General features: G+C 48.9%; 2 protein-coding genes and 3 non-coding genes across 6 annotated transcripts in view; 1 reads left to right on the top strand and 4 right to left on the bottom strand.

Moving 5' to 3' along the window:
• B3GNT7 (UDP-GlcNAc:betaGal beta-1,3-N-acetylglucosaminyltransferase 7) overlaps positions 1-8,337 on the top strand; it is an 8,777-nt gene extending 440 nt beyond the window's left edge. Inside the window, exons 1-2 of one of the 2 annotated variants that reach the window (XM_028137252.2) lie at positions 5,131-5,184; positions 7,143-8,337. In XM_028137252.2, coding sequence (XP_027993053.2) covers positions 5,174-5,184; positions 7,143-8,337 — 1,206 coding nt within the window. In that variant the 5' untranslated portion in view covers positions 5,131-5,173. Of the gene's footprint in view, positions 1-5,130; positions 5,185-7,142 lie in introns of those variants that run through there. The other variant, XM_054723482.1, reaches the window with a different exon arrangement.
• Positions 8,338-35,750: 27,413 nt separating this feature from the next.
• Positions 35,751-47,681, bottom strand: LOC103303196 (nucleolin). The gene is made up of 14 exons (XM_008160210.3): positions 47,520-47,681; positions 46,007-46,120; positions 44,299-44,788; positions 43,718-43,915; positions 43,523-43,609; positions 43,189-43,330; positions 42,459-42,583; positions 40,787-40,910; positions 39,785-39,942; positions 39,232-39,355; positions 38,667-38,800; positions 38,016-38,142; positions 36,323-36,546; positions 35,751-36,222 (listed from the first exon to the last, which is right to left on the bottom strand). The coding sequence occupies exons 1-14, from the start codon at positions 47,535-47,537 to the stop codon at positions 36,146-36,148; spliced, it is 2,142 nt and encodes a 713-aa protein (XP_008158432.2). The 5' UTR covers positions 47,538-47,681; the 3' UTR covers positions 35,751-36,145.
• LOC114229220 (small nucleolar RNA SNORA75) lies at positions 37,829-37,962 on the bottom strand. Its single transcript, XR_003615299.1, has one exon. It is a non-coding gene; the product is annotated as a small nucleolar RNA SNORA75 (small nucleolar RNA).
• Positions 38,472-38,550, bottom strand: LOC114229216 (small nucleolar RNA SNORD20). Its single transcript, XR_003615294.1, has one exon. It is a non-coding gene; the product is annotated as a small nucleolar RNA SNORD20 (small nucleolar RNA).
• LOC114229221 (small nucleolar RNA SNORD82) lies at positions 43,412-43,481 on the bottom strand. The gene has a single exon (XR_003615300.1). It is a non-coding gene; the product is annotated as a small nucleolar RNA SNORD82 (small nucleolar RNA).
• Positions 47,682-70,685: the final 23,004 nt, after the last annotated feature.

Here is a 70,685-nt window from a genome sequence, read left to right as displayed (position 1 = left end):
TTTATTTCCACTGAATAAATATTACTCATTCTCCCATGCAAGTCTCAGGAAATTCTTTTCTTCACAATATTGCAAGAATTACACTTCCACCGATAACACAACCCCAGCAGGAGACACATGACTCAGGCCTGGCCAATCACACTACCCCAATCCCCCTAGACATGATCATTGGCCCAGGTCTGGGCATAAGACTAAAGCAAGACCAATAAGAATCCTTTCCTGGAATTTTATATATGAAGGTTGGGGGGGGGGGGAACCCTCTTTCTTCTGGGGTCCTCAAGATAGAGGCCATCTGCAAGCCTGCCTTTCTCCTAGTCCTCAGGAAGAAGCCTGTGGGTTCAGGAGAGAGGCAAGAGGTAGGTGACCCGCCCTGGGGGGTGTGGCTCAGTTGGTTAGAGCATTGTCCCTGCACCAAAAGGTGGTGGGTTCAACTTCCAGTCAGGGCACACACCCTGGTTTCGGGTTTGATCCCCAGGCAGGGCAACCAATTGATGTTTCTCTCTCACATCCATGCTTCTCTCTCTCTCTCCCTCCCTCCCTTTCTCTCTAAGATCAATTAAAAGAAATGTCCTCGTGTGAGGACTGAAAAAATTTTGTTTTAAAAAAATTTATTCGTTTTAAACCAATAAACAGGTAGGTGAACTGTACAGAGAGGTGGGTGGTGGGGAGAGGACAAGAGAGAGCAAAGGACAGGGGTTTCCCACCATACAAGCCAATAAATTCCTTTGCTTGAGCTACTTGGAGCTGGGTTTCTGTCACTCACACCCAGAGACACCAGGACACCCCTGCCTCAGCCACAGGCCTGGTCTCCGGGATGCACAGGAATGCCCTAACACGTCTGGTTGTCCCACCCTTTCCCACTCTTTACGCACCTAAACCCCTCTGCTTCCTCAACTGCCCCTTGCTTCACTAGGAAAAGTGAATCCCTCAACTCTCCCCCTCTCTGCCTTCAGTTTCCTCCAGAGCCGCCTCCCCATTGCATTGTCCCTCTCCCCAGGCTCACAGGAGGAAGTGTCCCTCTGCTGGCCCTTGCCCATGGCTGACCAAGGGAGCTGGAATTGGAGGGCACAGTGCCAGTCTTTCCCAAACCTGCCTGTACATCAGAATCATCTGGGAAACTGGAAAAACACAATTTCCCAGGTCCCGACAGATTCTCCGCAGGCAGCCCGGTAATTTCGATTTTGAAATATCCTACTGGTTAGGGCAATGTCACCTTCTTGGCTGCTGGGTCAGTCTGGGCTCGATGGGGATTTGCCCGCAGAAGAGCACTTGGCAACAGGGTGTGTCCGTTGTGTTCCTCATATGCAAATCCTGAAAGGAGACGCTTCTAACTCCCCCAGCCTCTCGCCCTTGTGACTGGGGCTTCTCTTTGACCCGATCTGCCCTTGGGTGAGGGCACCTCCCAGACTTCAAACCAGACCATCCAAGCTTTGAAAACCCTTCCTCCCAGCCCCCTGAGCTCTCACCCCCTCCCTCCACCTCTCTGCTAGCTCCTTCTTGGCCCTTTCCTCTTCCTCCCTTGTGTGCTGCTTCTCTTCCCCTCCCCGCCCCCGACACCTTACTCCTTCCCTTCCCCCTCCACTGTGCCTGGGCAGTCCCTCCCAGGGTGCCCTGCAGAAGGGGTCAGGTTCTCTGCAGTGGACATGGGTGGCCTCCAAGGACCAGAGGTAGGTGGAAATGCTAGGCCGCACCCCACACCTCCTTCCCACATGGTATATTACAGTGAAATCAATGCCACCCCACTTAAAGCACCTATCAGCAAGAAGCACAAACAGATCTCCCACCACTGCCCAGGAGCCCTGGGGAGCCCCACTCTCTGTCGAAAAAGCATCTCTCTGGGCGAATTCAAGGACATAATAGTCCAAAGCTGGCTAACCCTCCAATCAGATCATTGCATGGGGTGTCCGGGACCAATTAGGGAGAGTTCTGGGCCCAGGGCACTGCTCTGCTGAGTTGCTGAGGCTCAGGCAGAGGGGCCTATACAGTATTTCTTGCCTGGCACACATCCTCAAGGACATGCTTTTCACTAAAGAGAGGTGGCTTCCGACACTCCCGTGCCAATTGACGGACCCTCCGGTGCAAGTGTAGCCACCCACTTGAAGCACTGGTCATGGCTGCCCTGGAGTGCGGACCTCTGCTCAGGGCAGCTCTCCACCGAGGCCACTGCCCAGCACCACTGAGCACCAGCCTCTGCAGATGGTAATCTCTCTCCAAGGTGCCAGGACTCCTCACACCCAGCTTTCGGGTTCTCCCTCCCCCAAGTCAGCCCCACATTGTCTGGTTAAGGGATGACTGAGAGCAACCTCTGACCCATCAGATGTCTCCCCACACCCAAGGGCAAGGCATGTCCTTGGCCCCAGGTGAGCACCAGTTACATGAGATAGGTGGCATCGCGGCAGGCTGGCTGCTACTAAACCAGCAGGGTCTGGATTATCCCAACTGGTTCTGGAGGATGGGTGGTGGCTGATATAGAGACTGTGAGAACAGGAATGAGGGGGAGGAAGGGAGGGGGAAGGGAGCTGGGAAGGGAAAGTAAAGTGCAAAAGAGGTGTAGGGAAGAGAGGGAGGAGGAGAGGGAGGGGGCAGGGGAGGGAGAGGGAGGAGGAGCTTCTTGGGCTTTTCCAACACCAGGCCTCCCTGAGTTTCCTTGTCGAGGGCAGAATCTCAGCCTGAGGGGATCAGAGGCCCCAGTGACACCTACTCCACCGCCACCACACTCTGGGACTCCTGCCTCCCGCCCAACTAGCTTTCCCATCCCCCAACTCCCTCCTTGGCTACAGACCAGACCACCCCCTACCCCCACCCCACCCCCCACCTCCCAGATCTCCTGGTTCTATAGCTTCCATCTGCCTGGGTTGTGGGGTGGGACAGTTTCCATCTACAGACTGATCTCCCCCTTCCCACTGGCCCTGCTCAACCATCCCAGCTGCGGTTTGAGACAAACAGCAGGGATCTGCTAGGGCTCTGCCCAAAGGGAGGCCCAACAGCCAGCGGGGAGCCTGTCAGACTGACTGAAAGTTGACCCTGTCCCACATCCCCCACCCTCAAACCTCAGTCAGGGGCTGAGTAATTAATTGTCATCCATTCCCCCGAAACAAACAGCAGGGATCTGCTAGGGCTCTGCCCAAAGGGAGGCCCAACAGCCAGCGGGGAGCCTGTCAGACTGACTGAAAGTTGACCCTGTCCCACATCCCCCACCCTCAAACCTCAGTCAGGGGCTGAGTAATTAATTGTCATCCATTCCCCGGTCTGAGTTCCACCTCGGCACAGATGAAACGAACCCACGATGACAAGCTGTTCCTCTCAATGAACCAGATTCCACTGACAAACTCCCAGTTGGCCTTGGGCGACGCCCCCCATCACCACCTCCTTGAGCCCTGGTGGGTTCTTCGGCCTTGTGGGTTGGGTTATTAATAATAATATTAATAGCAGCCAGCCTGCCGGGATGCCACCATGTAGGAGACGCTGATCTGCGTATCTCAGGTAACTGGTGCTCACAGGAAATTGAGTCTCAAGGGGACAGGCCACCAGCCCCTAGTGAGAGCCAGAAAGTACAGAGCTCTCCCCTCTGGGCCCCAAACCTGGGCTCACAACCCCTTCCCAGGGAATAGCTGTGTCTGCCCCTCACCAGGACCTGAGGAGGCCCCACAGCTTCTGGGTGAAAGGTCAGTGCTGAGGGAGGGTGGGCTGTCCCCAGCCAGGCCTGGCCCTAGCCCTCCCTCAAGGTCACACTTCCAGGGTGAAAGGTGAGAACCCAGAAACTGGGCAGTGAAGTGCAGTCCCTGGACAGGTGGTCAATGGGGTTATGAGTGAGAATGCTGGTCCCAGGGTTTTCCTGTGGAATTCTTCCTGGAGGTCCCTTCGCATTCCTTGATTAGAGCTCACGACATCCATGAGAATTCTGTCGCACCTTGGATTTTTCCACCCTCTCTAAAGAGCCCTTGAGCTTTACATCAAAGGCTCATAGGGCTTCAGGGGCCTGGGTCCCAGCTCCCTGTCATTGCTGCCCCTAAGAGAAGGCCCCAGAGCCTGCTTCGGGAGCCAGGCAGGCCTCCTGGATTTGCTTATTAATTATGGAACCTGGCCTACTGAGCTTCCCCCTCCTGGGACCTCCATTTCCTCCTTTGTAAAGTGGGAATAACAACAGTGTATGCTGCTAGGGTTACAGCCTGGGGTTGTGCTTGGCATATTTTAACTGCTTGATGAATGTTAGCTGCTATTTACTGGACTGTGAAATGCTTCCGCTTCATTCTACCGGCATTTTCCAAGGTCCTACCATATGCTCCGTGATGGGGCCTCCACATGGAAAGGACTAGCACAGACATCTGGGAGAGGTCAGGGCAGAGGGAGTTTTTACCTGTTGGAGGATTCTGAAGTCACCTGGAGGGGCACACCCACCATCCCAGGCCCGGCTGAGCCAAGAACGGCCCTCCGAGTCTGTCCAGTGCAGCCCACCCCTGGGAGGAGCGGGTCTGGCACACACACGAGTAGATGCATAAAGGCTTGGGGACAAAAAGGGTGTTGAGTGAGATGCTGGTTGGTGGGTGGAAAAAGAAGGCGGTTGAGCGGGGCAGACAGGCCGTCCCTCGGTGGTGAGGGGGAGCTCCCCGAGGAGGGAGGGGACCAGGCTTGGAGAGGGCTGCTGCTGGGGGCGCGGAGGAGGGTCCCGAACGCTGGGCAGCCTCTGCGTCCCGCCAAGGGGAGTCCGAACGGAGCCGGAGGGAACTGCCGGCCGCCCCTCCTCCCGGCGGCGGGGGCTGGGGATGGGTGGGTGGCGTCCAGGTTCCCACGCACCCAGCTGGGTTGGCGACTCCCGCGCGGCTCCACAGGGGAAACCGCGTACCCGGGGGCGAAGCCCCGACTCAGCCACCCACGTTCGGGCCGAGTGGCCCTGGGCGACTCTGCGCGCTCCGCAGCCTCGGGTTCCGCCTCTGGGCTGGGCGCGCGGCGGGCACCGAGGCCCGGCGGCGCCGAAGGGGTTAACGCACCTGGGCCGCCGCCCCTCCCGGCCCCTCCCGGCCCCTCCTCCGGCCGCGGGAGAAAAGTCCGGGCGGGGGCGCGGCCCTGCCTTGCCCCCGCCCGCCCCGTCCCTGTCCCCGCCTGCCGTCCCCGAGCTGCGAGCCCGGAGCAGCGACCCGCGCTCCACTCCGCTGCCGCCCCGGCCCGGGCCGCCATGTCTCTAGGGTGAGTGGGGACCGGGGGGCCGTCGGGCGGGGGGGCGGGAACGCCGGGCTCCCCCCGTCCCGGAGGCCGAGGGGGAAGGGGAGGACCGAGTCGCCCGGCGGCTCCGGGCCCGGGAGATGCCGCGCTGGGGCTCCGGGGCTGGCAGCACTTTCCCGGGACGGACGCGCTCGCGCGGCGGTGGCCGGAGGTGCCCGAAAGCGTGCGGCGCCCGGACCCGCGGTCGGCGGCCGGGGACTTGGAGCCCGTGCGCTCAGCCCGACCCCCGAGGGCCTCCTGCATCCGGGGCGACCCTCGTCCTCTGCCCCCAATGGCTGTCCTTCCTCCCGGCCCGCGCGCTTCTCCCCTCCCCTTCACTCCCCTCCCCGTCTCTCTTCTCCCCTGAAGGACTTTTTCCTACAAACCGAGTGGGACGGTGCGGGTGAAACCGGCCTGAGGTGGAGGGGCCTTGCCGCATCCCCCTCCCCGGGGGGGACCCTCCTGGGGTAGGGTATGAGGGGCTTCCTTGAAACCCCCTGGGCTGGAGAACCAAGCACTCTGCTCCCCCACCCTCCCAGGGTCCGTCTTAGGTCACACACCCCCAACCCAGCACCTGAGGTGACCCCGTCTTCCTTCCACTCCATGCACAGGAAACCTTGGGACCACATGGGAAAGTGTCACCCCCATGTCTCCACAGGAGAGACCAGGGCAGGGGGCCTGGCCACCCCCAGATTGTGAGCTGAAGAAAGAGGGTCCCGAGTCCAGCATTCCTGGCAACACTCTTAATTTCTGCTTCTGAAATGGGTGGGATAGGGGTTCCTGGGCCAGCAGGGTCCTTGGAAGGCGGGGGTCCGTATGTGTTGCCCTCCCAGGGCCGTAGAGCATCTCTCCCAGTGTGATGTGAAGGGAGGTGGGGGCCAGGCTGGGGGCTTAGGGGGCGGTGGTCATGCTAGATGCCCTGGCCTTTTATTTTTGTTGGGTCAGCTGGATGGGTTGGAGGGAAGAGGGACAGGCTTCTTCCGTCCCAAGTTGGAGCCTGCTCCCCAAAGCCCCCCACACGGTACAGAGCTTTAGGCTGCAGAGCAGGTCCTGTCTCTGCTCCTCCCCCTGGCTCATCGGAACGGTGCACAGGGTCTGCCCAGGAAATGAAAGTGATGGATCGAGGTGCCTTGCTGCGGGCGGGGAACAGGGCAAAGGTCTCCACCAGAGGCCGGCCCTATAGAACTGCTAATCCCTGGCTGCACACACTGCATTGCCCGGCACTTTAGCTAGAACGCCAGTCCATGCTGTCCCCGTTTCAGGGAAGAAGAAATCATGGTTTGGAGAGGTTAAGGGAACCCCTCGAAGTCATTTAGCTCATACCAGGCGGCCTCCAAAGGGCTCTTCTTAGGCTCTAGGCCAGTGGTTCTCCACCTTCCTAATGCCGCGGCCCTTTAATACCGTTCCTCATGTTGTGGTGACCCCCCAACCATAAAATTACTTTCGTTGCTACTTCATAACTGTAATTTTGCTACTGTTATGCATCGTAATGTGAATATCTGTGTTTTCCGATGGTCTTAGGCGACCCCTGTGAAAGGATCGTTCGACCCCCAAAGGGGTCGCGACCCACAGGTCGCTGCTCTAGGCCAGGGGTCCTCAAACTTTTTAAACAGGGAGCCAGTTCACTGTCCCTCAGACCTTTGGAGGGCCGGACTGTAGTTTAAAAAAAAACTATGAACAAATTCCTATGCACACTGCACATATCTTATTTTGAAGTAAAAAAACAAAACGGCAAAAACACCCGCATGTGGCCCGAGGGCCGTAGTTTGAGGACGCCTGCTCTAGCTCCTTGGTCTTGGAGGAGGGAAGTCAGGGTGGGAGAGGAAGCAGAATCCTCCTCCGACCCATACCCAGGACCCATTGCCCCTCTGGGACTATAGTTACACACCGGGGCTTCCGGAAGGATCATGGGATTTATCTTTGTCTATGTTCTCCCCCCCCAGGAAGAGAATTGTCTACAAGAGTGTGTGTCTGTCCCTGGCCCTGCTCGTGGGCATAGCTGTATTCCAGCGTAGTCTGACCCCCAGTCAGTTTCTGCAAGAGCCCCCGCCACCCACTCTAGGGCCACAGAAGGCCCAGAAACCAAGTGGACAGCTGGTGAACCCCAATGACTTCTGGAAGAGATCGAAGGATTTGGTCTCCCCCGTGCTCATGGCCTCGCGGGGCCCTCAGGCCTGGGACGTGACCACCACTAACTGCTCAGCCAATATCAACTTGACCCACCAGTCCTGGTTCCAGGGCCTGGAGCCACACTTCCAGCAGTTTCTGCGCTACCGCCATTGCCGATACTTCCCCATGCTGCTGAACCACCCGGAAAAGTGCAACGGCGACGTCTACCTGCTGGTGGTCGTCAAGTCGGTCATCACGCAGCATGACCGCCGGGAGGCCATCCGCCAGACCTGGGGCCTGGAGCAGGAGTCGGTGGGCCAGGGCCTAGGTGCCAGGCGCACCCTCTTCCTGCTGGGCACAGCCTCCAAGCAGGAGGAGCGCGCCCACTACCAGCAGCTGCTGGCCTACGAGGACCGCCTCTATGGCGACATCCTGCAGTGGGACTTTCTTGACAGCTTCTTCAACCTGACCCTCAAGGAGATCCACTTCCTCAAGTGGCTGGACATCTTCTGCCCCAACGTCCGCTTCATCTTCAAGGGCGATGATGACGTCTTCGTCAACCCCACCAACCTGCTGGAATTCCTGGCTGACCGGCGGCCAGAGGAAGACCTGTTCGTGGGTGACGTCCTGCAGCACGCTCGGCCCATCCGCAAGAAGGACAACAAGTACTACATCCCTGGGGCTCTGTACAGCAAGGCCAGCTACCCTCCCTACGCCGGCGGGGGCGGCTTCCTGATGGCCGGAGGCCTGGCCCGGCGCCTGCACCATGCCTGTGACACCGTGGAGCTTTACCCCATCGATGACGTCTTCCTGGGCATGTGCCTGGAGGTGCTGGGCGTGCAGCCCACGGCCCACAAGGGCTTCAAGACGTTCGGCATCTCGCGGAACCGCAACAGCCGCATGAACAAGGAGCCGTGCTTTTTCCGCTCCATGCTGGTGGTGCACAAGCTGCTGCCCGCGGAGCTGCTGGCCATGTGGGGGCTGGTGCACGGCAACCTCACCTGCTCCCGCAAGCTCCGGGTGCTCTGACCCCGGCCGGGCCACCAGCATCAGCCGGAGCTGCAGTGCCAGGGCGGATGGAGCGTTGGTCCCCTGCAGGGCAGTGGAGGGTCTGGATCTGGGCCTGGTGTGCTCCTGGGTGTGGGGGGCACAGGTAGCCGGGGGGCCTCCCTGTGTGGACGCTCTCCAGAAAGCCGAGCTGAGGCGCAGGAACGTTTGGAACGGCCCAGACTGGAGAAGGTCCTGTGTGGGGCGAGGCTGCTGGCGGCCCTCCTAACTGGGTTCATTGCCTCACTCCCTCCGACCTGGTGGAGGCCCTGGTGGCCTCTGAAGGAACCCTAAGCTCAGGTACCTGGGCGCGGCCAGGCCCTGGATGGCTCCGTGGCTGCCCTCTTTATTCACAGAAGGTTCCTCTCCTGTGATATGCCTCAGTCTCCCTGCGGGCCCAAGCAACCTTTTCAGGAGAAGCTCAACCCTGTGCAGACTCACAGTCCCCCCACACCCACTCCGTGCTCCTTGGCCTCCTGGAGACAGAGCCTCAGAACCCCCTGGGCACACCCTCCCTCCCCCCAGACCTGCCTGGAGGTGGCTGCTCAGCCCCCTCTGCTCCCAGGTGGCTTGAGTCCTGGCTGCGTCCTGTGATGCTCCGACCGGGTCCTGTCTGGAAGAACCTGCCCCTCAGACTACCTCAGCGATCCTCAGAACCTCCGGATGGCAGCAGCCGCCCCCCCCTCCCCGCCCCCGACGCAGGGCTCTGCCCCCGAAGTCACGGTGCTGCCCAACCAACCCCAGCCACGGGCCCTCCTGCGGCCCCACTGAGGTCTGACTCCCTGGCCAGAAACCAGCCGGTTTGACCTGGAAGTGGACATACCTCTATTACTGTGAAGTTCTATTTATGAAGAATTTGGAGGAAGAAGGCGCCAGGCCTCAGGAGATGGCGGTGTTCCTCCCTTCCCTCATTCCAGCAAGACACCTCCTCCCTGCCCCACGCCCAGGGCACCCCGGTGCCTGGCACAGCCCCCTCCAGAACCCTGCTGCTCCAGGGCCCGACAGACCAGCATTTGCTCCTGTGAAGGCGTGGAGTGTCCCTGGTGGGCCGCCCCGCCCAGGGTCAGGGGTCCTTGGGGTGGGTGCAGAAGGATGTCACCTCGTACCTCGGGGTAAAGTCACCTGGGAAAAGAGTGAGGAATTGACTGTTTTCTCAATAAAAGGGGACTGGGTTTTTTCTGCTGTGAAACTTTCTGCTCCCATTCCCATCAGAGGGCCTCTCTGGGGCCAGGTTGCCAGAGATTTCCGAAGACACAGCTTGTTCCTTGTTCTTGGCTGGTGGGTACACAAGGACCCCTTGAAGGGCCTTAGAGGGAGGTGAGTGCCAGGACGAAAGGAGAGGCCACAGGGCCAGAGTCAAGAAAGATGTTCCCTGGACTGTTGGGGGGCGGGGGGCGGAGTGGGGGAGGTTTGAGCTAACAGCACATTCCCCCGGAGGGCAAGGCCAGAGCTGATAGGTTGATGTTACAGGGAGTGGGGTTGGGTGGGGGCATGCAGGGGCATGGGGGGCCAAGGAGGGGGTCTGGTGTTGGGGGAACCGCACGGTGCGGCCTCAGCCACTTACCTCCAGGGTGGGGAGGGCAGCCACCCCAGGAGAAGGGTCCTGGGCCTGTAGTCAGCAAGCAGCATGTCCCTCCCTGCCGGTGCCCAGCTCAGTCACTGCAGGGTGGGCCTGGTGCCCCAAGAGAGTCAGTCAGTCATCCGTGGCTCCCCCCCAGGTGAGCGATAGAAATGGCCGGATCCTAACAGCACATCTTAGAGTGGGGAAGGAGGCCCAAGACTAAACGGACGTCATCCTGGCGGGGCGCCTGGGTCTAAGCCCTTGGAGAAGAAAAGGGAACATTGTTGCAACTACTTCTTCCTCCTCAGCACAGATCCCCACCTTGGTCATCTGGCAACGGCATTTGCAGGGCCCCTGATTTTAAAAAATTAAGAATTTCAAGGTCACTACAGCTGAAACCTAGCCAGTTTGGCTCAATGGATAGAGTGTTGGCCTGCGATCTGAAGGGTCCCGGGTTCGATTCCGGTTAAGGGCACATGCCTGGGTTGCGGGAGGAGGCAACCAATGAATGATTCTCTCTCATCATTGATGTTTCTATCTCTCTCTCCTTCTTCCTTCCTCTCTGAAATCAATAAAAACATATTTTTAAAAAGAGAGAGAGAGATCACTACAGCTAGCTGAGAGTTAAGTCAAGGCAGGCCCTTCCAAGGCGGGGGGCCGGGGGGCAGGGGGCGGGGGGGCCTTCCAAGGCGGGCCCTTGTGACTGCACACACCCCGTTTGTCCATCACTCACCCCCTGAAGCCAGGGCTGCAGAAAGCAGCGTGAGGCTTTGGGGCCTCTCTTCCTGGAGTGGAGTGGAGGCGAGTGAGGGCACCAGCAGGAAGGACAGCCAGGGGACCACGTGGAAGGGCCACCGACTCAGACAGCTCTGGCCTTTCCCAGGTTTATTGTGTCGGGTCTGATCAGGGGGCGCCTTGTGTTCAGCTGCAACCTGAGGAAGAATGCACTAGCTGAAGGGGAGCGAGAGGGGGGGCGGGCGTGAAGGGGATGGGGTGGGTGTCTGGACGGTGCTCCCCAGAGGCTGGGGCTGGATGTGTGCCCTTTCCTCTGGGCTGTTTTCAGCTCGTCCCGTTGATGGGAACTTCCTCAGCCTCTGCCCGTGGGGGGGGGGGGTCTTGCTCCTGACCCCATTTCAGACCTCAGGGGTCCAGGCCTAGGCTGGCAGAGGGGAAAGGGCACCAGCTTAGCACAACCAAAAGGAAGGAAGGAAAGGCAGGAGCCCACAAGGGGGCCAGAGTAACAAGACCCCCAGCACAAGTTGGGGAGCAGGCAGGCTTCACCCCTAGCCATGACAGTGCGCCTGCCTCTTGAAGGAACAGTGGGCATTTGTCTTGTGGAAGAGAATGGAGGGACAGGCCAGGCTGGGGACACGTGACAGCCCAGAAGTAGGAAATAGTGGGGCACAGGAGGGAGCGCCTGCTGTGGACAGTGCTGGAGACGGGAAAGGCTGGACTGGGGCGTCCCTGTGAGAAAGGCTCGCCTTACTAAGAGCTAGGGTGCTTTCTGCAGGCCTTGAGGAGCCATCACAGCTTCCAGGGAAGAAACAAGAACAGATGGGATCCTAGAAACATGTCCACACCCCAGTCCCGCATTGGGAGCCTGGGGAGGCAGCCAGTCCCAAGTCCCAGGAACGTCAGACTGAGAACATAGCACATGGCCCCGAGGCCTGCCCATCACTGTCCCCCAGCTCCTCTGTCTCCTTAACAGGAAGGGGGCGCCACGAAAAAAGAGGCTAGTGACTGAGACGAGACTTGCTGGGCACCGCCCACCCTAACCCTAAACCAGAAGGCCCAGCCGACTGTGGCCTTCAGCCAGCTCCTGGCCCTCCCAGCCCAGCTGACTGGTTTCCTCCGGCCGCCCAGGAGTGCGACCTGGCTGCCTCCAAAGAGAGCCCTGGCCTTCCCAGGTTTATTGTGTTAGGTCTGATCCAATAATTGAATCGGTACTCCCTCTCCTGGGAACTGATCTTTAGCCCACGTCACCAACGGCATTCCCTTTTGCTCACACCACCTTTCACTTGCTAAGACCATTATCCTATCCCTCCGGACCCTCCCAGGATCCAGACCCACCCAGAAAAAGCCCACCTATCGTCCTTTAAAATCTCTGACTCCCCCTCCCTGGGTGCGGGCGCCATTTGGGGGCTCAGCCCACCTGGTTTTCCAGGTGACCTAATAAATGTATAATTTTTTACCACTTCTGGCCTCGTGCGTTCCTCCTTCAGCGACTCTAACATTTTGATGATTATCTTGGGAAACAGACACAAAGGGCATTCTGGAAGTTTCCAGAATCTTCAGTATTTACCATCTTGATTCCCAGTAATAATGATAATTATTGCCATTTTCTGGAGCACATTCAGTAGGCCTGGCACTGTGGTAAGCCCTTAACATGTGTAATCGAAATAACCATAGCTCAGGGTATAAATATTCCTTTATTTCAATCCCTCATGTACCCTTATTGGGTACATTTTATTGATTTCGGAGAGGAAGAGATAGAAACATCAATGATGAGAGAATCATTGATCAGCTGCCTCCCACGCCCCACACTGGGGGGTTGAGCCTGCAACCCAGGCACGTGCCTCCACCAGGAATCCAACCATGAGGACCTCCTGGTTCATAAGTCGACACTCAACCACTGAGCCACGCCCAGTGGGGCCTTGTATTTTTATCTTATTAATCTTTTACTACAGCGATAGAAGTTTCAGCTAAGAACCCAAAAGGGTAGAGATGAAATTCTTTTTCCTCCCTACAAAATCCAAACTCTTCCTCTTGGAGCCCACTCAGTCCCAAATTGTTCTGAATCTCAGAGCTTCCTTAGTCCCGTGGTCTGCAAACTGCGGCTTGCGAGCCACATGCGGCTCTTTGGCCCCTTGAGTATGGCTCTTCCACAAAATACCATGGCCTGGGCGAGTCTATTTTGAAGAAGTGGCGTTAGAAGAACTTTAAGTTTAAAAAATTTGGCTCTCAAAAGAAATTTCAATTGTTGTACTGTTGATATTTGGCTCTGTTGACAAATAAGTTTGCCGACCACTGCCTTAGTCCAAACAGTGTGTTCTCTGGAAGTCTGGGCAGGACTCTTCAGCAGGGTCTCTCTCTCCACACGGTGGCGCTGTGGAGCCCACACAGTCCTGTAGCTTTTTAGGTGTACCTGCCTGGCAGGGCTGCAGCGAACCATGCTTAAGGCACAAGGGATCCTCTTAATCACCCTCACCAACTCAGCCAACCTTTCCCCAAACAGCAGTAGCAAGATAGGGGTGGTTAGGTCCTGCGGCTCACATTCAGCTGTAGAGTCGGCCGGGGAACCCAGAAAACATTCAGGCTGTTCTTGCGAAGAAACTTTCCAGGCCTTTCCTGACAGTAAATGTTAGTCAATCCCCAACCTGAATTTGGGGAGCAGGTTGAGGGGAGATGGGTCTCAAGCTCTTTCCTCTCCCAAGGCCCTGGGCTTTGGATCCAAAACGCTTCCCTTCCTCCCCTGCTGGCTGCCAGCCCCTGCCACCAGCTCTGCATTCCAAGGGGCCTTGAGAAGGGGTACCTTTGTCAGGCCACAAAAGGTTGTTCCACCCCAGGGCAACTGGTGCCCTTTCGCCCACATTTACATAACTGAAGGAGACCACTCAAAGAACCCTACCCTAACAAAGAAAGCCTGATCCCAGGTGGCTGACTCTCCACCTAAGCTGTAGAGCAGGGAGGGAAGCTTCTAGAACCCCATATGCACCATGATCAACTTTAGAAATGGAGGCTCCCCCTCCCCCCAAAAAGGGTCCCACAGTCGTTTGGTGCAGAACTTGAACTCAGGTATGTGCTGCTAACCCCTCCCACTATTCTCCCAAGACTTTTCCCCTCCTCCCTTTTTCCTTGGTGGTAACTTCCATGTATATTTGTGGGTTTTAGTAACGTCCATGTTATGTCTGATGCTTGATTGGAAACAGAATTTTTGTCCCACAGAGCTTCCATTGACTTCTCCTCCTGTGGAAAAACCAGTTCCGCTTCAGTTTGCAATTCAGTTCCTTCCCACCATATAAATGTGTGATTCTGACACCTCCTGTGAGCCCCTTATAGTACCTGCTTGCCCTCTTGAATGAAAGAAATCTTAACCTCTTGTTCATTATGAATTTATCTTCTAAAAGGGGTCTTTTAACACTTGCTTTTATATTAAAACTAGAGGCCCAGTGCACAAAAATTATTGCACTGGTGGGGGGGCAGGGGGGATCCCTCAGCCTGGCCTGCGCCCTCTTGCAGTCTGGGAGCCCTCAGGGGATGTCTGACTGACAGCTTAGGCCCGCTCCCTGCAGGCTGATCATCCTCAGTGCATCCTTAGCACATCCTTAGCGCCGCTGTGCTCCCTGGCTTGTGGCTGAGCGGAGCTCCCCCTGTGGGAGCGCACTGACCACCAGGGGGGCAGCTCCTGCGTTGAGTGTCTGCCCCCTGGTGGTCAGTTCCCGTCATAGCGACCTGTCGTTCCCAGTTGTTCCGTCATTTGCATATTACCCTTATTATATAGGATGAACACACACATTAGGGAGTACAATGCACTTTTTGCATATAATTCTAATACAGAACTCAAATCTTGGAATGAATTTCACACCTTCCAGCTGAACCTAGAGCTCAAGCTTCCCGGAGGGGCTCAGCCCTGCTGCTCGTTTGAAAAGCCCCCAAGGAAGCTTTGAAAAAAATGCTTGCATCCCAGTCCCCACTCCCGGCGATGTCGGGGTGAGCGTGAGCCTAGGTGTTTTAAACAAACAGCTGCCCTAGGTGTTTTAAACAGCGCGCCCCAACAGGGAACTACCCGCCCGGGCGGGCGGGGATTTACTGACCCTGCGCTGCAATTAGGAAGACCTATTAGGAATCTCCTCCCACCGGTGCAGCCGAATCAGCAAGAACGCCGGGAATTCCTGTCCAGCCTGGGGCTTGAAATCGCTGGGCAGAAAAGTTGCTGGAGGGTGCGGGCGCCCGGGGACGGTCAGCCCAGCCCGCGACCCCGTGACCATCGACCATCGCTGAACCCTTGGGCTTAGTAGGGGCAATCGCGCTTTGCCGTCTGGGATGGGGGCGGGGGGGGCGGGGGAGGGGGACGCTGGTAGAATCCACCTGATCTCAGGGGTCTGGGCAGGAGTGCGCGTCGCGGCACCGCGGGGTCCGCAACCCGAAGCGCGACAGAGCCAATGGGCACAGCCAATGGGCACAGCCAACGGAACCTACCTGCAGGCCCCCGCCGCTCGGCCATGGGGGGAGCGGGGCGGATCGCAGACCCCTCTGAACTGCCTCTCGTAGCGGTGGGCCATGGGCACGGCCCCGTGAAAGTCCTGAGCGTCGGGCAGGGCGGGAGGAAGGGAGGAGTCCCTGATGCTGTGCAATCCCAGGAGATGGCATGGAGCGCCCCCAACTGACCACATAGAACAACGTGACAGTAGGACTGGTTATGTGAAATCCGTAACTTGTACCCCGAGTCATCCGCGTTAACTAAGGCATGTATGCCTCAGAAATGCGGGGAAACTGCCAAACCATTTCGCGGGAATTCCTAAGGGTGGGGTTCCAGGGGCTTTACCCTTTCCTTGGGGCTCATCTGTATAAGGAAAGCAGGTATCACTGAGTTGAGGGTTAAAGTTTAGGAGATGGAAGTGTACCAAGATCCGGACAGCCGTGGTGGCTTTGGAGGTTGTGAGGTAACTTTGACCTTAGGGGGCGCGGCGGGGGGCTCATTCAGAGGAAGGAGGAATGATTCTCTTTTTTACCCACCAAGGGGCGGAGTGCCGCCCTTCTGATTGACAGAATCACTGTGGCCAGCCCAGCCTCCTGGGCCTTCTGAGGTCAGAATGAAGGCCTTAATATCTGGAAATAGTTGCTGTCTTAATTGTTTAGTATCTGAGCTCTCGTTGACAAATGAAATAATAACCCATTTTTAAAATAAAAGCTAATATATAGCCAACATTGGTTAGGATATGTTTGGTTGCAAGTGACGTAAAATTCAGCTCAAACTTTAAAGGGGGTTTGCCAGCTGGCATGAGTGAAAGGCCACGGGCTGCCCCTTCAGGGTTGGCCTGATCTAGCTGCTCATCCAGGATAGAGACGTCGAACAGATGCAGATGCAGACTTGCTGGAGCCGCCTGGTTGTAAGTGATGGGTTGAGGTCTGAGCTCAGGCAGCCAGGCTGCAAAAGCTGCACATTAACCACCACTCCGAACCATGCACACAGTCTGGAAGGTTTGAGGCGGGTCTAGAAATAGCTGACCATCCTCCACCGTAGCTGCCTGCAGTTAGCTAAAACCAGCTGCTTGCTGAAAGGCCAGACTCAGATCAAATCAGCCCAGATCATCCAGACCTAGTCAAACATTTCTTGCTAGATATGTTTTATGTAATTTGAAGCTGTGTTGTTTGGGACTTTAAAAATAGAGTAACTGAGCCCTGGGCCGTGTGGCTCAGTTGGTTGGGAATTGCCTGGGCACCAAAAGGTTTGCACTTCAATTCCCCATCAGGGCACATGCCCCCAGTTGTGGTTTGGGGGCTCTATCTCCAGTAGGGGGTGTGCAGAAGGCAGCCATTGTTGTTTCCCTCTCTCTCTCTCTCTCTCTCTCTCTCTCTAAAAGTCAACAAAAATCAATTAAAATATTTTTTAAAATAGAGTAACTGATAAATGTGTCTTTTATAATGAAAACGTACGGCCATTATGCATCGCAGCACACCTAGAGCTGTCCTGCCTGCTCCCTAGAACCTGCGCATGTGATGAGATATCACTCCTATGGCACAGGTGACCTTAAAACAGGAAGATTACCTGGGTGGGCCTGATCTAATCCCACAAGCCTTCTAAAGTGGAGCTTTCAGCCGAAACCGGTTTGGCTCAGTGGATAGAGTGTCGGCCTGCGGACTCAAGGGTCCCAGGTTCGATTCCCGGTCAAGGGCATGTACCTTGGTTGCGGGCACATCCCCAGTAGGGGTTGTGCAAGAGGCAGCTGATCGATGTTTCTCTCTCATCGATGTTTCTGGCTCTCTATCCCTCTCTCTTCCTCTCTGTAAAAAGTCAATAAAATATATTTTAAAAAATTAATAAAGTGGAGCTTTCTCCGGCTAGTGACAGAAGCAGAAGGAGTCCCTGTGCCGTGGGTAACTTGAAGATGGAGGGGACCAAGTGACCAGAATGAGGGCAGCTTCTAGAAGCTGAGAGTAGCTCCTGCTGGCAGCCAGCAAGGAAATGTGAATGAACTTCAGTCCTACATCTGAAGCAACTGAATGCTGCCAGTAATAAAAAACGAGCTCGGGCCCGGCTGGTTGGCTCCGTGGCTGAGCATCTACCTATGAACCAGGAGATCACGATTTGATTCCTGGTCAGGGCACATGCCCAGGTGGTGTGCTCGATCCCCAGTAGGGAATGTGCAGGAGGCAGCAGATCAATGATTCTCTTTCATCATTGATGTTCCTATCTCTCTCTTTCTCCTTTCCTCTCTGAAATCAATAAAATGATTTTATAAATTAAAAGTTAAAAAACGAGCTAGGAAGAGGAACCCAAGTTCCAGATGCAAATGCAGCCAACCGACACCTTGACTGCCACTGAGCAGGGGACCGGCTACAGAACAGAGAATCCGTCCACCCAGCACCAGCACAGCCAAGCACTAGACACCAAGAACTGCAATGGAGAAATACTGACTGCCTTATTATGAAGGACGCCACCCAGGAGATGCTCAAAAGCCTGAACTTCCCGATGGCAAGCAAGTGACAGATTCTCTAGGACAAAACCACAAGACATTGTGGGTTACGGTTTTCGTGGCCTTGGGAGCTGATTGTCAGAGGTGAGGTAAGGATGATGAGCCATTTCTTCAGGTCTGAGGACAGCTCTGAGGTCTGCTCCCCGGTCCCTCTGTCTGGTCTCATGGGAAAGTAGCCAGAGGGCTCAGGAGATGAAATATAACTATCACCTTTACCTGCAGAGGTCCGGACCCTGTGACCATTAGTCAAGTCCAGGCTACTGTCTTCTGCTGCCTTGGGGTTTACTGATTATCAGGGGAAAGGCTGGGTCTCTGAGGAGTATAGACAAGGAGAGAGAGGAAGAGGGAGAGAGAGAGGGGGAGAGAGAGAGTTGATTTCTAGAACTAGGATTAAAAACTAAATTTAATCAAAGTCATAAGGAGCCTTGGTTTCAGACCCAGCCATGCTGTGCTGGCCTACATGTTGCCAGAAAGACAAAAGTAGAGAGAGCCCTTAGCATATTATGTAATCAACCTAGAATAGATTAAACTGACAAAAATTAAAGACATCAAAGACCCAACAATATCTATATAATAAAAGGCTAATATGCAAATCAACCAAACAGCGAAACTACCGGTTGCTATGACGCGCACTGACCACCAGGGGAAGACGCTCAACGCAGGAGCTGCCCCCTGGTGGTCAGTGAACTCCCACAGGGGGAGCACCACTCAGCCAGAAGCCAGGCTCACAACTTGCGAGCGTGGCAGTGCTAAGGAGGTCCAACTGACAGCTTAGGCCGGCTTCCCACGGGAAACAGGCCTAAGCCGTCAGTGGGACATCCCCTGAGGGCTCCCAGACTGCAAGAGGGCACAGGCCGGGCTGAGGGACCCCCCTGAGTGCACGAATTTTGTGGACCGGGCCTCTAGTTATGAATAAGACTGAACCAAAGCTCCACATCAAACTCTGTACTATACACAGCTTGTGACTTCTTTTTACACAGGAAGTTTTTACCACATATGTCTATTATAAAGAAAGAAAATGTCAAGAATCTCCCAAAGCAGAAACTGGACAGGCTGAACTCTATGTCCATAATACAATAAACTAGAAATTACCCACAAAAGAAAACCAAACAAGAACAATGACAATAAGCCTAGCCTTTTCCTTAAAAAACTGTTGAATCAAAGAAAATAAAAAGTATAATGGTACATTGTATTGAAATCAGGAATACCACATTTATGGGGGTAACGCCAATTTATGTCACTATGACTTCAAGGGTGTTACATGTTAAGCCTTGGCTCTAAAGCAGTGGCTGTTGACCATTGTGAAATTTTAACAACTTTATTTATTTATTTTTAATATATTTTATTGATTTTTTACGGAGAGGAAGGGAGAGGAAAAGAGCGTTAGAAACATCAATGAGAGAGAAACACCGATCAGCTGCCTCTTGCACACCCCCTTACTGGGGATGTGCCCGCAACAAAGTTACATGCCCTTGACCGGAATCGAACCTGGGACCCCTCAGTCTGCAGGCTGACGCTCTATCCATTGAGCCAAACCGGTTAGGGCATCAACTTTAAATGCTTTAATTATTTTAAGGAAAAAATACAAATAACTGAATTAATACCTCCATGCAAAATTTCAGGAAGAGAACTTTAAAAGACTAAAGCAAAGCCAGAAAAAAAGAAATAATACAGACCTAGTAAAGATGAAAGTTGAATTTAATGAATTTGAAAGCAGTCGAATTGGTAAATAAATTCAAAAGTAGATTCTTTTTAAGTATTTTTATTGATTTAAGAGAGGAAAGGAGAGGGAGAGAAAGATAGAAACATCAATGATGACAGACAATCATTGATCGGCTGCCTTCTGCACACCCACATTGGGGATCGAGCCCACAACCTGGGCATGTGCCCTGACTGGGAATCGAACTCTGACCTCCTGGTTCATAGGTCGACACTCAACCACTAAGCCACACCAGCCAGGCAAAAGTAGATTCTTTAGCAACAACAAAAACACATTGAGATAGCTGGATCTATGGCAAATTTAATCAAAGCAGAGAAAAGCTAAATGGGGTCAATGCAGGAGGAGGGGGACATATGTAATACTATCAACAATAAAGCGATAAATAATACATACATACATACATACATACATACATACATACAGCCCGACACTTTCTTAAAGTCTCTGGAGACCATTTGGGCAGTAAATTCTTTCAGACTCCCAAGAAACGACCCATTCCAGTGTATGTAACCCATTTCTGACACGAAATACTCATTTTATGAAGTTAGTATAACCCAGGTCCCAAACCCAGCAAACAGAGCCCAGTGAGTTCCCCTGACTCCCCGAACTGCATACAGCCAGTACACCTTTCCACCTCCTGTCTCATAGCTCCCAGGTACTTGGTTTCCCATTTGTCCCTAAATCCTACTACTGTACTCAGTGGTCCCCCTTGTCAAAAGCAGAGCAAGCCTTCTCTTTTTAGAATTATCTCTGGGACCCTCCAAGGGCTTGTCTCCTGCATAATTCTCACCACAGCTGGACTTTGCTCACTGCCCTCCTCGTCACTCTCATGGACTTTCCTCCTGGATAACTGGCCCTCATCCACCACCCTGTGCCCACACTGCACCTTCAGGACCACTTGCATAGCCCATGGGCATTGCTGAACAACCATGGACTAGAAGGTCCCCTTGGGAACCTGTTGCACATTAGGGCTGACTCCGCTAGGCTTTGGGGACAGAGAGTGGACACGGCAGTCAGTCCATCCTTCCTCTTATGGAGATTGGAGCCGCTCCCCACCTCCTCATCTCCCTCCCCCAGCTTTCTCACCAGCGCTTCTGAATCTGCACCTAACTGAGATGCATCTCCCCTTCTCCTATCTTACTAGGGAGACAGATCCCACAGTAGGGTTGCTTGGGTCCCTGGGGGAATGTGGGGGGTTTTTTTGTGGTGTGTGTGTGTGTGTGTTTCAGTTTTGCCACAAACTATTGCTTATTCAGGTTGCAGTCACTCGTACTTGATAGAAACCCAACTCCAAACTAGCTCAAAACAAAACAAAACAAAAAAAACCTTCTAGTGGGTGTAACACATCTCTAGGTTTCAGGTGTGGCTGGGTCTGGGTGCTTAAATAATTGTTCTTTATCTGTTGCTCTTCTTTTCTTTGAATTGACTTGATCTCCAAAGGGAGGAAAAGATGGTCCCAGGCAGCTTCACACTCCTCTCCCTCCCAAGAAAATAATGGGTGTCTTTTCTGATATTTCTGGCAAAACTTAAAGTGTGAACCAATGTTCACAGTAAGAAGAATAGAATCCTCTATCAGGACATCACCGAGGCCAGGGGCAGGGTTAGCGCCACATGGCCTGAGCAGGATTATAATAGAAGGGGCACTGAGGGAAGGACGGGTTCCCCAAAGAAAGGGGTTATGAGGCAACAAAAATAATAGACTCAGCCCATAGAACCTGAGTTTGAAGTTGACCCTCATGCTCTGCTCAAGATCTGATGCTTCCCATCCTTGGGCCCCCAGGTAAGTTTGTGCCCTCCACCATTCCCCTCCTTACAAGATTGTGTTTCTATTGGGTACTATTGATCCTTCTTGCAATCTAGCTTCCATTCCCTACCCACCCAAGTCCATAGGATTGTTCATTTGTGGTCACCCCCAATTTAAATTTATTTTTTTGTTAACTGATTTTTTAGAGAGAGGAAGGGAGAGAGAGAGAGAGAGAGAGAGAGAGAGAGAGAGAGAGAGAGAGATTTGTTGTTCCACTTATTTATGCATTTATTGGTTGATTCTTGTAAGTGCCCTGACCGGGGATCAAACCTGAAACTTTGGTGTATCGGGACGACATTCTAACCAACTGAGCTACCCAGCCAGGGCCTTAAAATTTCAGTTTCTGATTATTTGTTGGTAGTATGTAGCAATACAACCATAAAAAATTATTAATAGGAATGCTTTAATAATAAATATGAAATGTGAATGAAGAAATATAAAAACTTTTTCTTAGTGATATAAAACAATTGAAAAATATGTTCCTATTAATGTTTAACATTTAACAATTCTATACAAAATTATTTTTTCCTTTTTTTTTTTTTTTGGTAGAATTTGACAAAGCTCTTTTATTTATTTTTTATATTTTATTTTATTTTTTAATAATAAATCTTTATTGTTCAGGTTATTACAGGTGTTCCTCTTCCCCCTGCCCCATAGCTCCCCTCCACCTGATTCCCCACCCCACCCCATGCCCTTACCCCCCGCCACTGTCTTCATCCATAGGTGTAAGATTTTTGTCCAATCTCTTCCTGCACCTCTCAGACCCCCTTCCCCCTGAGAATTGTCCATCCCCTCCCTTTCTATGTCCCTAATTCTATTATATTCACCAGTCCATTCTGTTCTTCAGATTTCTTATTCACTTGATTTTTGGATTCACTTGTTGGTAGATATGTATTTGATGTCTTTTTGTTGTTCATAATTTTTTTTAATATATTTTATTGATTTTCTACAGAGACGAAGAGAGAGGGATAGAGAGCCAGAAACATCTATGAGAGAGAAACATCGATCAGCTGCCTCCTGCACATCCCCCACTGGGGATGCTCCTGCAACCAAGGTACATGCCCTTGACTGGAATCAAACCTGGGACCCTTGAGTCCGCAGGCCGACGCTCTATCCACTGAGCCAAACCGGTTTCAGCTATTGTTCATAATTTTTACCTTTACCTTTTTTTTTCCTTCGTCTTCTTAAATAATACCCTTCAGCATTTCATGTAATCCTGGTTTGGTGGTGATGAACTCCTTTAGCTTTTTCTTGTCTGTGAAGCTCTTTGTCTGAACTTCAATTCTGAATGATAGCTTTGCTGGGTAGAGTAATCTTGGTTGTAGGTTCTTGCTGTTCATCACTTTGAATATTTCTTGCCACTCCCGTCTGGCCTGCATAGTTTCTGTTGAGAAATCAGCTTGACAGTCGTATGAGTACTCCCTTGTAGGTAACTAACTGTTTTTCTCTTGATGCTTATAAGATTCTCTCTTTGTCTTTTGCCCTTGGCATTTTAATTATGATGTGTCTTGGTGTGGTCCTCTTTGGATTCCTTTGGTTTGGGGTTCTGTGTGCTTCCTGGACTTGTAAGTCTATTTCTTTCACCAGGTGGGGGAAATTTTCTGTCATTATTTCTTCAAATAGGTTTTCAGTATCTTGCTCTCTTCTTCTGGCACCCCAAAAATTCGGATGTTGGTACGCTTAAAGCCGTCCCAGAGGCTCCTTACGCTATCCTCACACTTTTGGATTCTTCTTTCTTTCCGCCTCTCTGGTTGGATGTTTTTTGCTTCCTCATATTCCAGATCTTTGGTTTGACTCTTGGGGTACGGTGATCTACAGTTGAGTTTCTGTATATTCTTTATTTCAGTGTATGCTTAATTTCTGACTGGTCCTTTTCCATTTTTTTGGTATTCTCATTAAGGTCCTTGAAGGTCTCTTCAAGTTTCTCAGCGGTTTTTAGAAGATTCTTGAGTAACCTTATAAATGTGGTTCTGAACACTGTGTAGTCCAGTAGTTTACTTTCCTCCATCTCTCCTATTCGTGACATGCTTCAGTGTCTCCACATTTTGGCTGCCTCCCTGTGTTGATGGAGTGGTTTTGTGTGGTCAGTGACCTATAGGGGCCGGTAGCTCAGCTTCCCCAATCACCCTAGGTGGTCACTCTTGGTACACCCCTTTGTGGGCTGAGTGCAAAGTCTTGGTGTAGTTAAGCCTTGATTGCTGTTGGTGCACTGGGAGGAATTGACCTCCAGGCCAATTGGCTGTGAGGACCCGCTGTGTCTATAATGGAAGCACTGCTGCACTGGAGACACACTTATGGTACAGGGCTTGTTTCAGTGGGGCTTTGGTGCTCATTGAGTCCGCCTCCCGAATGTGTCACTTATGGATGTGAGGAGTTGAAATCTGGTGTCTCACACTGACCACTAGGTATACTGGCTTCCAATGGGGTGCAGTTCAGCTGCTGTCTGAGGCCACCCTGCAGGAGCTACAGCAAGAACTGCCGTCCTCTCCTCCCTGCTTGGAGCTTGGAGGCTTTGGAGCTGTCTGTACAGGGTTGCAAGTTCACTAGTTTAAACTGCAATAGAGAAGGCCATTCATATGCAAAAGCCGCTGCTAGGAGCTTGGGTGTGTTTGTAGATTGTGCGGGGCGGAGTCTTAGGGCGTCACTAGGCTAGGGCGTGGCAACCAGCGATGGCTGGCAATGAGCCGCCTCCAAGCACGTCCCCGCATCTCGCCCCAGTGCAGCCAGCAATTCTACCTCCACGCAGCTCTGCTAGTAAGCCACCCTCACTCTCCGACCCAATGGCAGACAGTCCAGTCTCTCCCCAGAAACTGGATTTCAGAGAGATTGGGGGCTTGTCTCTCTTTGGATTGAAGAAAGCAATGCCCGCCTCCAGCTGGGATCCGCCGCCAGCTCATATTGCGCGCGCGCGCTCCCCTGTACCTCAGTTTTTCAGTGTTTGTGCCCTGATTGCTCCCGTCTCTTTCGGTCTAGTTGTAGAGGTTCCGCTCAGCCAGCTTTCCCGTGGTTCTGGGTGATAGACGTTCCGTCTTTTAGTTGTAGTTTTGGAAATTGTTGTGGACAGCAGCAGCCCAGATGTTTATCTACGCCACCATCTTCCCAGCCTTGCCTTGACAAAGCTCTTTTAAAAGCCATCTGAAAGAAGAAACAATCAAAATAATTAAGAATATTTGAAAATAAAAGAAACTAGCTTTACCAGATTAAAAACACATTACAAATTAACTACTACGGTAGTTAAATTAATATTGTCTGGTGCAATACATGGTCAGATTAATGATGCTTAATAGATCAGAAACTGACTCTGGGATAATTAGGACTATCTCATATAACAAAGCAGAAATTGAAAATTAGTGGGGCCATAGCTGGTTTGGCTCAGTGGATAGTGTCGGCCTTCGGACTGAAGGTTCAATTCCAGCCTAAGACACATTCCCTGGGTTGTAGGCTCGATCCCCAGTAGGGGGCGTGCAGGAGGCAGTCAATCAATGATTCTCATCATTGATGTTTCTGTCTCTCTCTGCCTCTCCCATCTTCTCTGAAATCAATAAAAATCTATTTTTAAAATTGCCCTAGCTGGTTAGGATCAGTGGATAGAGCATCAGCCTGCGGACTGAAGGCCCAGGTTCGATTCCAGTCAAGGGCACATGCCCAGGTTTCAGGCTCAATCCCTAGTTTGGGGCTTGCAAGAGGCAGCTGATCAATGATTCTCTCTCATCATTGATGTTTCTATCTCTCTCTCCCTCTCCTTTCCTCTCTGAAATCAATTAAAAAATATATATATCTTAAAAAAATAAAAAAATATATATTTTTAATTAAAAATAAAGAAAGAAAATTAGTGGGCAAGAGACTGTTCATTCAAGACATGATTCTAGGACACGTGATTGTTTGGAAAATAACAAAAGTAACATATAGTAACATAACAAAATCCAAATCCAAAGAAATTAAAGGGCAAAAGGTAAAAAATAAAAACAGTGGGAACCATACATGAAAATGTTATTGTTCTCTACATAAAGCAATGGATGATGTCACAAAGAAAAAGATACTAGATTTAAGTATATTCACATTTCTACCATTTGTGCTTCAAAAGCCTCTGGGTCCTGGACGGATAGGTGATGTGCAGTCAGGGCTACCTGGGGAGGGACCAGGAAGTCTGAGGAACTAGAGGCCAAAGGTGGGGTGAGGAGCCCTCCTCCCCCAGGCCTGTGGGGTCAGGCCCTTCCTCCTGACAACAGGTTGGAGACTCTGAGTCCTTCCAGCTGAGTAGGGGAGGCCAGGTGTCTCTGCAACCTCAGGATCCTTGGCCGAGGTAAGCAACTCAATCAGATGCTCAGAAATTAAGAGAGTTGAAAATAGGAACGGGCATACAAGATTTAATGAACAAGGAAGATGAAAAAGTGAAATAACTAATAAAATAACTGGAAAACCAGTGAAAGATAAGCCAACTAAAAAGAAAAATTTCAGAATGATAACATGTGCTAGACAGAACAAGGTATGACTAAAACTGAGATCTCAAAAGCATTTCCACTTTTTGGGATCAAGTTCAAGGCTGGAAAATGTCTTATTTTATGGACTCTGTGTGCCACGCTCAGAGAGGAACTGGGCACTGCGTGAAGCTGAGGGAGTTGCCCAGGTGAATCCCTCTGCCTGAGCTCCAACCATGATCCTCAGCATTGTACACGTTTCTTGCCTGCCCCCGGCACCCTCCCCCCTCCTGGTTCTGGTGGGGAAGTCTGAACCTCCAGACCTACTGTTCCCTACAGAGCCATTGGTGACCTGGCTGGAGACACTGAATGCAAGTCAACATCAATCAGTCCAGAGACCTGGTGGTAAGGCTGGAGTAGTCCATTCATATCGACCTAAAGTGCTCAGAATAAAGCAAAGGTGGTATGCGTTTAAAAAAATTCAAGGTGGTATATGTGGGATTGTTGTTTTTTAATATAAAAAAAGATTTTTAAAATTGATTTTTAGCCCTAACCGGTTTGGCTCAGTGGATAGAGCATTGGCCTGCAGACTGAAAGGTCACAGGTTCGATTCTGGTCAAGGGCATGTACCTTGGTTGCGGGCACATCCCCAGTAGGAGGTGTGCAGGAGGCAGCTGGTCAATGTTTCTCTCTCATCAATGTTTCTAACTCTAGATCCCTCTCCCTTCCTCTCTGTAAAAAATCAAGAAAAATATATTTTTAAAAAATTGATTTTTAGAGAGAGAAACATTGATGTGAGCACATAACATCGACTAGTTGCCTCCTGCACACCCCCTACCAGGGATCAAGCCCTCACAACCCAGGCATGCGCCCTGACCGGGAATCAAACCAGCAATCCCTAGGTGCACAGGACTACACCCAGCCAACTGAGCCACCCCGGCCAGGGATTTTTTTGTTATTTTTTTTTTTTAAGAAATAGGCAAAAAGTATGAGCTCCTAAAGGGATACCTGAAACCAACAGCCTACAGAAACCCCAAATTTCAGACCTGCAGCTTGTCCTTGCTTCAGACAGAGCTCCCTGGTTTCTTGGCCTTGCTCCCCGACGCAGGGGCTGGGCTGGCAGATGCTGATGTCCAGGTAGACAGGGCCTGCTTTGTCTCTGGGCCCAGGCTCTGTCCGCAAGACCTGTTCCGTCTTCTTCAGATTCCCTAGGCCTCCCCTTTAGCCACCAGTGCAGCTGACAGTCACTGAGCCACATGGCTGTGCAGAGGAGGCCCAGGAAATCTGTGGGCTTCAGCCAGGGCTGGGTGCTTCCAGGCTTCCCCTCGACCTTTGGAAGAAGTTTATTTCTCTATTTGGTCATTTGGTTTTTTAATTATTTTACTTACATTTTGAATATGTATATGCTCATGGCACAAAAATGACAGAAGAGAATATAATGAGGAAAAGTTCCTCTCCCTCCTGTGCCCATTACTACTTTCCGGTCCCCCGAGGCCACCACTGCCACCTGTCTCTGTGGATGTTTCCTGAGAGTCAACGTGCAAGTACAGATAGAGCTGTCGCCCTTTTTATCTTTTGTGTGTGTGTTTTTTTAATATGTTTTCATTGATTTTAGAGAGAAGAAGGGGAAGGGAGAGAGAGAGAAACATCGGTTGGTTGCCTCCTGTTCGGGGACTGAACCCACAACCCAGGCTTGTGCCCTGACCAGGAATCAAACTGGTGACCTTGGTGCACAGGACAATGCTCAACCAACTAAGCCACACCAGCCAGGACTCACCCTTTCTATCTTTTACACAAATTGGGGCAAAAGACTTGCTACTTAAACGTGAATCTGAAAGATCGTCCCACCTCAGTCTGTGTGGAGTTAGCCTAATGTTCCACCGGAAGCTGCCTGGTGTTGCATTCTGTGGATGAGCCCTGATGTCTACAACCAGCCCCTAGATCAGCGGTTCTCAACCTGTGGTTCGCGACCCCTTTGGGGGTCGAACGACCCTTTCACAGGGGTCGCCTAAGACCATCGGAAAACACAGATATTCACATTACGATTCATAACAGTAGCAAAATTAGTTATGAAGTAGCAACGAAAATAACTTTATGGTTGGGGGTCACCACAACATGAGGAACTATATTAAAGAGTCGTGGCATTAGGAAGGTTGAGAACCACTTCCCTAGAGCAACCCTCTTGCCAAAAGTATGTTAGCAAACATGGTGATCTTTGCCAATCTAACAGATAAGAAAAGGTGAATACTGTTGTTTTAATTTGTATTTCTATTACCCCAAGTAAGATCACATTGTTTCATGTGTTTATGAGTCATTTGTATTTCCTTTTATGAGAAAGGTTTGTTCAAAACCTTTGTCTGTTTTTCTATTGCCTTATTTGTCTATTTAAATTATTTGTAGGGCTTCATCAGATGTTTATTTCATATGCTGTGAAAATATTTTTCCGTTTGTCACTTCCCATATTTTCTTCTAGTATTTTACTTTTTTCTAGTATTTTATATTTCACTTTTCATATCAATACCTTTGATCCACCTGAAATTCATTTTAATATAAGGCACAAGGTACTAACACAATGTTTCTCCAGACAGGTGGTTATCCAGTTGTTCTCACACCAGTCTGTCTATCCTCCACCAATCCAAAGTGCCAAGATTATATACTGAACTAGAGCCATGGTCAGCAAACTGCGGCTCGCGAGCCACATGTGGCTCTTTGGCCCCTTGAGTGTGGCTCTTCCACAAAATACCACGGCCTGGGCGAGTCTATTTTGAAGAAGCGGTGTTAGAAGAAGTTTAAAAAATTTGGCTCTCAAAAGAAATTTCAATCGTCCTGTTGATATTTGGCTCTGTTGACTAATGAGTTTGCCGACCACTGAACTAGAGGCCTGATGCACGAAATTCGTGTAAGAGTAGGCCTTCCTTCCCCCGGTTGGAGGGCAGCATATTTTACTTCCCATCCATAATCCAGACCCCCTTGCCACTTCCCAAGCAATGCCTAAATTAGTGTTTGATGGAAGAACTGGGGACTGTAGCCTAGTCAGGTTGAAACATTCAAAAGACCATCACAGCCCGGACAATGTTGCTCAGTGATTGAACATCAACCCATGCACCAAGAGGTCGCTGGTTCAATTCCTAGTCAGGACACAGGCCCGGGTTGAGGCTCAACCTCCATTAGGGGGAGTGCAGGGGGCAGCCAATCAATGTTTCTCTCTCATCGATGGTTCCATCTCTCTTCCCTTTCTCTCTCAAATCAATAATAAAAAAAAAAGCATTTAAAAAATGACTATTATCCAGTTTCACTTTTTTCTATCTTATTGATTTTTAAAAAAATATATTTTATTGATTTTTTTACAGAGAGGAAGAGAGAGTTAGAAACATCGATCAGCTGCCTCCTTGCACACTCCCCACTGGGGATGTGCCCGCAACCAAGGTACATGCCCTTGACCGGGACCGAACCCGGGACCCTCCAGTCCGCAGGCTGACACTCTATCCACTGAGCCAAACCGGTTTCGGCATTGTTGTTGTTTTTTAAAATATATGTTTATTGATTTAGAAAGAGGGAGAGGGTAGAGAAACATCCACCGGATACCTCCTGCAGGCCCCTACTGGGGATGGAGCCCACAACCCAGGCATTTGCCCTGACTGGGAATCAAACTAGTGACCTCCTCATTTATGGGTTGACTTTCAAACACTGAGCCACAACAGCCCGGCCAGTTTCACTTTGGGAATAATGAATACGACAGGACACAAAAGCCAGGGATTTTTGTGCTGAAATTTTTTTGTGAATGGAAGAATGAAACCAGCAAAACAGGGCATGATATGTCCTAAAAATGCATAGAGATGAAGGGGGGTTTTATGTAAGAAAAGCTCAATTCAAAAAACCTGGAATACTTCCAACACTTGGATTGGCTACTTCACAAGAAGCTTTTATGAAAGCATCCTCTAAGATTGCTTACCAGAAGGCCAAAGAAAATCTCCCACACTCTTAGGGAGGCATGTCAGAGTGTGGGGACATGCGCACAGAAATTATTGAGCTACTTTCTGGATTGAGTCAAAAGAAAACATTGGAAGCAGTTCCCCCATCAAATGATGTAACGTGTAGGAGAATAGATGACATTTATTTTAACATTTTAAAGTAGGTCTTTCAGGAAACAGCAGCCTCACTATTCCCCAAGGAGGCCTTTTGCTCATGCTTTTGCTCACTATGAGCATACTGACGCTACTGAGGAATTCTTACTTTGTAAATCGCCTTTGCAAACTACAAAGGCTGTCAACATTTTGGAAGTGGTAAAAAGGTTTTTTGCCAAATAAAACTTCGCCTGAATAGAAAAGGTTCATTCTCTGAGCAGATGGGCCTCCTGCAAAACTGATTTTGCAAATTTAGCGATAAAGCTCTCCTTGTCGTCATTTTACATAGACGTGCATGGGCAACAAAGACTTTTCCAACATCCTGAAAGATGTTTTGTCAACATTTCTAAAAGTCGTCGACTTTATCAGAAGCAGGTCTCTTAATCATTGCATTTGAAAAAAAGTTTATCAGCCCTAACCGGTTTGGCTCAGTGGATAGAGCGTCGGCCTGCAGACTCAAGGGTCCCAGGTTCGATCCTGGTCAAGGGCATGTACCTATGTTGTGGGTACATACCCAGTAGGGAGTGTGAAGGAGGCAGCTGATCGATGCTTCTCTCTCATTGTTGTTTCTAGCTCTCTATCCCTCTCCCTTCCTCTCTGTAAAAAAATCAATAAAATATATATTTTTTTTTAAAGAAAAAAGTTTATCAGGAAATGGGAAAACAGTCATTTGAAGCGCTTCTTAGTAACTTTTGAAGGACAAGTTCTAAAGCATTAGCTCAGAATGACAGCAGAAATCTTTCTCTGAGAGGGAGAAAGCCCACTTCTGGAAAGACTTTGAAGAAAAAAATTGTATTCTTAACGTTACCTTATTTGGTGGACACTTATCACCATCTAAATGAGATGTCTTCGCATTCAAGGTTTTGAAACAACCATTTTGATCTAGGAAATTTACAAGCTTTCTTGGTAGTGCTTTCCACATAGAATAAAGCCAAGAACGGCCTTGCAAAGTTCAAGTGCTGAGGAGCACTTTACCCAGAGAGCAGGCACAAAACACTGTCAATTTCTTTGCAAAGAGAAATTGGACAACACCTGAAAACACTACAACCACAGGCTAAGCAAGAATCTCACCTAGTGTCCTTATCTTATTTCAATGATAGTGTCTGCTTCAGTTTCTGGTATTGTTTGTCCTTCAACACCTCCAAAAGTTGGTATTTTACATTTGTCCAGTTCATAATTATCAGCATAAGGGTTAGTCTGTTAGAAGCCAGTCCACCATTATCAGAACCAACTCTCTAACAGTATTTTAAATGTCAATACATTTTATCTAATGCATCAATACATATGATTCTATCACAAAAGCTGTTCTTAAAATATTTTAGTAACTATTCTAATAGTTTCCCCTTGTAATTAAAAAAAAAAATGATTTTGAGACCTGGCTGGGTGGCTCAGTTGGTTGGAGCATCATCCCATACAGCAAAAGGTTCCAGCTTCAATCATTGATCAGGGGACATATCTACATTGTGGGTTTGACCCCTGGTTGGGGCAGCACAGAGGCAACCATCCGCTCTCACTTGATGTCGCTCTCTCTTTCTCCCTTCCTCTCAGAAAACTCAGTAAGAACCTGTCCTTTATGAAAATTAAAAATAATTTTGAAGACATTTATTCTAATAGGGGTTCAAAGGCTTTACCAGACTCCCAAAAAATTCCCAACACAAAAAAGGTAAGAACTTTATACTTAGGAACTCCTGGCCATAAGATCCTCTCCCACTGCCACCATAGGGTTCCCTGCAGTCAAGGGAAGGAGTTTCTCCAGGGTTCCTTCATCGCTGAGTACCTGGTATGTCAGGTACTGTTCTACACCCACAGGACAGAACAGTGAACAAAACCAAGTCCCTTCATTCAGAGTTTGCCAAGAACATGTTCATGTTTCCATGTAGAGCAGTGGTCCTCAACCTTTCTAATGCGCGACCCTTTAATACAGTTCATGTTGTGGTGACCCCCAACCGTAAAATTATTTTCGTTGCTACTTCATAACTGTAATTTTGCCCGTTATGAATCGTAATGTAAATATGTTTTCCGATGGTCTTAGGCCAGGCGTCCTCAAACTATGGCCCGCAGGCCACATGCGGGTGTTTTTGCCGTGTTTTTTTTTTTTTAAATATATTTTATTGATTTTTTACAGAGAGGAAGAGAGAGGGATAGAGAGCCAGAAACATCGATGAGAGAGAAACATCGATCAGCTGCCTCTTGCACAACCCCTACTGGGGATGTGCCCGCAACCAAGGTACATGCCTTTGACCGGGAATCGAACCTGGGACCCTTGAGTCCGCAGGCCGACGACGCTCTATCCACTGAGCCAAACCGGTTTTGGCCCGTTTTTTTTTTTTACTTCAAAATAAGATATGTGCAGTGTGCATAAGAATTTGTTCATAGTTTTTTTTAAACTGTAGTCCGGCCCTCCAACGGTCTGAGGGACAGTGAACTGGCCCCCTATTTAAAAAGTTTGAGGACCCCTGTCTTAGGCGACCCTGCTAGCGGTTCTCAACCTGTAGAGCCTAAGACCATTGGAAAACAGATATTTACATTACAATTCATTAACAGTAGCAAAATTAGTTATGAAGTAGCAACGAAAATAATTTTATGGTTGGGGGTCACCACCACATTAGAAATGTTGAGAACCAGATAGAGGGACCAGCAATGAACCCTCCAGACCTCTCCTGCCATTACCAGTTACCTGGCCTATGAGGAAGAGCCATTGGTTCATATCCATTAATTGGTGAAAATCAGTCTGCTGAGGTAAGCCCTAATCCCAGGATTTGTTATTTTCCTTCCCTTTCCACCTCAGCCTACTGTCACAGAGCCACCACTCTGGTGTGTCAGTCCACCTTTGAAGGGTGGAGAGGGGGTTTCAGGCAAGGAGGAGGGATCATCTGTCAGATGCTCCAGAGAAGCCATAAACTGGAGGAAAGACTGATCACTGATTTTCAGCCTTTGACTCTTTTTTTTAGTATATTTTATTGATTTTTTACAGAGAGGAAGAGAGAGGGAGAGTTAGAAACATCGATGAGAGAGAAACATCGATCAGCTGCCTCTTGCACACCCTCTACTGGGGATGTGCCCGCAACCAAGGTACATGCCCCTGACCGGAATCAAACCTGGGACCCTTGAGTCTGAAGGCCGACGCTCTATCCACTGAGCCAAACCGGTTTCGGCCAGCCTTTGACTCTTAATGAGCACCAGAGGGGTAGGGATATGAGGACTGAAGCCACAATGCTGAGAGCCAGATTGTGGTATTTCTGTTTGGCAATGAAAGGAAGAGGGAACAGCTTGGTGGGGAGGGAGGGTCAGGGGACAACCTCTTTTTGGAAGGAAGATTTGGGCACTTCTTAAAGCTGAGGAGAGACGGAGATTGAGATATAAGGAGATAGTATACCATAGAAGGGATAACTCAAGAGAAAAGAACACAGAAACATTCTGTGATTTTAGTCCTTGGATCCAATTGGAATCCACTTAGGGGCTTCCGCAACATCTCTCAAAGTGTCTTGAGTGGACTTCCTGCAGATTCCCAGACCCTGTCACTAATCTGAGGGAAGAGGATAAGAGTTCAAGATCCACTGGCCTGAAACTAATCTTCATGCTTCCCTGACACATCAGGTTTCCACATTCTTGTGGATGTGCTGCCACCTGCTGGACGAATGACAAAAGTAGCGACAACCATTTCCTGAAAGGGACTGCTTTTCTAAAATGGCAGCAAAGTCCTCACCCAACCCACCAAATTAGAAACCAGACAGGTACCAGCAAGGCCTGGGATGTTCACAGGGCCTGACCCTAAATGCAAGCCATAGCACTCCTCTCCAGCCTGCAGGGTAATCACCCTCCATCCTCACCTTTTTAAAATATTGATTTCAGAAAGGGGAGAGGGATAGAAATATCAATGATGATCATCATTAATCTGCTGCCTCCTGCACACCCCCCACTGGAAATTGAGCCCTCAGCCTGGGTATGTGTCCTGACTGGGAATCAACCAGTGACCTCCTGGTTCCATAGGTCAAAGTTCAACTAGGATCACGCTGGCTGGGCCTCCATCCTCATCTTCATTCTACTGTAAACCAGCACACCTCTGGAGTTAAAAGGACCTGATGTTTCCATCCCTTAATGGGAAGAAAATAGCAAGAACCTTAACTTTCCTGCCCATATTGTGGACACGGTATCAGCATTATCAGAGACTAGCTCTAATGGCAGGACAGGTATCTTATAGTACAGGCCCTACCCTAGCAGCCAAGAACTCCTCTTGCAATTATCAGGTCAGGCTCCTTTCCCTTCCCTTCAACAAGCCCCCAAAACCCTACTCCAAGTTTCCAAGTCAGACAAACATTGAGTAAGCACCGCCTGTTGGGCCTGAGCTAGTTGCAATCCTACTTCATGCTCCTGGATTCCCAAAATTGCCTATTGCACTCTTAGGCCTCTTAATAGCGGAGCAAAGCAGCCAAGCATCTGCTTGGGAGAAGGCCCTAGTGAATGTAGATGGGTCCCTGGAGGCCCACGAAGATCCCTTACAGGCCCTTGTCAAGGAGGGATTAAGCACCATTAACAAAACAACTTTTGATATGTTCAGTTCTAACTGCACTCAGCCTTTGAAGAGTTGAAATTTAATGACATGCATAGACTAATTGGAACTTTTAAAGTCTCGGAAAATACTGGCTCCCAGCTCGTTTTGGTTTCCCTATCAGAGGACAGACCTCCCTGGGCAGCACCACTTTCATTAGCACTTGCCATCCCTCAAAAGCAATACCCGTTCTGCTTTTTAAGTCCTTAGTACTTGGAACAGGACTGGGAAGTGGCTGATGTGCAGCGTGGCTTCGACATCCCACTAGCAAAAAAAGACAAAACTACCCATTTACCTCTTTTAGGTTGGTTTCCCTGTAAGTTTATTGAATTCTACCAGTATTGCATTTTTATTTCATTTTTACTAGTCTGATTAATTAGTCAACAGGTAGTTAAGTCCACCTGCTTTTCAAGTTGGCAGATTTCAAAAATCTCAGCTGTGCCCTAGCCCGTTTGGCTCAGTGGATAGAACATCGGCCTGTGGACTGATGTCCCATGTTCAGTCCCCAGTAGGGGACATGCAGGAGGCAGCCAATCAATGATTCTCTCTCCCTCTAAAATCAATAAAAATAGGTATTTTTAAAATCTCAGCTGTCACCTGGGGCACTTTAAAAATTTTTTTCTTCTCTATTTCAGTGGGAGAGAAACATGAGAATCACCCCTAATCAGTTTGGCTCAGTGGATAGAGCTTCAGCCTGTGGACTGAAAGGTCCCAGGTTTGATTCTGGTCAAGGGCATGTACCTTGGTTGGGGGCACATCCCCAGTGGGAAATGTGCAGGAGGTAGCTCATCTATGTTTCTCTCTATCCCTCTCCCTTCCTCTATAAAAAATATCAATAAAATATATTTAAAAAATAAACATGATAATCATTGATTAGTTATCTCCTGCATGCCCCCTACTAGAGATCAAGACTGCAACTCTGGCATGTGCCCACACCAGGAATTGAACTGTGACATCTGGCTCATAGGTCTATACTTAACCATTGAGCCACATCAGCTGGGCTGGGACACCATCTCATCAGCCTTTAACTTCTAACAAAAGTGTGTGTGTATGTGTAACAGGGAATGTTTAATAAATCAGTTAGAATGTCTGGGTACTACATAGTGCAAAACCAAAGGCCTTCTTATAGTTCCAAGATTGCTGGTAGACAAAAAAAATGCCAGGCCCATCTATTGGATTGGTAGTTTCCTCCCCAGCCACACAGTCCCCATTGGTCCATCCATCTGTCATGAATTCTATTTGTTAGTCACTGACTATTCCAGAATCCATATTCTCAGTGTGTATCTAAGGAGGCCTAACCAAAGGGCTCCTGTTCCTCTTTCCAGAGCACTTGTCAGAACACACTGGACTCCCAAGAAGCCAGAGGAAACTTCCATTTCACCAAACTTTTGGCTAGAGCATTTGAAACCTAATCATCAAGCATTTCCATCAGGGGGTGGGGGGTGGATCTGAAGTGGGTTTACCATGCTCGACCTTCAGCAATATTCCAGGAGAAACACTCTAGGAAGTACAAGTCTGGCACCAGAGTTTAGGACTTTTAATTTGTCCCATAGCTGCTGAAGCAAAATTATGATAAAACATTCTGCTTTCCTTTATACCCCAACACACACACAAAAAAAAACTATTTGTAGGAAAAAAATGGTTTTGTACACGGGAAGAAACAATATAAATTCAAAACTTACAGATAAGGGTTAGCTCTACCACTCATCTCTTTAAAAAGTTTATACGAATATCCAGTCAAAACCAACAGGGTATCTCCTTTGAAATGTTATCTAAATGGATATCCAAGTAGACCACAGGACTGTATACTGTCTTGGAATGTCCTTAGAAGGCTCTGTCATTGATCAGGTAACAGAGTAAAAACACCAGAGTCCTTTCTTTTTCAAATGGAAGAGGGAAAGACGGGGATAGAAGAAACTATTCAAACTTTGTCTTCTTTCCTTGTGGCTTATGGTCTCCTCCTCCTCCTCTGCCTCCTCGGAAGCCTCCTCGACCTGGAGGAAGGGAAGACATCATTAAAGAACAGGTGCAAAGCTGCCAGGTCTCCCTCCCCCAGTGATAGTGACCACTGATGCAGACCTCGATGCTCCTTACCTCCAAAACCTCCCCGGCCTCTGCCACCAAATCCACCTCGGCCTCCTCTGCCACCACCTCTGCCTCCAAAGCCACCTCTGCCTCCACCACGACCCCCGAAGCCACCTTCACCCTTAGGCTTGGCCCAGTCCAAAGTAACTTTGTTTCCATCAATTTCACCATCTTCCATGGCCTCCTTAGCGGCTTTGGCATCTTCCTCACTGTTGAAGTCTACAAAACCAAACCTAAAATACCAAATGAAATTGTCCATTATAAAGCAAAGATATATGGAATACAGTAGAACCTAGGTTCTCTAATTCATTCTAGAAGGCTCTTCAAAAAGCAATTTGTTCAAAAATGGAATAATTTTTCCCCACTAGAAATGTAAACTGAATCCATTCCAGACTACTAAATGATTCCACTTTAACCTTTCTTATACATAGTACATGTCTAACATATTGTTTAATATATAAACAAACATTTGTCTTCTTACGTTTATGGAACCACCCCTACTAGCTTAATTTACTTAATATATATTTTTATTATTAATGTTAGAGACAAAGGAAGAGGGAGAGAGAGAAACATCAATGATCAGCAAGGATGATCTGGGGATCAAGCCCACAAGCCCAGCTTGTGCCCTGATCAGGACTGGAATCGTGACTTCCTGGTTCATAGGTCGATTCGTCCTTAACTAGCCTTCAATCACTTTCAGCACACATTCCAGGGGTGCAGCATCTTCTTTCTCAGGAATCATGGCCTCAGCCAGCTGCTTTTCATTTATCCAAATCAACAACAGTTTTTCTATCTCAATTTCCTGTGATCATTGTTTTGCGAACACTTTCACACAGCAACATCAGCACTCGTTTTAAAATTATGCTAATCATCCCTTTCACCAGCAAAACACACAAAAATATTCACAGCACAATTTCCTGAGATGCTAACAACTAGAACAGTGGTCCTCAACCTTCCTAATGCCGCAACCCTTTAATACAGTTCATGTTGTGGTGACCCCCCAACCATAAAATTATTTTCGTTGCTACTTCATAACTGTAATTTTGCTGTTATGAATCGTAATGTAAATATCTGATATGCAGGATGTCTTAGGCGACCCCTGTGAAAGGGTCATTCAACCCCCAAAGGGGTTGCGACCCACTGGTTGAGAACCACTGGTTGAGAACCGTAGTTACTAGAAGTTTAGAGGTAAACTGACTTACATTATCTCCTGTTTGTAGCCTGAGAGATGCTTTTTTTCATGCTAATGTATCAGCATGAAAGGGTTATCAGGTCTAGATGAAAGGGTTATCAGGTCTCGAACTGCAGTTTTGTTATTAGAAAATAATTTTCTGTGAACAAGTTGGTCAAGAACAGAACTGTTTGAGATGGGAGACATTTGAGAACTGAGGTTTGACTGTAAGTGCCAAAGTTAACCCCTAGAAAGTAGCCTTGCTCAATTGAGAAAAGACCAAAGTGGTAAGAGTAGCTCTCTCCAGAAAGTTGAAACTGGGTTTACTGACAGCTTAAATGCAAAAATGTCTCACAAAACAGCAGCATATACCTCTGAAGACAGGAGGCAAAATAATGCTAGCTCTGTGAATTGTCTCTTCTTCTCGTGCGAATCCATAACTGCCACAGAGCGACAGAAAGGAGCTCAATGAGAAGACACATAGGATGAGAGATCCTCACTCAGTGGACACTGTACCCTCTTGCACCTTACCCTTTGGAAGAGCCCGTCTCCCGGTCAGTGACTATCCTTGCCCGGACAGAGCCATCAAATGACTCCTTCAATGTCTCTTCCGTAGTCTCCTCAGACAGACCTTTGACAAATAGAGTTTTGGATGGCTCTGGGGAAGAACAAAAAATAACACTTCATTCATAATGATGACATGGACTTATGCAATATTCAGAATGACTACTAGCCAAGAATGCTTGTCATATTGGAACCCTAAAGTGTCTCTCTGAGAAAAAGAAGGTTATTTTGCTAACTAATATTTAATGAAAGCAAAGGGCTTAAATCAACTGCTATCTCAAGTCTACCTTGACCACCGAAGCAGATTTTTTATAGAAATCAGGAGAGCCAATCCAAACAAGTGAGACAGATCTTAAGCAGGTAGCGACAACCACCACACAGGCAGTAAACCGTGGGCAGATCTGTTGCTCAGAGATGACATGGCTGGATCAGAACTTGACTATCTAGAGGAATTTTCTTGGATTTCATCAATTATTTCTCAGATAATCGGTCATCATATCCAGTGTCATTTACTCGGCAACAACAGAAAAAAAAGTTCACTTCTAGATCTGACCCAAGTTAAAGCATGGCAGTGAGGAGTTATCCCCCAACCACAACACCCTGGTAATTGTAACTTACGGCTTCTTGCATTAGGCGATCCTCTGGGTCCTTGCAATTCCAGTCTGATTGCTCTGCCCTCGATTTCTCTTTTATTACAGGAATTTAAAGCTTCTTTAGCATCTTCAAATGAAGCAAATTCTATAAATGCATACCTGAGGATGAACAATATTTAGAATACGTTATCAAGCTCATGGCTCCTTTGCAATCACATCTGATGCCATAAGCCAGGCGTCCTCAAACTACGGCCCGCAGGCCACATGCGGGTGTTTTTGCCGTTTTGTTTTTTTTACTTCAAAATAAGATATGTGCAGTGTGCATAGGAATTTGTTCATAGTTTTTTTAAAACTATAGTCCGGCCCTCCAACGGTCTGAGGGACAGTGAACTGGCCCCGTTTAAAAAGTTTGAGGACCCCTGCCATAAGCCCTTTCCCCCCCTCAAGCAAATAAAAGAGGCTTTTTATTTTATACTTTATATAGCTAAAAATGATCCAGCTTCTAACAGACAGGGTTAGAGGATTATATCTACTGTTCAAGACACTCTTACAGCCAATGACTGACAACATAGAGATACAAATTATTATACCCTTTAGATTTGCCATTTTGGTTCTGGGGCACTTTGATAAATGTTGCCTTCTCAAATACTTCCTGAAGAGTTTCTTCTGTTGCACTGTAGGAAAGGTTGCTTAAAACAAGAGTTTTTGATTCACCTACAAATAAAGAGATGCCAAATTAAGACTGTGAAACAGTGGTTTGCAACTTCAGTCACAGCTATATCTTGTTCTTAAGTATTTCTGTGCTTCAACATACGAATGTTGATGCAGATAGAATCCTATTCCGAGTGTCTCAATATACTGAGTACCTATAATGCAGTTATGTCTGGCTTCCTTTCATTCCTGTTATTCAAAAATGTAAGCTGACTACTGATCTATATCTTCCTAGAACAATATTCTAATTTTAAAATGTACATTAAAAATTTGAAAATGTACATTCAAGACACAGAATTACTGTTACAAATATAAGCGTAACTTGCTTAGCTTAACTACATCTACACCCAGTCAACTTATATAAAGTTCAAAAATGCAAAGCACTTCGCTCCATCAATTCTGGAACCCTGTAGGAAGACTATAAATTCTTACCACTCCACGTGCTGTTCTTTCCACCTCTATGGTCTTGATTTTGACCTTTCTCTCCAGTATAGTACAGAGAAATGGATCGCCCATCTATTTCTGTTCCTTGCTTTTCTTCCAAGGTTTTCTCTGCATCAGCTTCTGTCTTAAATTCAATATAAGCAATCCTGCAAAAGGGTGTTTTAAAAAAAGAATTTGCTTGAATTTTAAAACCATATTAATTTTTTAATTATATATTTTTTTATTTATTTCAGAGAGGGAGAGGGAGAGATAGAAACATCAATGATGAGAGAGAATCTGACTGGCCACCTCCTTCACGCCCCACACTGGAGATTGAGCCCGCAACCCGGCTGGCCTCAATCAAACCGTGACCTCCTGGTTTGCCATGAAGGTTGGACAATGACATTAATTTTTAACACAAATGTTTTAATCTCAGCAATGACCTTACTTCAGCTGAGTACAACAAAAATGTCCAATTTTATACTAGTTGAAATGTTTGAGGTTTCTGCCATCTTCCACTTTTCAAACTTTCCTCCCACCCAGGCTGGTGTGGGTTACTGGTTAGTGTCAGATTCACTAACAAAGGCTCAGGGGCACAGCCGGAGGCAACCAGTCTATGTGTCTGTCTCATATCAATGATTCTCTCTTCCATTCTCCGAAAAAGAAATGGACAAAAATGTCCTCAGGTAAGATTAGCAAAAAACTTTCCTCCCATTAAGTTTGTCAAGTATTCCCAGAAAATGTGTTCACAGTAAGCCCACCTCATTTCAAAATAATTGCCATTCCTTACAAAGCATACACTATACATTTTGTAATCCTTTTTTCACATTAACTCTTCTTTTAAAATCACTATGAGTTAAGTACATTATCCTGATTATATGGATAGAAAATCAAGGCACAGGTTATAGATTTGCCCAAATCATATACATAGGAAGCTGGGTCATTCCTTTTATAAATTAGAATCACATTGATTTATAAAACTCGTAACATTTGGATAGACACAAAACATACCCTTTACTTTTTCCATCCTTGCTGACTAATCTGATTTCCATAGCATCTTCAAACACTTCTTTTAATTCGTCCTGAGTAACTTTATAAGGCAGATTTTTTGCCAAAAGTGTTCTTGCATCTCGATCTAGATTTTAAAAAACACAAAATGAACAGGATGGGTTAAAAGACCTTTCTCCTTACCTCCAAGATAATGACCAATAGAAAAGTTCTGTTTAGGAAATAATTTGGGGTCCTATAAATGTACAAGAAAGACACTAATAGTATGGCGATACAGCAGTATCAAGACACAAGCTCCTGTCACACCCGACATCAAACTATGTGCTGGATACTTAAGAACTCAACCTAGTAGGTGCTTAGCAGTTTATTTTGTTTCAAAAATATACTATTTTCGCCCTAGATGGTTTGGATCCGTGCATAGAGCATCAGCCAATGGACTGAAGGATCCCAGATTTGATTCCAGTCAAGGACACATGCCGGGTTGCAGGCTCAATCCCCAGTGGGGGGCTTGCAAAAAGGCAGCCGATCCGTGATTCTCTCTCATCATTGATGTTTCTCTCTCCACCTTCCTCTCTGAAATCTAAATATATACATATTTTTAAATATATTTTTATTGATTTCAGAGAGGAAGGCAGAGGGAGATGGAAACATCAATGACGAAAGAATCATGGATTGGCTGCTTCCTGTACGCCCCACAGGGGGTATCGAACCGTGACCTCCTGGCTTATAGGCCAATGCTCATCCACTGAGCCACACCATTGGGCAGTTTTTAATTTTAAGTCATGAGCAGCCCTGGCCAGTGTAGCTCAATTGGCTGGGCAAAGGCACAAGCCTGGGTTGTGGGCTTGATCCCCAGTGGCCGATTGATGGATCTCTCCCCGCCCCCCCTTCCTCTCTCAAAATCAATTTAAAAAAGTCATGAACACACATGAAACATGACAAAGTATATGAAGGATACAAAAAGAATAGTCAGGGATTTGATCTAATTCCAGTGAGGAAAGATCTCCCTATATTAGGTATGCCTATACATCTAAACAATTACTTACTTTTTAAATACATTTTTATGCATTTCAGAGAGGGAGCTAGATTAGAAACATCAACAATGAGAATCATTGATCAGCTGCCTCCCCCCACGCCCCACAATGGGGTTCAAGCCTGCAACCTGGGCATATATATATGCCCCGACCAGGAATGGAACCCTGACCACCTGGTTCCCTGGTTCATAGGTCACCGCTCAATGACTGAACCACGACGGCTAGGCTATATTTCTTTTTAAGATTTTTAAAATTTAGGGAAAGAGGCATCAACTGGCTGCCTCCTGCACACCCCCTACTAGGGGATCCAGCCTGCAACCTGGGTATGTGTCCTGACTGGGAATTTGAACAGGCAACCTTTTGGTGCATGAGATGATGTTCACCAACTCAGTCACACCGGCCAGAGCTAAACAGTAATTTTTTGTAAGTTCATTATTGCTTGCTGACTCAGGAATTCCTAGCACCAGCAAACACTGCCAGGCACTACTGTAAACATTTAACATTCTAACTTATTTAATCCTCACAACACTGGGGGGGAAAAAAAGGAAAAAGAGTAATTATTTAACCTGGCCAATCAGACTAGAAACACATCAATTAAGGAATTGTGTATCAGTATCACAATTACCTAAAGCAGTACATACCTTTTTTACTGTCTTTTCCCTTTGGTTTTTCTAGTTTAATTTCATTGCCAAAGACTTTTAAACCAGTGAGTTCTAAGGCTTTTTCCAGGTCCTCAGCAGATTCAAAATCCACATAGCCAAACTTCCTTTAAGGTGATAAGGCAAAGGATAAAAATTACAGGTTTAAAAAAAGCAAAAGCAAGAGCCCCATTAACATATATACTAGACAAGCAACAACACTAATGCAATGGGGCAAGCAATGATTACGTTAAAAAGCAGCACACTCTATTAACAAAACTAAGACACTGAAAGCTCAGGATACAGACTGAGGTTTAAGTACCAAGCAAGACCTGATGCAGGTCCACCTCTCAGTTTGTCTTTATTAACTACACTGCTCATAACAGCTAACAAAAGAACTTGTTAAAGCATCAAGGAAGGAGAATCCTGTCTGGTTATTTGGATCTAATAGTTTTACATATTTTTAAGAATAAAAGCTCATAGCTTAAAAAAAAAAAAAAAAAGCTCATAGCTTATTAAAAAATATTTTGTGCTATATCAAAAGTTAAGGGAGATTATGGAAACTTCAATTGGGGAAGGTCATACAATTTAATAATCTAAGTAACAGTTCATTAATGTCTAAACTTTGAAGACGCATTCATGATTAAGAGTAAAGTACTAATGTTCTAAAAAGGGAGGAAAAAAAGCATTAGCGGACCCAGGAATACGGTTAGTTTAACTTCGCCTTACCTACCTGGACACACCAATTCTGACATCCACAACAGCAAGATCATTTTTAGCAAAAACATCACTGATACCCGTTTTTAGTTCAGGAGCAGACTTGCTAGAGTTCAGGTTTCCAACAAAGAGATTGAAAGCCGTAGTTGGTTCTGTGGCTGCACAAAAAATTAACTCAAATTAATCTGATTTATAAAGTATGGGATGAATTTCATTTCCAGCATAAATTTCTTAACACAGCACATCAGCATACTGCAATGTAACATCAGGTTTCAGTATTAAGTCCCTTTGTTGTTCATCACTTGTGCTATTAGGTGCAAATCCCCCCACTCTCCATTCTGACAAATTACCTTCCACTTTCTGTTTCTTGGCCTCAGGAGCAGCTTTCTGTTTGGCCATTTCCTTCTTTCGTTTTCCAGGTGCTTCTTTGACAGGTTCTGGACAAGATTTCAAACAATCTGTGTTACCCATAAGTAGCCACACATATTCAGTACCTTCTTTAAATAAAACTCATACCAAACCACTTTAGAATCTAGCTCAATTACCTTCCTCCTCCTCTTCCTCATCCTCCTCCTCATCATCATCTTCATCGTCCTCTTCGTCATCTTCATCATCCTCTTCATCATCCTCATCGTCCTCTTCATCTTCATCCTCAGCTGTACTCTTAGACTTCACAGGAACAGCTTTAACGGGAGCTTTCTTGCCTTTGGCTGGTGCAATCTCCATAGGTTCTTCTTCAGAGTCTGAAAGAGAAGCTACCTAGTCAAAAACTCAAGAGAATTATCCCCAAACCAACATTAGTTCCAGATAAATCTAAAGGAAAAAAATATAATACAGTACTGTGCTTAGTAGTTATAGCAAGAATTAACTGATTACTTGGAAGTGAAACCCTGTATTATGAAAACTACTCATTGAATGTGCTGTTAAACATTTTATCAGGGGCAGGCAATCATTCATGGCTACCACCCTAGTACACAACCAGCACAGAGAATCCCTGGGAGGGTTTTTATCTACCCTCATGGTGTCATGGAAGGAGTATGTTGGCATGTTGCCCACCCATCCCACAATCTCACCCCTAATGTACCTTGCAAACAAGAGCCCAAGGACTACCAATAGAACACCTTACCATCTTCTTCGTCATCATCCTCATCCTCATCTTCGTCTTCATCTTCGTCATCATCCTCATCATCTGAGGCAGGAGCAGCAGCAGTAGCTTTCATCACTGCTGGCTGAAATTCATCCTCATCTTCATCCTCATCCTCCTCATCGTCGTCATCCTCCTCTTCACTGTCATCATCATCATCCTCATCACTATCTTCCTTCTTGGCATTCTTGCCGTTCTTTGCTCCCTTGACTGGGGTGGCTGCTCCCTTCTTACCAGGGGTTGCTACCAATGCTTTGCCTGGTGTGCCTCCCTTCTTACCAGGTGTGGCTAATGCTTTGGCTGGTGTAACTGCTGCCTTTTTGCCAGGGGTTGGCACAGCCACTGCCTTTTTGCCAGGGGTGACTACTGCTTTCTTGCCTGGTGTGGCAACTGCAATCTTTTTTGTTGGGGAAACCATCACCTTCTTTCCTGGAGTTGTAGCCTTCTTGCCTTTTTTCTGAGGAATGATAACCTGGAAATTAAATAAAATAAACATATATCTATTTTTAAACTCAGAGTAACCACTGGTTCCCACATAAATGAGTGTTAAATTCTGGCACTACCTCTCGTTCAAGACCACATGCATTAGATCTATACTAGCATGCTGAACTATAGCATCATGTTACATGTCCTTCTCTGTACCTATGAAATCACAGTCCTCATTTTCAGGTAAAATATCCAGCCATAATGAACCCATAACACTTCAAATACCTCTGGACCCAGACTTGTGAATTTCTGTACCTCACCCTCTAGTAATTGCTTCAGCTTTGGCAAAGCTCTTCATCTCACCAATAAGTACCCAAATGCAGTCTGAAATTAGACTGTCTGGATCTCATCTGCTACTGTGTGGCCCGAGGAAAGATTTTTTACAGCCTCAACTTTTTTTCTCTTTTGACTATGATAACCGATGTTACATGTTTTAAGGATTATTAATTAATTCCTATAACTAAAAGCTCTGTTAAGTGTTATTAAATCATTTGAGGAGGTGGTATAAAGTTCACTGAACGCTCAGAATTAGGACCAGAGATAAAATGAGTATCAAATAGGCTGGACAGTCCTTGCAAAATTAATACAGAGTGAGCAGTTAGCTTGATAAAAACATTATCTACATTCAAGTCACACTCAAAGCTACTTTTTGTTGACCACCAGTTTTATCAAGTTATGTGTTAAAATAAAACTTGTAGTTGTCTTTACAGTAAGCGACAGTAGCCAGGAGTACCAGAGTATCATTATCAGCACAAAGGGAGGTGGCGTTCCTCACTCCACAACATTATAAAATGTGACTAGTATTACCAAACTCATACAAAAAACAAGAAAGGAAAAAAAAAGAGACCTGCTTGGCAGCTAGGAAAGAAATCTGGTAAGGCTAACATCAGACCTGAATAGAATGCTCAGCACTGCCACACACAAGGCAGCTAACTGTCCAGGCTGTTTCCTCCCCTAGCATGTGCGGCTAGTATGTTGAAATTGGAAATGATTTAATACATCATCACACTAAGCCCTGTAGAGGGCACATGAGGAAGAGGCTCCAGATCTTTTCTCTCAAGCTCATCCAAATACCCTTATGGTATTTTTGACACTCAACCATTACAAAAGGGCATATATGAAGGAATACAATCTTACCTTTGCCAGTATTTTCAGACATACAACATGGCTGTATAGGACTCTGCATTAAATTGTACATAATTACCTCTTCTCCACTGCTTTCATCTTCTTCATCTGACATTTCCTCATCTTCACTATCTTCTTCTACCTCCTTTGGAGGAGGAGCCATTTTCTTGGACTCACCTTGATTTTTACCAGCCTAAAACAGACAAGATTATTAGCACATTACACCTCCCACATTTCAGGCCACTACCATTTTGCTCACATTCCTCATAGTATAATGGTCACCTCCCTTTCTCAGAACCCACTTTTCATTCTGTTAAATATTACAAATAACATAAACCAACTTTAGAAAAAAGAGAATTTCAAAGAAATCATCTCCCTCTTCCTGTTTGCCTAAGCACATCCGTTTTAAAATTTATACTTCTAAAATCTACTCTTATATCAGGCACAATTTCTTTAATACTCACTAGCCTACAATGGGACCATTTTAATGGCCAATAACTCAAAACCTCACCTAGGGAAAACTACCTTAAAAAACCCTTTGATGGCCCTAACTGGTTTGGCTCAGTGGATAGAGTATTGGCCTGTGGACCGAGAGGTCCCAGGTTCGATTCCAGTCAAGGGCATGTACCTTGGTTGCGGGCACATCCCCAGTAGGAGGTGTGCAGGAGGCAGCTGGTCGATGTTTCTAGCTCTCTATCCCTCTCCCTTCCTCTGTGTAAAAAAATCAATATATTAAAAACAAAAACAAAAAACCTTTGGTGATGGCAATAGGGGGGGAAATATATGGTGACAGGAGATGTGACTGCGTAGTGAACACATGGTGCAATACACAGATCTTGTAACATAGAAATCCACACCTGAAACCTGTATGTTCACGTTGACCAATGTCACCCCAATAGTTTAAGAAAAAAAAGCCTTCAGTAAATTCTGGCACCTTATCCCACCACTCCTCTGAAATTAAATTAGGCCAACATTAAAGAAAAATCATGTCTTAAGCTAAGTTTAAGACCATTGGTCTTATAATTTTCCTTTCCCGGGGAAACCCCGCCCCAGGGCCACGTGGGGCCATCTCCACCATGTGCGCACAGCCAGGCACTGAAAGCACGCGGCGGGGCCTCCTTCCGGGGCCCACCTCATATTTAAGGTCCTATAGGCCGCGGGCCTCCAAACGAAGAAATCCCGCCGCTCCCCACCTCACGGAACGGTCCCCTCCTGAGATGCCAGACCCACGCGGCACAGCCCACGTGGCGGGCCGCCCGCCGAGGCACGTGCGTCAGGAGGCGGTGTCCCGCTCGCACCCGTCCCAAGAGTTTGGTCTCATCCTTCCACCGAGGGGCAGCGCCTCCTCGGGACTACGCTCACGAGCGAAGTCTTTCCACGCCGAATCGGCAACACCTGCCGAAGCTCTCCACTGAGCCAAAAAGTACCCAAAAAACGCGAGACATCCGCACTAATCACGCGAGACTTCCCGCAGCATGGCGCCCTCGAATGCGCCTGGGACAGCGCGCAGGCCCTCCTCCTCGCGGCGCCGCGCGCGCGCTCCTCAGAAAATAGGCCTCGGCGTCCGTGATTGCGCGAGGAAGGCCTCTTACCTTTGCGAGCTTCACCATGACGGCGGCTTATGACGGTGGAGTGTGTGGCGGGTGAATGGCGTAGATGTGCCCAAAGGAATCAAACGGCGACGATGGCGGCCGCTGGTACTGAAGAACCGGAGCGCGTACGTCTCGTTACCAGCTAGAGCTCGAGACTTAGGCGAAAGACTGAGCCTGCCCAGTAATCCCCTCTGGAAAGGCGACGACTCTGCCCTCGTGACTCCACTTCAACCAACCAGAGTTTGCGCTCATTCCACCAGCCAATCGCGAATCTCCATCGACGGCGTCGTGGGGCGGAGCCTGGGCAGGAGTGGGCGGGCCAAGGCCGTCAGAGGAAAGGGTGGAGATTCCATTTGGGCGGCCTGGGGGGAGGTTCGCTTTGTGCAAGGCCGACGTTGATTGGGTGGTGGGCGCGCGGTTACCGAAGTGCACTCCGCGGAGCCTGCGCCTTGGGACGGACATTTTTTGGCGCCGCGTGTGCCGATTTCGTGGGCTATGGGTACTGGCCCTTTCCTGCTCCTGATGTGTCTGGATCCTGTGGATTCGGGCAGAGTTTTTCGATATCGCCGTCCCGCACTCCATGCTTAGCTTCTCGGCTGCCATGGAGAAAGGAATTCGCCCATATTTTCTTGATGAGCCCGAGACCTAGGTTCACAACGCCAGAGTGGGAGGCCCACCTTAGCCCGGGTCAGAAAATCCCCCGGTCGGTCTGCAAGGGATTCCTTCCCGGCCACGTGCCTAAAGTTGCCTCCTGAGAGCAGTCGGGGCTAGTGTGGGAGGCAACCAATCGATGTGTCTCTTGCATTGATGTTTCTCTCCCATCCTCTCCCTCCCAACTCCCTGAAAAAAAAGAATGGAAAAAATACCTCCAGGTGAGGATTAAAAATAAACAGAGTTCAAGCAGGGACTTGGTTCCAAGGTTAATGGAATTGCTGAGAAGCCAAATGGGACCTAAGACACAAGCAGGAAGTTGCTGCCTCCCACAGACATCCCTTTCCAGGGACAAGGAAACCTGGCCTCAGGCGGCAGAGTGAAAGGACCTGGCCTTCCTCTCCTGGAGGCAGCCTGAGAACTTCACCTGCCAGCTCAGAGACTCAGGGCTCAGCCCCTCAGCTCTCAAGGATGAGAGAAAATCATTGATCGGGTCATCCTGCATGCTCCCTACTGGGGATCCAGCCTGCAACCCAGGCATGTTCCCTGACCAGGAATTGAACCAGGGACCTCAGGGTGGATGGCACCACCCTTAACCAACTGTGCCAGTGACCAGGGGACCCCTGAGCCTGCTGGAGGAGGGCTGGTCGTGGGCTCAGTTGCTCACCCTCCCTGACTCTCCTGCTGCACCTCCTAGTCCGGGCCTGTGGTCAGCTTTCCCTTCTACCTCCAGAAGGCTGAGCCCTATGGGAGAGAAATCCTGCTATACACAGGTCGGGGTTTCTAACCATACTGCTCAGCAGCAGCTCAGAAAATCTCCCAGGAGCTTCAAATGGATCTTGCCTCTGGTTTCCATCTCCCCAGCATCTATTCCCTGTCTTCTCTCCAGGGATCCTCACTTCTCCCCCACCCCCCACCCCCATCATTTACCCACTTTCCGCTTCACAGGGAAATAACAGACCTCCCCAGGGTGTCCCCACCTTGGAGTTGCATACAGCCCTGGTCCTTAGCTTTCCCCTCCAGACCCTGGGGAAGCTGGAGTCTCTCTAAAACAATATCCTTTCACTGGGGACAGGGGAGCCTCTCTCCACCTCTCCCTCACCCTCCTTTCCTTCTCTTGTCCTTCACAAGAGCAAGCAGCAGGGAAGAGGAGAAAAGTTGCTGCCAGTCCCTCTCAGGACCCCCAACACCCCCTTGATTGCTAGCCCAAAGGACACTTCTGAACCTTCTCGTTCTGCACCTCTCTGTGGCTTTTACCTTGACCATGTCCTCCATGGAACCTTTCCCCTGCCTCCTTTCTCTTCCTCCACATTCTTCCTCCTCCCTGTAAGTTCTCTCGTTGGATAATGCTCTTGGCTCTACTATAATGGTCCTCATAGTATAATGGTCACCGACTTGGCTCTACTATAATGGTCCTCATAGTATAATGGTCACCTCCCTTTCTCAGAACCCACTTTTCATTCTGTTAAATATTACAAATAACATAAACTAGTGGTCTCGACTCCTTTCTGTATATACCCCTACCTCCTGCCCTCTGCTTGGGGCACCTTCTCTGGCAGCAACTGTGGCTCCACCTCCCAGAGGGGGGGCTGCCCCCAACCCCCATGGTGCCCAAATGGTGTTCCTCTCCAGGAACAACTTGCCTCCTGGGATCCAGAAATCTCCCTTTGGTGTTCTATAATTCTTCTCATTCAGAATGTCACAAACTGAACCCAGCTTCTTCTTCCACCCCAAACTGCCATTTTTCATACCTCATTAAATGAGACACATTGACCGACTGCCTTTATTCACAGTGCCAAGAACCAGATGTTACCTTAGACCCAACCTCTCCCTCAACTCCCACAGCAGGGGCTTCCCAAGGCCTGGCCTTCAGGTGTCTTTGGGATCCATCCACTGCTCTACCCACTACTTCCATTTAAGCCTTCATCATTTCCTGTCTGGATCGTTGCAGCAACTCTGAATCAGCCTCCCTGGCACCTGTAGGATAATCCACCACACTGCAGCACACCTGGTTTTTATTCTATTTTTTAAAAATATATTTTATTGATTTTTTACAGAGAGGAAAGAAGAGGGACAGAGAGCTAGAAACATCGATGAGAGAGAAATATCAACCAACTGCCTCTTGCACACCCCCTACCGGGGATGTGCCCGCAACCAATGTACATGCCCTTGACCGGAATCGAACCTAGGACCTTTCAGTCTGCAGACCGACGCTCTATCCACTGAGCCAAACCGGTTTCAGCCACACCTGGTTTTTAAATCAACGGTTATGGGTTATGGGTGAGAATGCTTCTTGAGGTCATGTGGAATTCATCCTCTAACAGCATCAGCAAATGATTGGTGCTCAATAAATGCTGATTCCATGAAGGATGGCTTAGAGCAGTGGTCAGCAAACTCATTAGTCAACAGAGCCAAATATCAACAGTACAATGATTGAAATTTCTTTTGAGAGCCAAAAACTGATTTCTGCACATGGGCCACGAAGTTTCAATCGCACTGTAAGTGCGCGCCCGCACGTGGTATTTTGTGGAAGAGCCACACTCAAGGGGCCGAAGAGCCACATGTGGCTCGCGAGCCGCAGTTTGCCGACGACTGGCTTAGAGCTGTTGGAGGAATGTCAGGATAAGCCAGGGAGGTCCCAGGAACTCTGGTGGGTATTCCAGACAGTGTGGTATCACAGATACTCCAGAGAACAGGGCATCTGCTCTAGGTCCTCCAGTCTAACCCCAGCCCATGGCCACCTTGCCTGAGCGGGAGCAGACTTCCCAGCAAAGGACTGTCTTTCCTGAATCCCCACTGTTCCCCACCTGGGCCTCAGCCTCTGTTCCTGTCCAGTCCTCCAGCTGCCCTCCTGTGCAGAGGATTGAAAGAAGGTGAGGTTGAAAGTAGCTGAGGATCTGGACCTCAGCCATGTAAATTCAGAAACCTGAACTTTTAAAAGATCATTTACACCTCACACCCGTTAGGATAGCTATTATTAAAAAACAAAAAACAAAACAATCCCTAGCCAGTTTGGCTCAGTGGATAGAGTGTCAACCTGAGACTGAAGGGTCCCGGGTTCCATTCCAGTCAAGGCACATATCTCGTTTGCAGGCTCCATCCCCAGCCCCAGTGGAGGTGCCTGCAGGAGGCAACCAATCTATGTGTTTCTCCCATCCATGTTTCTCTCTCTCTCTGTCTCTCCCCCTCCTTTCCACTCTCTTTAAAAATCAATAGAAAAATGTCTTTGGGTGAGGATTAACAAAACAATCAAAACAAAAGAACAGGTGTTGGTGGGGATGTGGAGAAATCAGAACCCAATACTGTGCTAGTAGAAATATAGAACAGTGCAGCTGCTTTGGAAAAGAGTCTGGCAGCTCCTTAAATGGTTAAACAGAGTTACCAGATAATCCCACAAATCCACTCCTATGTATATACCCAAGAAAAATGGAATCATATGTCCATATAAAAATGTGTACATGCCCTAGCTGGTTTGGTTCACCGGATAGAGCACTGGCCTGCGGACTGAAGTGTCCCAGGTTCAATTCCTGTCAAGGGCACATGCCAGGGTTGCAGACTTGATCCCCAGTAGGAGGCAAGCAGGAGGCAGCCTATCAATGATTCTCTGTCATCATTGACGTTTCTCTCTCTCTCTTCCCCTTTATCTCTGAAATCAATAAAGAAATATATTTAAAATAAAAATAAAAAATAAAAATACATATAAATATATGACCTCCTGGTTCATAGGTTGATGCTCAACCACTGAATTGTACACTAAATTGTCAGGCTGAGTTGTACACTTTAATGGATGAAAAGGGGTTCTGTGGAAAGTAACCTCACAGGATGGTCTGATCATAAACTCCTATCTGGGCAGCTCATGGTGAGTAGTCACAGCCCATACCTATATCTTTGTTTTTTAAATATACTTTTTATTGATTTTTTAGAGAGAGGGAAGGGAGAGGGAGAGAGAGATAGAAACATCAATGATGAGAGAAAATCATTGATCAACTGCTTCCTGCATGCTCCCTGCTGGGGATCCAGCCTGCAGCCCAGGCATGTGCCCTGACCAGGAATTGAACCAGGGACCTCAAGGTGGATGGCACCACACTTAACCAACTGAGCCACACTGGCCAGGGCAGGTCCACAACTTTTTAGTAAAAGGTTTATCTTGGCCTTCAACAAGCCCTTTCCATGACCATTATTTGGAGACCTGCAGTGAAAGCTGAATCAGAGGTAGTTTGGCAAACATGGAAGGCCAATTGACTGACTACCTTCACAACATATCCAGAATCCCAACCCTCCTCAGCATCGCCACACTGCCAAGACAGTGAGATCTGTTCCCAACTTCCCCCCTCTGCTTTCCAGCATCATGGCTTTCTTTGACATCTCCGGAATCACTCAGGTACACTCACTTCCAATCCAGGTCTCATTTCTCTCATCTGAGGACAAGAGTGTGGCCATTTGATTCCTGTTGCCTCCCATGAGATCATCAGCAGCTCCAGAGCTCCTCTTGGGGCCTCGCCTGCTGTCTGGGAGAGCAGGAGCTCAGCAGATGTTTCTGGAGTGACCTGGAGTCAGGAAGAGACTTATCGAGGAGATGTCATTTAGGTTGAGACCATAAGGGGAGGGGAGAGTGTCCTGGGCAGGCACAGCAGCTTGTGCAAAGGCCCTGGAGAGAGGGCAGGTGCCCTGTTGAGGACTCAAGGGAGACAGAGGGACTTGAAGACTCTGGATCCATGTCAAGGAAGAAGACCCACAGCAGAGGGAGCTAGAGACCCAGACAGAGGTTGAAAGACATACATGAGACACCTTTCAATGCAGCTGCTCAAAACTGTTTACATACTCAAGGGGATTCACTGGCTCCCAGTACTGCAAAGTGCTGGGCACCCTGACTCAGCACATCAGGGCTGGCTTCATCCAGCAGCTCAAAGTTATCATCCTGGACTCTATTTTGTGTCTTTCTTCCCCCACTTCTCCATGTCAGCGTCATGCTCAAACCAGCTTTCATCATTGTGGCAAAATGCCTCTCTTGTTGCAGTTCAAGCAATAAACCTCATGTCTATATATCTTAGAGTCAGGAGGGAGCTAGAAATATCCTTCCCAGCTACCCAGCTAAAAAGAAAGTCTACTCCACTGCCCTTGGGTAATAGGCTGACCCTGAAGCCAGGTAATGGGACTGTGCTCCCTCCAGGCCTGAGCCACCACCCTGCCCCCAGGCTCAACTGGGTCTGCATTTGGGACAGTGCGTATCCAAGAATAATCAGGGGAGTGGCTAGACAACAGAGAAGGGTCATATGAGACAACCACAGTAGCCAAAATGCTCAAATTCTTTCTTTTTCTAATAAATCTTTATTGTTCAGATTATTACAGTTGTTCCTCTTTTTTCCCCCCATAGCTCCTCTCTACCTGGTTCCCACCCCACCCTCTGCCCTTACCCGCCTCCCCCTCCCCCGCCACTGTCCTCATCCATAGGTGTACGATTTTAGTCCAGTCTCTTCCTGCACCCCCACACCCCTTTCCCCCAGAGAATTGTCAGTCCACTCCCTTTCTATACCCCTGATCCTATTATATTCACCAGTTTATTCTGTTCATCAGACTTTCTATTCACTTGATTTTTAGATTCACTTGTTGATAGATATGTATTTGCTGTCACTTCGTTGTTCATAAATTTTTGTCTTTACCTTTTTCTTCTTCTTCCTCTTCTTAAAGAATACCCTTCAGCATTTCATATAATACTGGTTTGGTGGTGATGAACTCCTTTAGCTTTTTCTTGTCTATGAAGCTCTTTATCTGACCTTCAATTCTAAATGATAGCTTTGCTGGGTAGAGTAATCTTGGTTGTAGGTTCTTGCTGTTCATCACTTTGAATATTTCTTGCCACTCCCTTCTGGCCTGCATAGTTTCTGTTGAGAAATCAGCTGACAGTCTTATGGGTACTCCCTTGTAGGTAACTAACTGTTTTTCTCTTGCTGCTTTTAAGATTCTCTCTTTGTCTTTTGCTCTTGGCATTTTAATTATGATGTGTCTTGGTGTGGTCCTCTTTGGATTCCTCTTGTTTGGGGTTCTGTGTGTTTCCTGGACTTGTAAGTCTATTTCTTTCACCAGGTAGGGGAAATTTTTTGTCATTATTTCTTCAAATAGGTTTTCAGTATCTTGCTCTCTCTCTTCTTCTGGCACCCCCATAATTCTGATGTTGGTACGCTTGAAGTTGTCCCAGAGGCTCCTTACACTATCTTCATATTTTTGGATTCTTTTTTCTTTTTGCTTTTCCAGTTAGGTGTTTTTTGCTTCTTCATATTTCAAATCTTTGACTTGATTCTTGGGATCCTCTAGTCCAGTGGTCGGCAAACCGCGGCTCGCGAGGCACATTCAGCTCTTTGGCCCCTTGAGTGTTCTAATGCCACTTCTTCAAAATAGACTCGCCCAGGCCAAAAACTGACTTCTGCGCATGGGCCATGAAGTTTCAATCGCACTGTATGCACACCTGCACGGGGTATTTTGTGGAAGAGCCACACTCAAGGGGCCAAAAAGAGACACATGTGGGTCACGAGCCGCGGTTTGCGGACCACTGCTCCAGTCTACTGTTGGATCTCTGTATATTATTCTTTATTTCAGTCAGTGTATGCTTAATTTCTAGTTGGTCCTTTTTCATATCCTTGAGGGTCTCACTAAATTTCTCGGAGGTTTCTAGAAGACTCTTGAGTAACCTTATAACCATGGTTTTGAACTCTATATTCAGCCGTTTGCTTTCCTCCATTTCTTTCATTTGTGACCTGTTTCTTTGTCTCCACATTTTGGCTGCTTCCCTGAGTTGATAGAGTGGCTTTGTGTGCTAGGTGTCCTATAGGGCCCAGTGGCTCAGCCTCCCTTATTACCTGAGGTGGGCACTCTTGGGGCACCCCTTTGTGGGCTGTGTGCACAGTCTTGTTATAGTTAAGCCTTGATTGTTGTCGGTATCACTGGGAGGAATTGACCTCCAGGCCAATTGGCTGTGAGGATCAATTGTGTCTATGATGGGAGAACTTCTGTGCTGGAGACACCCTTATGGGGCAAGACTTGCTTCAGTGGGGCTTTGGCGCTCACTGAATCTGCGCCCCCCTGAGTGTGTCTCTTATGGATCTGAAGAGTTGTAGTCTCGATGGTCTCTCTCTGACCACTGGGTACACTGGCTCTTGGATCTCCAAGGAGAGAGGCCACCCAGCAGGAGAGATCTGCAGATTCCTCTTCTTTTTTGGGGGTTTGGAGGTGCCCAGATGAGGCCCAGCTGTGAAGCAATGCAAGCTGCTGTCGAGCCTTGGGTCTTCTTTTGGAGGCTCAGGGGCTCTTTGACCCAGCTGCAGCATGATAGGTTTCAGATTGCGAAGGGCCAGGCCATTCATATGCAAAAGCCTCTGTGCACAGCTTGGGTGGGGTTGTAAATTGGATAGGGCGGGGTCTCAGGGAATCACCAGGGTGGAGCAAACAGCAATGGCTGACCATCAGCCCTGCCTGAAAGAGGTCCCGTGTCTCTGTGTCCCACGGCACTGTGCAGGAACAATGATTGCTGCAAGCACCTCTGATAGAAAGCCGCCCTCGAGTTCCACCCAATGCCAGACAGTCCAGTTTCTCCCCATATGAGTCTGGGTCCCCTGAGTCTCACCCAGAACTGGAGTTCAGAGCAGTCGGGAGCTTGTATCTTCCTCCCGATTGAAAAAGACAACAGCATACTCAGTTGCCAGCCCTTTCCGAGCATGCGCCTCCATACCTCTGCACTTCACTTCTGCACCTCCGTACCTCCTCTGAGTCTCAGTGTGCTTTTCTCTTTCCTTCTAGTTGTATAATTTCCACTCAGCCATCCTTCCAGTGGTTCTGGATGATACCTGTTTTGTCTTTTAGTTGTAGTTTTGAAGTGGTTGTGCGAGGCAGCAAGTTCAGGTGTTTACCTATGCCACCATCTTGGTTCTCTCTCTCTCTCTGTCTTTTTCAAAAATGCTCAAATTCTTAACCCACCAGTGTGGCTCAGTGTTTGAGCATCTACCCAGGAACCAAGAGGTCACTGGTTCCATGCCAGCTTTTGGGCTCGATCCCCAATAGTGCCGAAGGCAGCCGATCAATGATGCTCTCATCAATGTTTCTGTCTCTCTATCCCTCTCCCTTTCTCTCTCTCTAAAACAAACAAACAAACAAACAAACATAATAAAAATGTTTTAAAAAGAAAGCTCAGCCCTAGCTGGTTTGGCTCAGTGGATAGAGCGCTGGCCTGCAGACTGAAGGGTCCCAGGTTTGATTCTGGTCAAGGACACATGCCTGGATTGTGGGCTTGATCCCCAGGAGTGGGCGTGCAGGAGGCAGCTGATCAATGATTCTCTCTCATCATTGATGTTTGTATCTCTCTCTTCCTCTCCCTTCTTCAATAAAAATAAAAATAAAAAAGAAAGCTCAAATTCTTTTTTTTAAAAAAGATATAGTTTTTTAAAAACGATCTCTTGCACGCCCCCTACTGGAGATCGAGCCCCAACCCAGGCATGTGCCCTGACCAGGAATCCAGCTATGATCTCCTGGTTCATAGGTCAAGTCTCACTACACTGAGTCAAAAAGCTCAAATTCGTAATTTCATTTTCTCATCTATATGGGGGTATCATCTTTACTTTGAGGGATTGTAAAGAACAGACAAGTAAGTGTCTGAGGTGACCTCAGACAGAATACCATGTCCTGGGAAGGAGGAGGTGGGAGTGGGGTTGCTGATTTCCCTTCAGTGAAAGGAAAGTCTGGGTGACCTGGCCATCACTATGCCAATTTTACTGCTTGCTCAAGGTCCTTCTTGCTGAAGAGAGGTGCAGTGGCCCTGGTTGGCGAGCAGGTGGCAGCGCTGAGGCGAGCCCTAGTTCCGGTGCAGCTCCAGAGCCTGCGCTGGGTGAAGGCTGCTGGGCCTCTCCAGGCTCAGCGCCAGTGCTTTCTTCAGAACCTGAACTCTAAGGTGCCCGCAGGGATGGCTTTGTGGGCATGTGACTCACACTTAGAAGGGCCCTGGGATTGATTCATATGTTTGAAACCATAACAGTGTTGCACAGGAGCCCTGAATTTTCATTTTGCACTAGTCCCCCAAATTATGGTGCAGGTGGCAGGGCTGGCCCTGCCTCAGGATCCCCATCACTATTTCCCACAAATGTGCTGAACCTTCTTCCCTTTGTTGGGCCTTTGCTCAGCCTCCCAGGGCTCCTGATCATGCTTGTCTCCATCAGCTTACCTTCTGCTAGAAAGCTGGAGAGGATGGGGACCCTACAGGGGGAAGATGGGACCCTTTTTCAGTGGTTCTCAACCTGTGGGTCACGACCCCTTTGGGGGTCGAACGACCCTTTCACAGGGGTCACCTAAGACAATCGGAAAACACATGTTTCCAGTGGTCTTAAACCGCTCCTCTATCCGTCTCCAGGCGGGTCCGCCCACATGCAGATACGCCCACATAGGAGTACCCTGCGTGATGACATCATCGCGCCAACCCCATCACATACACCAGGTACAAATACAGGTGTATGTGACAGGGTTGGCGCCATAATGTACTTATGCGGACCAGTCACACATGTGTAGAGAGCAGCTGCTGTGTTGAAAGCAGCAGTATTGGAGGTAAAATGACACTTCATGAATTATAATTACTGGGTAAACGTAAAATCATCAACTACTGCAAAAAAAATCTATAACATGGAACTCTATTAAAGGGTCGCGGCATTAGGAAGGTTGAGAGCCTCTGGCCTAGAATAAAAACTTTTTATTTTTTCTATATTTTACTGTGATAGTTTTATGTGTCAACTCAGTGGAAGGCAGGCCTGAGAGGTACCAAGCTAGGCTACAGTGCCCAGTTACTTATTCAAATACTAACATAAATGGTGTCCTGAGCCCTAACTGTTTTTCTCAGTGGTTAGAGCATCAGCCCGAGGACTGAAGGGTTTGATTCTGGTCAAGGGCACATACCTCAGTTTCGGACTCCATCCCCAGCCCTGGTCAGGGTGCAAGTGGGAGGCAACCAATTGATGTGTGTCTCTCACATTGATGTTTCTCTCTCTGTCTCTCCCCCCTCCCTTCCACTCTATCTAAAAATCAATGGAAAGAATATCCTCAGGTGAGGATTAACGAAAACAAACAAGCAAAAAACCAGAAAGATAAATGCTGCTGTGAAGGTATTTTGCACAAGTGGTTTACATCCACAAGGAGTTTATTACCCTCATAATGTGGGTGGGCCTTATCCAATCAGCTGAAGGCTTTAAGAGCAAAACCTGTGTTCCTTCCAGAGCAGAGCTTCTGCCTCAAGACACATCATCAACTACTACCTGAGTCCAACCTGCCAGCCCCCACAAACACATAACCCAATTCCTTAACATAAAATATAGATGTAATTATAGGTAGAGATAAATGAAATAGAGACAGAGATAGATCTATTGATTTATCTATTGATTCAGTTTTTCTGGAGAGCCTTGTCGGATGCACCCACCCTCAGTGGAAGGCGGGCCTAAGAAGTGCTGAGTGGCATGAGTGTCCCTCTCGGGGGAGACAATCCTCGAGGTCACAGAGAAACATGGGGGACATTTGCTGAAACGTGTGCTATTGCCCTGCATCCTGCTGTTGGTTCAGCTGAAATGGCCAGACATCCCAGAATAACCTTCATAAAGCTATCCCAATGCTGTAAACAGAAAATTGCAGAAACCACTCAAAGGACTCATGAAGCACAGTTCTCATAGTCAGCTCCCATATAAATCAGACCAGGTCACGCCACTGCCCTGCCAAAAATCCCCCCAAGGCTCTTGGAATAATCCTAATTTTGTTTTAAATGTAAATTCTTTATTATTTAAAGTATTACATGGTCTCCTCTTTCCCCATTGACTTCTCCCTGGCCACCCCCAACCCCCAGCACATGCCCTTAGCCAGGGCATGTTTGCTCAGTGGTTATGCTCAGTGGTTATCCCCTCAGCCCCCTACTGTGTCCATTGGTTATGCTCATAATAATCCCAAATTTAATTCAGCCTGTTGCCCAGCCCTGCCCACCTCTGCTCAGCTTCCCCTTCTCTGAGCTCCACCAAACCACTCTGCCACCTCGGGGCCTTTGCACGTGCTGTTTGCTCTGCTGGGAATCCCTTTCCCTGCTTCTTTGCTTGGCACCTTCTAGTACTTCAGGGTTCTAAGATAGTTTCCTGACCACACATTCTGACACGCACCCCCCCCCCCCCACCGAAATCTTCTACTAAATCCCCTTTATCACAGTCTGGAATGATTTTATTTGTTTGTTTTGTTTATTGTCGGCCCCCCTGTTCTGGTCTGGAAGTTCCAGGAGAATGTGCCCCTCTCATTCTCTTTATAATAAAACCCTAATATGCAAATCAACCGAACTGCAGAACAACACAGGAGCTGCCCCCAGCCCACAGGCCCCAACCGGAAGTTGTGGGGGGTGGGGCTGGCGAGTGGGCAGCACCAGGCCAGCCAAGGTTGGTGCCAGCGGGAGCTCCCTGCTTAACCCACCAGTTGCCCCACAGATTAACCCGCCAGTTGCCCCACTGATTGCCGGCCAGGCCTAGGGATCCTACCGGTGCATGAATTTCTAGTATTAAATAAAAGAATGATTCCTCAGCCCCTAAGCTCATTCATATTTGGGCCAGCTCCCTCCCCATTTCCCACAGTACCCTGGGCCTACCCCATCATGTCCCTTGGTGATGGACAGTAATAAAGCATGACATTCAGCTGTCCAGCGGTTTGGACCCCTGACTGGAGGGTGGAGGAAGGACTTGGCTACCTTGTATGGGGTTGCGCCTCAAGAAGAATGTGCCACTGAACTAAAGGGAATTGACCTGAGCCCTGAAGGACGGGGAAAGAGGATTCCAGGGGAGGGAACAGCAAGGGGAAGGTCTGGAAGGGGGAGCAACTCCAGGAACTGGTTAGAAGCCAGAGCACCTCCCACTATGAGCCAGGAGGAGGGTGGCATGAGCTGAGGGCAGAAAGGGGGGCAGGGCCCAAGAGCAGACTCAGAGATCCATGGAAGGGTCTTCACCAGGGAAATGACAGGGTCCGGTTCATACATTGAAAATTCAGAGATTGTTTCTGGCTGAGGAAGTGGGGAACGGGCACAGTAGGGAGACTTATTTTTTACTGTAGTATCGGCTACACTGCTAGCATTTTTTTGGAAAAAATTATGTACATGTATTGCCTTAAAATTTAAACAAGTAATCATCTGGATGCTAAGCAGAGCCTGGACTGTAAGAGACCGGAGGGAATTTTGGTTGGTACTCAGGACAGAGACTGCAGGCTGACGACCTAGTGACCATTCTCCTCTCTCCCTCTTTCCTCACTGACAGATCCTAGTTTCTTTGTTTTCCCAAGTGACCATTTATACAGCATGTATCCAGCCAAATGATGTTTCCCAGCTAGGGGGTGCTATTGAGTAGAAGATGTTGAGTGGGAGTTAAGGAAAAAGTCTTTAAAAGAGAAACAGAGAACTGACAAGGGCCATTTTTACCCTCTTCTTAGCCTCTCCCGCCTATTTCCTTTCTGGGATATAGCTGTGATGTCTGGAGCTCCAGCAGCCACCATGGACCCTGAAGTAACCTGTAAGCTGCAAGTCACCACATATGAAGAGCAGAGCTGAAAGGCAGAGGAAGTGTAAGTCTCTAGTGATGTTATGGAACTTCTAGACCAGCCCTGCACACAACAGAAGTTTATTACTCTCTCCATTTACATGTTTGTCACAGGCTTCTATAGAGCGGTAAGAGGAGTCTTCTCATGTGTCATTCATGGACTGATGCTGATGGAGTAACCATCTTCTTAAACATCACTCTGTCAGAGTTCTGGAGGGTATCCGACAATTAAATATTTAGCCTAGAACTCACTCAAATCACTCTACTCATTGGCCAAAACTAGTCACATGGCCCCATCAAATCAGTTATAAGGGGGCCAGGAAATGTGATACTGCCAAGTGCCCAGAAGGCAGGGAGCCAGAAACAGATGGAGGAATCATCACTGAGATATCAAATAGAGGTCAAGATTTGGAGGACATGTGTGTGCATGGTGACAGCTGGGTGGTGAGGTCTGTGGAAGGCCGGGGGAGAGGGGAGTCATAATTCTGGCTCCACAGGAATGGTTTTAACCATGAGAACAAACTGAAATGAATGAGGATACTCTACAGAGATAGACACTGTTACCAAATGGGATGGCATGACCTGAACAAACAGCTGATGTCTAGACTGGATGAAGTCTGGACCATCACCCTCAGGCTCCGCCATCCTGATTTTGCCCTCCTCTGTGACCCACCCCTCGCCCCCCGAGTAACCCAGTCCCTCCATAGCTTCACTGGGTCCCCATGTTGGAGGGTCCTTGACTTCCAGCAAGCAGGGCCTTCATCGTCTCCAGGGAACACAGACCCAACAGGGGCCTCCAGCAGACATCCGAGCCCCCATGTAGCAGGTGTCCAGGAGCACCTGGCTTCAGGCGGGGAGGAGTAGGGAAGTCACTCATCCGCTGTGTTTCCAGGATATTGCACTGTCCTGGGGGGTCCCACCGGCAGAGAAGGTGTGTTGCCAAGCAGATTTGCCAACACAGCTGTTTATCCCGAAGCAAAGAGGAAGGCTGGAAGCAAGCAGGAAAGTCAGCCCTTGGCACATAGCTCTATAGCACCCTCTGCCACAATAATGACAATGCTCACTGACACATAGCACTCAACTAGGGCCAGGCACGGCTCCAAGCACATGACTCATTAACTCATGTAATCCTCACAACAGCCCAATGCAGTAGGTGCTATCATTGTCACTTTACAGATGAGGAAACTGAGGCACAAGGGGATAAAAGTAACACAGCTAGTACGAGGTAGAGCCAGGATTCAAGGTGGCCTGGACCCCAAGGCCGTACTCTACAACTCTTCCAGCTTTAACACATGTCCTCTGGGGATCCCCCGATTCTTGGCTGACCCTGGCTCCAGAGGTAGGCGTGAGGCCCAGGCCAGATATCCCGCTCCCGTGGCCTCAGTGATTGGTTCAGGAGACAGCATGGGAGCCAAGCCAGGCCCTGTGGGACTCTCCCCCAGGACTCCCCTGCCAGAGCCAGTGGGAACAAGGGCCTCTCTTTCCAAGAAGGTGGCTGAGCCACCTGAGAATGGAGCCAGCACAGACTTGGGGAGGGGAGTTGGAGCTGGAAAGATGGAAGGAACCCTGAGGACAAGGCTGAACCCTGGGCCCGGCCACACCCACACTTGGCAGTTGTGCTAGTCAGCTAATCCCTTCACTCAGTCAGGGCTGGTTTCTGTCCCTTCTGAACTGTTGGTTACCTTTGACGTTCCAGTGTCTAGTAGTAGCTGGCACGTAGTGGCATTTACCTGGTTCAAAATGTTTTATTGACAGCCTTTGGGGTCTACGCTGACAGCTTTATCGCCCATTCTCTGCTCTGGGCTCAGCCCAGGTTGAACTGCTGAACTACCCTCCCCCACCAAGTACCCATCACATCCGCATCAGCTTTCCTTCCTTTGGCCTCTGTCGGGGACCCCACCTCTCCTCTCTTTCTAGGTCTGATTCAATTGCTTCTCCAAGGGGCCTTGGTCACTGGGAGCTGAATTGACATCCTCCTTCCTCTGAACCTTTGCTTTCACTGCATGGAAACAGTTCGCGGCTCACCTACAGCAAGTGGCAGCTGCTCGAGGAAAACGGTAGACACACCTGGTTCACCTGGTACCCCTCCCCTTGGGGCTCGGCATTAGACTTCCTCGCGAGCCATCTGCAGGGTAGGGGTGGCAAATGTGCACCTCTGGGGGCCGGCAGGTGACATCAGTCACTGATGCAGGCCAGGTAGGTCTCTCTTAAAGCGGGCAGCTCACCTGCCAGTTGCTCTGAAGTAATAAGGCCCCTAGATTTTTTAAGAAAAGAAGAAATTTATATGTTGATATAAGCATTCTGGGTTTTTAAATGTTAGCAGTTAATTCACAATTTGAGAGACACTGTGTAGGGCAAACACATTTGGAGACGCTGCTAGAAGTGAGGAGTGAATGACTCCGCGTCCAGGGCTGCAGCATGAAGGAGTGCGGGGTGTGACCTGCCTAAGGCACTGGGCCAAGGGCAGGAGTGGGGCTCATGTCCAGTAGAAACTTCACTCACCAAGTCACGTGACCTGTGTGATACTGTATCCAGCCAGAGGGCTGGTGGATTTCCAAAGCAGGCGGCTGCCTTCCCAAGGTGGACAGCGTCACAGACAAGAGTAAAAACCACAGAAACAGACCTGGGTCTAGGGTGACCCACTTGTCCTGGTTTGCCTGGGGTTTTCCTGCTTTTAAACCTGAAAGTCTCACCTCCCAGGAACCTCTTAGTCCCAGGCAAACTGGGACGGCTGGTCACCCTACCTAGATCCCTGTTCCCACCGTGTCCCTGGCCGGCTAGAGGATATCGGAGTGACAGCTGAAATGTTCGAGCTCATCAAGTGCCAGACCCCATGTGTTAGGACCTGCATGGTTTCCCTTATGTCTCATAACATCTTCATGGTGTGGTTCGTTATCCGTCCTGCAGAGGACAGTCGGAGGTTCAGAGGTGAAGTGACTGGCCCAGGGCCAGCAGTGGCGCTGGGGTTTCCGCCCACATTGGTCTGGCTCCGTGTCCGCAGGCCCTCGCAGAGAGCCCCAGCCTCCGAGGCCAGGAGGCCTGGGAAGGGTCAGGCCCCTTCCTCAGGAGCACACTTACCTGGTTGGAGGTCCCGCCAGGATCAGTTTTTGCAGGTCTGAGACCTCTACGCCTGGCCCCCACCGCTGCCCGGCTCTTTCATTTCTGCACTTTGGCTCCAGCCCCTGAATGGGACCACCCGGGAAGCCCTCCGGGGACCCCTTTCTGTTCCCAGACACCCTAGCCCGCTCCTGTCCCTCTACCCTGTGCCCACCGCAGAAACCAGCTTGGTCTGGGGAGAGCTATCGCAGGCTGGCAGGGGCAAGGGGGCAGGGCATGAGTGTCCCAGGGTCTCAGGAGGCTGCTGAGCCAGTCCTTTGGGGGCTTGCTGTGCAGGGTCTAGTCATAGTTGGGGCCAGAGTGGGTGAGTTGGCTGGTCATGTAACACAGGGCTCAGCGGATGCCTTCTACAGTCCTCTGCTCTGTCCAATCCAGCATGCGGTTGACAGCGAAGGACCGAGCCAGTCCTGGCTACCAGCCCGGAGGAGAAGGCCGACCTGGCGTTCCCCAGGATGCTGGAGACCGAGCGCAGGCTGGGCCCTGGGCTGTGCAGCAGGTCTGTACGGAGCTGTGTCCCGAGGCCAGGAGGCCCGTGGCCATGCTCATGGTGTCCTCAGACCAGACCAGGATGTCTGCCAGGGAGCTGATGGACCCCTCGCCCCCTCCCAGCAAGCTGGTCATGGAGCACATGTAGTCCTTCTCCTCACAGGCTGTGTACAGACTGGAGTCCAGATGCCTTCTCCCCAGGGCCACCGTGGGGGCGCCAGGCAAGCAGGTCACACTGCTTCCTGGGGAGGGCGGGACCAGTGGAGCCTGCAGGTCTCTTGAGCAGTCTATCAAATCCCCCTCGGTCACTGCCTGGGACTCAGCCGATGGCAAAGCTTCAGTGTCAGGGTTCACGGCCTCCGGACCCTCAGATTTCCCAACAGCTTCAATGGTGTCAAGCTGGCTGTCTGCATCTGCAGTGCCCGCGGCAGGCACATTTGGGGGGAACTGTGCTCCAGCACTTGGGGTAGATGGGGCTAAGTCTTGCTCCCTGTCTGGGACACCTGCTGTTTGTGGTGTCTCTTCCTTAACCAGGGAGTCACTTTGGGAAATCAGAGACTCCAGGTTCTCCTGGAATCTCGCACCGGCCCAGCCCACACTAGGTTCTGGAGACTCAAGGATGTTTGCAGGGCATCTGGGGCCGGGTGGGCCAGCTGGGCCGCGGCCTCCTTGGGCTCCTGCCTGTGCCCTGCATCAGCTTCATCCTCATGCTGGTTCTCGTCCCCAGATGCTGCCGTGGCCTTGGAGGCGGATGGCTTGATGGAGGCCGGATCTACATCCTGCTGTTCAGTTGACGCTGCACCGCCAGCCGCTGGGCCATCTGCAGGGAGGGAGACCTGACTTTGGGATCCCACTGCAGGGCTGTCTGAAGACCTGCTGTCACTGCGCGTGGGGATGCCGCCTCTCCCCAGGGGACAGTGGTCATCCAGGCCTTCTGTTACTTGTGCTTCTTGAGGGAGTAGTGATGGCCCTGCTGGGTGAGTTGTCCAGGTGGTGAGGTCACAGGGGGCTGAGGGCCTCCGACGATGTCACAGGCACCAGCAGAGCAAGGGTAGATGCTTTTAGTGGGCTCAGTCCCCAGGACTGTTTATAGCCAAGTCTGCCAGTGCATAAGGAGAGAAAGACAAATACATTAGAAAAAGGTGGAGGTGTGTATGCAGGTGCCACAAGGAATCATGATGGCTGTGACTCTGATGAAAGAGAATGGGATGCAGTTGCTCACTTATAATAAACTAGAGGCCCAGCACGCGATTGAAATTGCCCGAGGAGGCACCCCGAGGGGGGCCGGGACCCGCACCTGACTCACGCAGCACCAGCTGCTGCAGGAGTCAGGCCAGATCGGCACCGAGGGAGGCCAGATCGGTGCCACAGGGGGCCAGGACCCGTGCCCGACTCACAACATGCCCTGGCCCCCCTGCCTGTGTCTGCTCTGGGGCCACCCGATCCACCATGCTGGCTCAGGCTGGCCCCCTGCCTGTGTCTCCATCTCTGCTCCAGGCCTCACCTGCGTGCACAACCTCCTCCTGTTGGTCGAGACCCGTTATGGAGTTCCGTCCTAATTTGCATACTACCTCTTTATAATACAGATGTTATAAGGGACCACTCACAGCACCTTCCCAAGAAGATGTAGTCCTCTGCTCCTGTACACAGTCACATCTTGTTGGGCCTCTTGTGACCACAAGGGACCTGGCCTGAGAAAAAGCCCCACGTAGAGGATGGTGGAGCCAGGGGGATTGCACAAAAGTAGGGCAAAGCCTTGATCAAACTGCACCTGCGGCCCCCAGCCCCCAGCCCCCAGACTTCCTGTGAGAGCAGGAGATTTACTTCCAAATTGCTTTAGCAAGTTGAGCCAGGGCTTGTTGTTACTAGCAGTCACAGGCAACTTAAGGGATAACATCTAAAGTCATCCAGGGAACCTGAGTAATAGAGATCCCACCATCCTATCTCCCCTGAACCCCCTGGCTCCTCTGGCCACTAGGGTGGTTGCTCTCATGTCACCTCTCTCCTGCCTTGGCTTCAGACCTCTCCTCCTGGAACCTCTGTCCACACTGGTCCAGAAATCACCCCACAGAGTCCCTCCCACCCCCTTCCTTGGATTCGTCCTTGGCACTGGCACTCAGCTGAAGCAGCTAAAGCTATCTCCACGGACTAAGCACTACAGGGCTCACCATTTGAAGCAGCAAAGATGGTCATTTCTCCCCCAGAGTCTACACTAATGAGCAGAGAGCTATAAACCAATCTAGTCAATTGGCCCCTGGGCTCCCCAGTCTTTGGCTGGCTGCTCCTCAGGATGCTCCATCTCAGCTCTGGGCTCCCAGGGCAGCCTCTCTGCACATCAGCTCTGTAAGAGGGTCTCCAGGTTCTCCTTCTTCCCAGAACTCCACTTCCTGCATGTTCAAGGCACAAGGAGAGAGAGTAACCTGGGTGCCATTAGCAGATGGTATGAGAATTCCACCTAGAACATCACTGGGTTTGTTTGCAAGAAACAGGATAATCAGCCCCAGGGGGTGGGGCTGAGACCCCAAAGGCATTCTCAAGTGACAAGGAAGTTGCTACCCAGCTTTCTAAGGAGGCAGATGTCATTAGCCCGAGGGCCTTTGTTTGGAAAGAGCTGGGTTTGGGCCAGGGGCCTACAGCCCAATTGTTCCGCTGGAGAGGGGGCAGGGTTCTGGGAAATGAAGGCCGAGTTAGAGGGGAGCAGCAAGGCAGCTGTGCTGAGAGGGAGGGTCAGGCTTCCCTGGGGATGCAGCAGGTGAGGCTTGGGGAGAATAGAAATATCAGAGGGAATTTTTAAGTTGTTTGTGTTGAGGTCTCCAGGGTACACCCCTTACCTTCTCCACACATCAGAAATCATACCTTGTTTGCTAGTGCTTTTGGGTAAGCGCTGGCAGCCAGGGGACTACAGATTGTGTGTGTGTGTGTGTGTATCTCCTAGACATTGGCTTGGAGCAGATGACTGTCTTTGGGGACACAGATACAGAGATAGTGGAGGGCTGAGTTACAAAATGGTGCTGGGACAATTGGTTAAGTATTTGGAAAAACACTAAGTTAGTTTCTAACTTTCACTTTCAGTTTTTAAAGAGGTAAATGCAGCCCTGGCCGGTTTGGCTCCGTGGATAGAGCGTCAGCCTGTGGACTGAAGGGTCCCAGGTTCGATTCCTGTCAAGGGCATGTACCTTGGTTGCAGGCACATCCCCAGTAGGAGGTGTGCAGGAGGCAGCTGATTGCTGTTTCGCTCTCATTGATGTTTCTAACTCTATCCCTCTCTCTTCCTCTCTGTAAAAAATCAATAAAATATGTTTTTAAATAAATAAATAAAAAATAAAGAGGTAAATGCAGAGAGAGGGGATCAAAGACAAACTAAAAAAAAAATTGATTTTGTGAAGGAGAAGTACTTTCTAAGCTTTAAAGCCCGTAAAAAAAATTCTGAAGGGGAAAATAGAGATTAAAAAAAAATGCTCTAAAAATTTTAAGAGCAAACCACAAACTGGGAAAAATATATTTGCTACAAATACAACTGAGTTAATACTATATACATACTAGGGGCCCAGTGTACGAATTCGTGCACCTTGAAAGGAACTGTGGGCCACTGTCTCCGAGCTCCCCCTGCTCAGCCCCTCCCACCAGGGCCCCTGGGCTCCTGTCTGCCCTCAGCCCTGCTCCTGCTCCCACCGCCACTGCTCCCACATGCTGACGGAGCCGGCCCCACTTGCTTCTGCTGATGGCGTGAAGCGATTGGGGCCCTGCGCCAGCAGTGGGTGTGAGCGCCAGTTGGGACCACAGCGCACAGGAGGGTGGAGCAAAGAATTTTCAGTAACCACCAGAGGCTCGCCTCCATGACAGTGACCTGCACCCCACCTTGGTCTGGCGCCCCCGCTCACCTGCCCCACCATCCCGCTGCAGCCAATGCCCGTCATGTTCCGCACACGCCCCCTGGTGGTCTGCACACATCATAGCCACTGGTTGTTCGGTTGTTCTGGTTGTTCCACCGTTTGGTCTATTTGCATATTAACCTTATATATATATATATGTGTATGTATGTGTGTGTGTGTGTGTGTGTGTGTGTGTGTGTGTATTCCAAGTGATGGACCAGACAACACCATTAGCTACCCAGTAACACAATATGCAAAAGATGAGAACAGACCATTCATCCAAGAAATCTAAATAACTAATAAACAAAGGAAAATATTCAAATGTATTAGCAGTCAAAGAAATATATGATTAAAAAATAAACTATCTGTAGGTAGTGGTATTATAAGTGACTTAAACTTGTTTTCTTTGGCAAACTGCATTTTCTAATTAATTGTTTACAGTAACATTTATTGCTTGCATTAAGAGAAGATCCTAAAAGGTAAAAGCACAGGATACCATTAAATAATGAGTAGCCAGAGTCAGAGATTTCCAGTTGTGGTGGATCACGGGCAAGTTTTTTTTTCCAACCATGAGTAGGTATTACTTTAAGTATTAGAACTAATTTGCAAGTTAAAATAAATTCCTTCTTTCTAACCTCCCAGAAGCCTGTGCTCTGCAGGCAAATAGGATTCCTGGGGCCACCCAAACGCCCACTCCACAGTGGGAAGGCAACTGAACTGAGAGACCACCCCTCCCACATCCATCCCTAAAACAAAGGGGTGCACCAGCCCCCCCACACACACACACCACATACACACCCCCAGGGCTGCCCAGGCCTTAGGACATCCCCATCTCCAGGGCCCACCTAGTTTCTCCTGGCCCTTAGGTTTGGCTTGCCAACTGCTCAGAGAGGACTCAGGGCCAGAGTGGGACTGCCTGAAGGCCCAGGGAGGAGGGGCAGGCCACCCCAGGCCCCTCAGAGGCCTGGCTGGTGGCTGTGCAGTGGCCTGAGGGGGCTCTGAGGGGCTCTGGTGCAGACCAGCCTTGAGAGGGCGGAAATCAAACCATGATCCCTCTGCCTGCGGCATGTCCCCCCACCCATCCTTCTCTTTTACTCCTAGGTGTCTGAAGCGTGTCCCCTTAAAAGGCACGCGTTGATGTCCTAATCCCCAGTATCTCAGAATGTGACTGTATTTGGAGATTGGCCTTTAAATTCTAATTGAGTTAGAATGAGGCCATTGGTGTGGGCCCTAATGCAGTGTGACTGGTGTCCTTTTAAGAAAAGGCAGTTTGGACACAAACACACATAAATGTCTATAAACCGAGGGGAGAGGCCAGGAACAGCTCCTTCCCTCACAGCCCTCAGAAGGAACGAACCCCTCCAACATCTTGATTTCTGCCTCCTGCCTCCAGAACTGTGGGAAAATACAGTTCTGCTGTTTCAGCCCCCAATCTGTGGTACCTGTAATGGCAACCCTGGCAGACGGATGCAGTGCTCTTGAGCTGGATTGGGCCTCAAATAGAATTTTTAAAAATATATTTTATTGATTTTTTACAGAGAGGAAGGGAGAGGATAGAGAGTTAAAAACATGCATCAGCTGCCTCCTGCACACACCCCACTGGGGATGTGCCCGCAACCAAGGTACATGCCCTTGACTGGAATTGAACCTGGGACCCTTCAGTCCGCAGGCCAATGCTCTATCCACTGAGCCAAACTAGTTAGGGCTCAAATAGAATTTTAAAGAAGTTAAAGCTAGGTGTCTGCTCGAAAAAAAAAAAAAAATTATTATCCAGTTTGAGAGACAGGTCATCAGTCTGTTGTCACAACACAGCCCAGTGGGCCAAATGCACAATCCCAGCAGTGTGCAGTGGCAAGATCCAGGATGCTGGCTAGACTTACAGATAGGGCCAGCTGGGAGCCAAGCCACAGGGTACAGGGAGGTCACAGGGTTTTGCCCTCAGGCTCCCCAGCTCTCTCCCAGGCCCAGGGATCTGCTAGTCATCTACAGGGTGGCAGTGGGATGGGGTGGGGGTGCTGTGACTCTGCATGGAGCCAGCTTTGTTCCATCCCTGGGGCACCCTGTGGATGGTGACTCATTTGAAATGCCTGTGTCTCCCAGGATTGGGGCTCCTCAGCTCAGATGGAGTGGGAAGGAGAAACCAAGATGGCGGCAGAGGTAAACACCTAAACTGCTGCCTCGCACAACAATTTCAAAACTACAACTGAAAGACAAAACGGACGTCATCCAGAACCACTGGAAAGCTGGCTGAGTGGAAATTCTACAACTAGAAGGAAAGAGAAAAGCACACTGAGACTCACAGGAGCTGTGGAAGGCAGAGGTACAGAGGCGCGAGGGCGGAGCAGAGCAGCAACTAAGTATGAAGCTTGCTTTCTCAATCAGGAGGGAGACAAAAGCTCCCGACTGCTCTGAACTCCAGTTCTGGTCGAGACTCTGGGGACCCAGACTAATACGGGGAGAAACTG

This window comes from Eptesicus fuscus, chromosome 11 (assembly GCF_027574615.1).
Source record: "Eptesicus fuscus isolate TK198812 chromosome 11, DD_ASM_mEF_20220401, whole genome shotgun sequence".
NCBI classification, from domain to species: Eukaryota; Metazoa; Chordata; class Mammalia; order Chiroptera; family Vespertilionidae; genus Eptesicus; species Eptesicus fuscus.
Note: the sequence above shows the minus strand (reverse complement) of the source record. Positions and strands in the feature narration are given on the sequence as shown.

Excerpts from the sequence above, each read along its gene's own strand:
- LOC103303196 (XM_008160210.3), bottom strand. Across the intron at positions 40,911-42,458 it reads GGGAAAAGACAGTAAAAAAG|ATCGAGATGCAAGAACACTT; the intron begins GTATGTACTGCT and ends TTTAAAATCTAG. Across the intron at positions 38,801-39,231 it reads CAAAATGGCAAATCTAAAGG|GTATGCATTTATAGAATTTG; the intron begins GTATAATAATTT and ends GTTCATCCTCAG.